The sequence below is a fragment of the Microtus pennsylvanicus genome, chromosome 12 (genome assembly GCF_037038515.1).
Source record: "Microtus pennsylvanicus isolate mMicPen1 chromosome 12, mMicPen1.hap1, whole genome shotgun sequence".
Taxonomy (NCBI): Eukaryota; Metazoa; Chordata; class Mammalia; order Rodentia; family Cricetidae; genus Microtus; species Microtus pennsylvanicus.
This window is the reverse complement of record NC_134590.1, coordinates 36,234,284-36,305,592: the sequence shown is the minus strand read 5'-3', so window position 1 is coordinate 36,305,592 and position 71,309 is coordinate 36,234,284. Positions and strand designations below refer to the sequence as shown.

At 45.8% G+C, this 71,309-nt stretch overlaps 1 protein-coding gene across 2 annotated transcripts; it reads left to right on the top strand.

Moving 5' to 3' along the window:
- Positions 1-32,006: 32,006 nt before the first annotated feature.
- Klf3 (KLF transcription factor 3) lies at positions 32,007-61,770 on the top strand. Of its 2 annotated transcripts, none has more exons than XM_075943448.1 (6): positions 32,007-32,446; positions 45,582-45,677; positions 51,233-51,716; positions 52,274-52,424; positions 56,321-56,481; positions 58,022-61,770. In XM_075943448.1, exons 2-6 carry the CDS (start codon positions 45,621-45,623, stop codon positions 58,201-58,203), a joined length of 1,035 nt encoding a protein of 344 aa, XP_075799563.1. In that variant the 5' UTR covers positions 32,007-32,446; positions 45,582-45,620; the 3' UTR covers positions 58,204-61,770. The 2 variants fall into 2 exon arrangements, with proteins under 2 accessions (XP_075799563.1, XP_075799564.1); XM_075943449.1 differs by lacking the exon at positions 32,007-32,446 and adding an exon at positions 41,066-41,280.
- The last annotated feature ends 9,539 nt before the right edge of the window (positions 61,771-71,309 follow it).

Genomic DNA, 71,309 nt, shown 5'->3' with positions numbered 1-71,309 from the left:
AATCCTCAGCACCTGTTGGGCAGCAAACAACTGTCTGTAACTCCAGTCCCAGGAGATCTGATACCCCCACACACAGATGTGCAAGCAGGCGAAACACCATTGCAGATAGATAGATAGATAGATAGATAGATAGATAGATAGATAGATAGATAGATAGATAGATAGATAGATAGGTAGGTAGGTAGGTAGGTAGGTAGGTAGGTAGGTAGGTAGGTAGACTTTTTAAAAAAAAATACTCCTCAAGATTCCTGGATTGCAGCAGGTGGGCCATAATGTTAAGTTCCCCATAATGTATAGCAAGCATAGCTGCTGCAGCAACAAATATCCAAATGGCTTCTAGTTTGCTGTTTCTGTTTCATGCTTTTGGTTCAAGACCTGAACCTCAGCATCTTGCTGCCATGTCTCCCTGCCATTATACTCTTACCCCTGTCGAATTATAAGTCTAAATAAACTCTCTTCTATAAGTTGCCTTGGTCATGGTGTTTTCCCACAGCCACAGAAAAGTGACTAAAACACAGACTGATCTACATCGCTGGATTTGTTGACATGATATGCTCTACAGATTTCCTTTATTGTCTTTCTGTCTGTTGCGCCCGTGGCACATTTTCTCCATGATATGCCCTCTCCCTTCTACTCTAGCTGGAGGATTATAATGTAGCTGAACCTCCTCAAGTACCAATATTAGTTTTCATTGTTTCCGTCATTTCTATTTTTTTTATTTTATTGATATTTGCTTTTTATATTTGTGATCTTTTATCTATTTTCTTTTGATTAATTCATTCATTTCTTTTTTTTCAAGATGAAATCTTAGAATACTGATTTTAGATGATTCTATTTCAATACAAACATTTCACATTATGTATTTCCCTGGACATACTGCCTTAGTATGTCCATAAGTTTTTTGTACATGTGTTTTCATTTCCTCTTAGTTCAGAATATTTTATGTTTCTTTGTGATTTATTTCTTTTATCTGTGTGTTATTTGGAAATGTGCTGTTCTGTTCCTAAATACGTAGAGATTTTCCAAATAGCAGCTATTGATTTCTAACTTAATTAATTATGGTCAAAGGACATACTCTATGATTTCAAAACTTCCGAGCATTTTTAGACTTGTTTCATGATTAACATACGGCCTCCTTTGGCTAATGTCCCATGTGAACTTCAAAAGAATGTGTATTTCGATGTCCTTGGGATGAGACCAATTAGGTCCAGTTGGTTGGTGATGATGTTCAAGTCTTCTATATGCCTGTTGATTTGTCTTATTTCTTTGTTCCTTATTAGTGAAAAGTGTTGAAATCTGCAACTGTAATTGTAGACTGTTAAAGCTTCTTCTGATGAGGGGTTGTGTCTGTAGCTCAGTGATAGAATGTTTGCTTGCATTTGCCATTTTTCAGTACTGTTAGCTTTTGCTACATATGTTTTAAAGCTGCATTGTGTTTAGAATGAACAAAAAGTTACGTGTGCCCTATCTTTGGGGTGGAATTTACACTTTAATCATTATGAAAACTCTTTTGTGATTCCTAGTAATGTTTTTCTATTGTCTTCCCTGCCTGATACTAATATAGCCAGTCCAGCTTTCTTGTAATTGATATCTGTATAACATATCTTTTGCTTTTCTTTCAGTTGCATCTGACTTGTACATTTAAAGTGATTTTCTTGTATTCTTTGAATATTACTTGGTTTTTTTTGACACCCCAACAACCGGACTCTTAATTGGAGTATGTAGACCATTTACATTTAATATAATGATCACTGTGTCTGAGTTTAAATCAATTATTTGCTAATAGATTTTTATTTGACTCATTTGTAATTATTACATTTTCCCTCTTTCATGCTTGTTTTAAATTATCTGGTTCCTTTTAGTATTCAATTTTATCTCCATGTATTTCCCTGGACACACTGCCTTAGCTATATCCCACAAGTTTTTGTACACAGGTATGTACAGACAGTCTACAAATTACAACAGTTCAACTTACATTTTTAGTTTACAATGGTGATAAAACAATATATACTCAATAGCAACTACATTTGGGATTTTGATCTTTTCCTCCATGATGTGGTATAACAATATTGTGATGCTTGCCAGCTGCAATACATAGAACTTCACAGCCAGGCAATCATAAAGAGAAATGACCCATACTCCAAAAGATACTCTGTTATTCTGAGAAGTAAGCCCTCCAAGTAAGGAGCATCTGCATATATAAACCCCTATGGGTTTTGGTGACTACTTTGTACTTTATACTACCCACTTTAGTTCAGAATAGTCAAATAATACTGTACTATTTCATTTATAAGGCCAAAGTGTTACAGCTATAGGACTTGGGTTTTTTTTATCCTGACTTTCAACATATTACCAATCATTTTACCTCCACATAGTTGATAAATCTCAAAAGCACATTATTAATTTTACTTTACATAACCAGTTAACTTTTCAATAGATTCAAAACTGACAAAACAATTTTTTTCTGTCTGCCCACATGTTTACTTTCTCTGCTGTGCTGTGTTTCATAGTTCCATCTGGTTATCATTTTGATCTTGACTGAATAATTTACTTTGTTTTTTAAAATAGGTTCTCCTGTAGTCACTATTTAGTTAATGGTGAGCTTGAACTCTAATCTTTCTGCCTCTACTTCTGAAGAACTGGACTCATAGCCACATTCAGGGTAGGTCTCCCCCCCCACCCCAGCCAGTTAATTCTCTCCGGAACTGCTTCTCAGACACACCCAGTGGTGTGGCTCACTACTCTAGGTATCTCTCAGTCTAATCAAGTTGACAGCAAGATTAATCATCAGAGGAACTCAGCCCAAACAAGCACTTCTGTAATGTCTACGATGGCCTTCACTCTGATGAGCATGGCAGAGACCATCAGACCCCCCTCTCCCCGCCAAAGCATAAAGTATTAGTTCTCTATAAATCTTAGAAAAACTTTCCAAAGGAGACTCAGTCATTCCACCCCTGGCCTACAGTATACTTTACTCTAAAGACAGATAGTTCTGATTTACTTACCAACACATGATCCCGGAATTTCCAATAATCGTTCCAAGGCCTCTCCTGGGGCTAGGCAGACCTAAACATTGCCCCACTTCCTGTGTGCTTATCAGTCTTTTTGCCCTAACTGCACTGTGTCATTTTATAGAGTTGGGTCTAGTGCTCATCAAAGATGCCTATGCAGTTCATATTTGTTGAGCTTTTTTCCACCACTGCATAGCCTTTCCTTCTCAGAACTTCACCCAACTGGTTATGTAAAGTAAAATTAATAATGTGCTTTTGAGATTTATCAACTATATAGAGGTAAAATGATTGGTAATATGTTGAAAGTCAGGATGGAAAAAAAAAACACGTCCTATAGCTGTAACACTTTGGCATTATACATGAAATAGTACAGTATTATTTGACTACCTCTAGCCACCTTGGCTTCCTCCAACTCTGGTCTAGCTCATATCTCTTCAGTAAGGCTACCAGGATCTTCTTTGTTTGCTCCTTCCTGAGTTTAAAATTCAGAAAGAGCTTCCAGGCAGAAAGCCAAAATGGAGCTTTTGTTGCATATTTCTTTCCTCTTTGGGGTCAGGGTTCCATGTAGAATGTATGAACACAATGGTTTCATACTTTCTCCTGTTTTCCAGTACTCTATAGTTCACAGTTTCAGTCTGGCCTTTGTTGCTCCATCATGACTCTAAGGGACCATCTCTCCACCTGCCTTTTGATAGGGAGAATGTTCTGAGATGCGCACACAGCCTTCAGACTTTCCAGAGGAGACTTGTCGTTAGACTAGTTTACATGGAGCTACAGAGGCAAAGGCAGAGTCCTTCCTTGGGGTTTAGCTAAATATTGGATGGCATGATATGAATTTCAAGTATCCAGAAAGGACTCTATAGGGAAAGAGGAAAGGAAGTTAATTGCAGACTACGCATTTTTGAATTCACGTATTCATTCCTACCACTTCTCTCTCTCTTACTTGTGTGTCATGTTTTTGTTTTTTGAGCTGGAGTCTCAAACCATAGCCCAGATTGGCTGAAGAATTAAGTAGCCCAAGCTGGGCTGGCCTTGAACTCACAAGAGGCCTCCTGACTGACCTTCTGGGTGCTGGGGTTACAGGCACAAGTCATCACATTGGCAAGATTTTTTTTTCTAGAAGCACGTGAAAAGCCTAGAACAGTGGTTCTCAACCTTCCTAATGCTGTGACCCCTTAACACAGTTCCTTATGGTGCAATTACCCCCAACCATAAAATTTTGCTACTTCAGAAATGTATTTTTGCTACTGCTATGAATCATAATATAAATATCTATGTTTTCCAATGGTCTTTGGTGACCACTGTGAAAGGGTCATTGACCCCCTCCATCCAAAGGGGTCACGACCCACAGGTTGAAAACCACTGGTCTACTTGGAGCTACAGGATCAGCTCGACACCAGCCCCAGCTATAGAGCAGATTCATGTCCAGCGCTGTATGAAGAACCTAAGAAGCATCAATCCAAGTCTCTTTAAGGTCACAGGACAAATAAGTAAAGAACTAAAGTCGTATGGTCACCTGGCGTGCTGTGACCTCCGAGAAGTGTGGCCTTGCCCTTAACATCTGTGAGGTGAAGATACCTTCGGCCCTACTTTTGAATGATGTCTTGATTCATGCTGGGTGTAGTCATTACTTTTTAACTGCTGTGCTAAAACACCATCATCACCCGGGCAACTTGGGAAGAAGTGTTGTGGAACATTATTTTATCTGGACAAAGATGTGCTACACTTGTGTATGTTGTGGAATATTACTTTAACTGTGTACAGGTGGGTTACATTTGTTTATGCTGCATTTGTTTAATGTAAGGATGTGTGTTAAATTATGTAAAGATGTGTTGTATCTGTTTCACCTTGCCTACCTAAGGCACCTGATTGGTCTAATTAAGAGCTGAACATCCAATAGCTATGCAGAGGAAGGGTAGGCAGGCCTGGCAGGCAGCGAGAGTAAAAGGAGGAACTTAAGAAGGGAGAAGAAAGAAGAGAACAAGGAGGAGAGGGACACCCTGGGGCCAGAAACCAGGCATCTGCCAGCCAGACACTAGAAATCGTGAAAAGTAAGAAATACAGAAAGTAAAAAGCCCCCAGGCAAAAGACAGATAAAGAGAAACAGATTAATTTAAGTTAAAAAAGAGCTAGCCAGAAACAAGCCTAAGTTAGGTTGAACATTCATAACCAAAAAGAAGTCTCCATACCACGGTTTGGGAGCTGGCTAGGAGCCTAAAAGAAATAGCCACAAACAAGGAAGGGCTTATTTGGGCTTACAGAGGGATAAGCATCCATCACCATCACGTCAGGGAAACATTACAGCAGGCAGGCATGAAAACTGGATGCTGGGGGCTCACATCTCTACACACAAGCAGGACGCATAGAAAGCAAACTGGAGCTGTATGTGGGCTTCAGAACTTCAAAGGCCTCCTTCAGTGACAAGGCCACAGCTCTCAACCTCCCAAAGAGCACCAGCAGTTAGGGACAAAGGAGTCAAACGCCTGAGACTCCTGGGGAGGGGTGCGGGGGACATCTCATTCAAACCACCATGCTCTGCTCCCTGACCCCCGTAGCCTTGTGGCCATATCGTAATACAAAATGCACGTGTGAAATTCTGTAAGTCCCCACAGTCCTTCACAATCAAAGTCCAAAATCTTTTCTGAGATTCAAGGTAATCTCTCAATTGTAAGCCTGCCTCCATAAAATCAAAAAGTAATTGCATACTTACAGCACACAATGGCACAGAATATATATTACCAGTCTAAAAGGGAGAAACGGTGGCATGCATAGTGAGGAAATATCGGAACAAAGCAAAACCAAACCCCAGCAGGGCAAATAGCAAATTCACTAGTTCTATGTCAAAGGGCTTCCATGTCTCTGCCCTGCTCATTTTGATGCCTGAAGCATGCCTTTTTCTCTTGAGCTGGTTCCACTCCCTGTTTGCAGCTCTCTTTGGCAGATATCCATCTCATGGTTCCAGGATCTTCAGCATCCTGTGGTCTCCAACATAGCCCACGCTGCACTTCCACAGCTTCACGCCACGGCCTTCCAGGGCCTTTGGGCAGGGACTGTCTTGCCACATGCCTGGCCTCAGCAGCTCTCTGAAACCGTGGAGGAAGATTCCAGAACTCCTCACTTGTGCATCCTTTATGACTCTAATGCTAGCAGCCTGGAGATGACCCCGCCCTTTACGGCTGCCGGCTTGGGCTGGACCCCTTTCTCTTCATCACTTTTCCAGCAGCTTTTGTTTATCATTGCTCAGCAGAAGCAGAAAATGACTCGAGCATTTTCCTTCCACAAGTTGGAAGTTTAGCTGGGTGGGCTCTTGCCCCAAGGGTACCCCTCCCTTTCTTCCAGTACAGATCTGGCTCCTCCTCAGTCTCCTTCTCCCCTTCAGCACAAGCCTCAGCTGCGATGTTTAGAATTTCTGGTTTCCCTTTTCTCGTCTGTGTGTTTGCGTTTCTTTCTGCCTCCCTTCTCTTCCATTGCAGACCTGCTGACGAGTGATTACTGATAACCACGCTGCAGAATCTGTACTACGCTATCTTGAAATCTTCCCCACTGAAGAAATTAGGCCGTTACTTTTTAATTTGGATGCAGAGAAGTTCTTAGGACAAGGGCAGAAAGCAGCCACATACTTTGCCAATGCATCACAAAAAAAAAAAAAAAAAAAAAAAAAAAAAAAAAAAAAACGGTCTCCAGCCCAGTTGCTAATATCGTTCCGTTCCATCTAAAATCTCCTAAGCTGGGCTTCCACAGTCTGCGTCTCTCTCAGTGTTACTGTCTTCCAGACTCCTAGGATGGCCCATTAAGCTTCACTTCCAGCCTTCAACCCCTTTTCTAGTCTAACATCTCAAAGTCTTCCATATTCCTCAAAAAAACACATAGTCAGGTCTGTCATAGCAATCACCTATTCCTTGGTACCAACTTCTGTATTATTTACTTTTCCGCTGCTGTGATATAATACCCAAACCAAAGAAACTTCCAGAAAGACTTGAGTTTATGTTTCCAGAGGGATAAGAATCCATCACTGTCATCATGTGTGTGACAGCAGACAAGCATGGTGACTGGAGGCTGAAAGAATCCAAGGGCTCAGGTCTCTGACACAGTCACTGAAGAGAGAGCAAACCTGAATGGTGCATAGCTTTACGATGCAAAGCCTTCCTTCAGGAACTTAACTCTTCCAACAAGGCCACACCTCCTGACCTCCCCAAAGAGCACCACCCTCTATGGACAAAGCATTCAGATGCTTGACACTATAGTCAACATCTCATTAGAACCACCACACTGGAATTTCCTTGGCCAAAGCTTCCTGTCATTTTCTCATTGAGTAGGTGCTTGCCTGAGATAATCGGGTAAGGTGCAGGATGCAGAATGGGTATGAACTCTGCTTCTCTGGCCTTCGGCAGGCACCTGCAGGATACTTATGCCGCTAAGTAGAAGACATACTGGAGGAAATTAATTCATGTGAAATTTTCTTCTTCTGGTAGTCAGCTTTTCCTGTTTCACTTTGTCTGACTAAAACTGCCCCACATAAGAGAATTCTGGATTCAGGGCAGAGCTTCTAGGAAAAATTAGTGTGATGTTTTTCCAGTTGCTTCCGGAAACTTGCCTTAACCTTCACATGACCTTGAAAAGACTCGGTGTGTTTCTTTGTGCTGAATGGCATCCATGCAATAACTGAAATTTCAGATAATTGGGGCCAGTGAGGGGGTTCCTAGCCTCGGAGGCAGGTATATCACAATCTGACTTCTTTTTCACCTAATCCTGAGTAACTTTCTCTTCCTTTTAGTGCGATATAAGAGAACATTTTGTATGGAATTTTATTATAGTTGAAATGGAATATTTTGTTATAGCATCTCTTTGGGAAATAAGGATCTAAACAATATACTACTGCCGATCAATTTTGCATTTTTAGGAATGTAATTCAAACGTTCCAAAGCAAGTGATATGTGACAACGTGTCAATATATACATAGAAACAAGCACTCTTCCAGTGGCAGCACAGACATCCTTTCTGTGGATGCTGACCATTAACTTTAAAAGGCAATTTGCATACTCCAGTTTTTCTTTTGATCATATTAACCTCTTACCTTTTAGTAAAGATTTCCATTGAGAACAACTCTGACTCCTAAGCTCCCCTACCATACCCCCTCCCACTTTTTGAGACTTTGTGATAGCAAGGCTATTTTAAAAACAAAATCCAAGCCGGGCAGTGGTGGCGCGCACCTTTAATCCCAGCACTCAGGAGGCAGAGGCAGGCGGATCTCTGTGAGTTTGAGACCAGCCTGGTCTACAGAGTTAGTTCCAGGACAGGCTCCAAAGCCACAGAGAAATCCTGTTGTGAAATACAAAAAACAAAAAAAAATCCATGGTAAAGGAAATAATATAAAACTGCCTGTTAAATATAAAAGCTGTAACAAAAAACACACAAAAGATGAAGCCCTTGCCCTCATAAGAATATAAATGACGGCTAGAGGTTCAATTAGTTGGAAAATTCAAGTTGCAGGAGTATAACATCAAGTCTAAAAACAAATTCTAAAATATTGGGGGGATGTGCATTCAATTTTCTGTTGGAAAAGAAAATCTGATACACTTTTGAAAAACAATAACACAGGAAAAGTTTTCTTTAAAATAAGCTAACTCAACATTACCTTCCTTCCCTCCTTTCCACAGACAGTGGAATAGAGAGATTGTTATCTGGAATTGAAATAACATAATCAGTCACACTATCAGGAAGGGTGTCCCACACTGCCTCCACTTTGCCTGAGTTCTACACAGCTTTGTCAGGTCTCTGGACCAAACAGACTAGATTAAACCTTCTAGGACTTTTTTTTTTTTTTAAGTATGTGGGCATACTTGTCCTCTATGTACAGAAGAAAAGAGCGGCTTTAAGAAGCAAGGCTAATTATGTTCTTATCCACATCACAACTCACGAGAGAGGGCCATTACTTAGTAATAGAAAAGTCCTGAAGACTGGACCTCAGAAAGACGTTTTCTAATGCCACAGCAAAGGGGGAAAGAAATTGAGGGGAGATGGTGCCAAGAGTTTGTTCTCTGGGAAAAGGTGGCTGTAAACAAGGTTTCATTCCTGCCCAGTCCTGCAGCCGTTCAGTCCCAAAGAAACACACAGAGGTTTATATTAATTATGTACTATTTGGCCCATTAGCTCAGGATTATTATTAGCTAGCTCTTACAACCTAAATTAACCCATAATTCTTGTCTATGTTTAGCCATGTGGCTTGGTACCTTTTCTCAGTAAGGCATTCTCATGCTGCTTCCTCTCTTTCTGAATGACAATTGTGTCTCTGCCTTTCCTCATCCCTGAATTCTCCTAGTCTAGTTACCCCACCTATATTTCCTGCCTGGCTACTGGCCAATCAGTGTTTTCTTAAAGCAACACAAGTGACAAACCTTTACAGTGTACAGTACAAGAGCATTATCTCACAGCATTCACCCGTTTTTTTTTTATGACTCTAATATCCTTTGTTTAGATTTTTTTCCTGACCATTATCCATAACAACTTGTAACCAACATTCTAAACAAAGACAAGCATCCATAATCCATTTTTTGAGAAAGTTGGCGTAGTTTTCTAGGATACTTCCTGCTGATTGGGGGCACTGATAATCTTATGGAGACACAAAGAATATTTAAGATTATGGTCAAATCCTGACTGGAGTATTCTGTGAGGCTGGATCATCTTAGCTAGCAATCTAAGGCTGTTCTGGATGTAGAACTTAGAGGAAACTGCAACAGAGGTGCTCTCAGGCATTGGATCATCAGAGCTATCTGTTCCCATGGAAGAATTTTCAGAGGGTCTTCCTTTATAAATCTTATTTTTTTTCTTAACCCAGAATGAATCCACAGCCTCTCATTTCCTGTGGAAACAAAAGCCAAATATCTTTTCCAAGGTAACATATCTTTTGCCTTAAATTTTGAAGTCAAGACACTTTCAAAATGTATAGGTTAGATTAATCCAGCAGCATTTATAATCAAATGTCTTTTAGCAGCTGTTGCTCCTTCCTCAGCATTCAACAATTCAAAGACAACACAATAACATACAGTATCCAGACTCTGTATATTTCCCACCTTTATGTGGATTTTTTCTTTTCTTTTTCTTTTTATATTTTGGTTTTTTGAGACAGGGTTCTTCTGTATCTTTAGCTGTCATGGATCTCACTCTGTAAACCAGGTTGGCCTTAAACTCACAGAGAACTGCTTGCCTCTGCCACCTGAGTGCTGGGATTAAAGGCATGTGCTACCATACCCTGATACTCTTTCTTTTTTTTAAAGGACTTTCTCTATCCTTTTTTCTTTTCTCTTCTAATATGACCTATTTTTTAAACATACTGTAAACCATTTAGAGGTGTTTTTTGTCTGAATCTATCTTTATTGTATATCTCTATCGTTTTTTTTTTTACCACATGAGTCTTTAATCTGCTAAGTGATATGGCTAGGATCAAAGCTGCAGCTTTGGTGGCTACCTCTACTCTATTCCTTAGCTTTTTGAGAGGCTAGCATCATGGCAGAGGTAATGGCAGGAGCCATGTTTATTGCCACAACTCCGTGCCACCACCAAGATGCCTGACATTGGCTGCTCATAAACACCATTTAAGTGTTTGGTGGCAGAGCCTCTTAAAAGAGCTACAAGATTTTTGCATTAACACTGAGTCAGGAAGCCTCTCTTAAAGGAGCTGAGCTTCTTCTTACCTCGAGAAAACAGAGTCCACCTGAGACAATAATGCTACTAAGAAGCCATGCTTGACTCTGTTCTTTTGTGTCTCGAATTCCTCCCCAAGCTCTCTCAGGCTTTATGTGGATGTAGTTGCCAAACATTGGGTGCCATTTGTAGATGGAAGTTTCTGTCATGCCCAGTCCCACAGCCGTTTAGTCCTAAAGAAACAGAGAGGCTGATATTAATTGTACACTGCTTGGTCTGTTAACTCAGGCTTATTATTAACTATCGCTTACAACTTAAATTAATCTATAATTCTTATCAATGTTTAGCCACATAGTGTGGTACCTTTTCTCAGTAAAGTATTCCCATCTTGCTTACTCTGCATCTGGCTGGTGACTGTCTCTCTGACAATCCTCAACAAGGCTTGTCCTGTCCCTTTCTGATGAGGCTTTCTCATGTTGCCTGGCCTTTCAGTATTGAGTGAAAGAACACAAATTGTGTTAAAAAAAAATTTGTTCAAATAAGCACACAAACAAACATGGACATTCAGTGAATCTGGGAAAAATCTTTATTATATGAATATCTGCAATAATGTCAGAGGAACCAAAGGTTTCAGTGAGATCTTAGGGCTCCACCATCACTATTTTCTGCATGTTTGGAACAAATTCTTCTGTTTCTGGAACAAATTACTGTTAAGTTGTGCTCAGTGAGTTTTCAAAGTATTTATTCTTTTTCAAAAAATGATACAGAGGGCTATCTAGATGGTTCAGCGGGTGACGGTACTTGATGCCAATTCTGATGACCTGAGTTCAATCCCTTGGGATCATACAGTAGAAAGAGAGAACTGACTTCCATAAATTGTTGTATGACTTATAAACACACACACACAAAGAAAGAAAGAAAGAAAAAAAGAAAGAAAGAAAGAAAGAAAGAAAGAAAGAAAGAAAGAAAGGAAGGAAGAAATAGAGGAAAAAAAATAAATGTAATTTTTTTTAGACAAAAGTTTCCTTTTTTACACGTAGATTTTTCTGTGATAATCTTGTGGCAACTGTGCAGAATTATCTATTCACTTGTACTGGAAAGCTAATTGTTCCTTCTATTCTGGTATTCTTAAAATGACTATTGCCCTAAAAGACAAATATTCTTAATTTTTTCTTAGTCAGTATTCTATTGCTATGAAAAGACACTATGACCATGGCAACTCTTCTAAGGGAAAACATTCAGTTGGGGTTGGTTACAAGTTCAGAGGTTTAATTCATTATTGTCATGGTGGGAAGCATGGCAGTATACAGGCAGACTTCCTCCAACAAGGTCACACCTACTCTACTCCAACTAGGTCACACCTATGAGTCACCTCCTATGAGCCTATAGGAGCCATTTTCATTCAAATCATCACAATTTTTTTTATAAACCTGAAAAATTTGAAGAGCTAGGTTATATATAACTAACAGACCCATTTGCTACAACAATGTAAAAAAAAATAATTGAGTCAAAGTCTAGAAGTTCATAGTTTGGATCTTGAATTTCCCCCAGAGACCCGTGTGTCAAAGGCTTGGTGTCTAGGTGACAGTATTGGGAGTTGGTGGCACCTTTGAAAGGTGGGGTCTAGTGGGAGGTTTTCAAGTTACTGACCTATATCTTTAAGGAGGACTGTGGGACACACAGCCCTTCCCAGGTTTTTGGCTTCTTAATTCTGGGTAAACAATCCCTGGTGTGCTACCTTAAGGAAGGACCCAACTGAAACCAGGCTGGGACCTTCGAAACTGAGCAGACATATGGTGTGGGAAGTTCTTCTGTATATGTGTTACTTTTATTGGTTAATTGAATAAAGAAGCTGGCTTGGCCTGTGATAGGGCAGAGTAGAGATAGGTGGAGAAAACTAAACTGAATGCTGGAAGAAAGAAGGCAGAGTCATGAGACACCATGTAGCCATGAGAGTGGAAAGACGTGTGCTACCTGCTAGAACCTTGTTGGTAGGCCATGAGCCTTGTGGTAAAATATAAAATAATGGAAATGGGTTAATACTAGATGTAAGAGCTAGCTGGCAATATGCTTAAGCTACTGGCCAAATAGTATTACAAATAATATAGTTTCTGAGTGATTATTTTGTAGTCTGGGCAGCTGGAAATGAACAAGCTGCCTTCTGACAACAGAAATAAACACTTTTTTCATTATAAGGTGATTATTTCAGATATTTTTTTCTTTAAATTTATTTACTTATCATAAATACAGTATTCAGCCTGCATGTATGACTGCAGGCCAGAAGAGGGCGTCAGATCTCATATCAGATGGTTGTGAGCTACCATGTGGGTGCTGGGAATTGAACTCAGGACCTCTGGAAGAGCAGTCGGTGCTCTTAACCTCTCCAGCCCCTATTTCATATATTTCATGACAGTGCAGAAAGCTAACTAACATAGTTCATGTAAGATTACTAACTGGCTAAAATACTGGTGGCTGTTTTGATTTGGTTTGATTTGGTTTGACTTTTTGGTATTTTTGAAACAAGGTCTCACAAAGTAGCATGGGATTGCCTTGAACTCACTGGTTGGGCTAGACAGAACTCATGGCTATCCTCCTGCATTAGCCTCTTAGTGCTGAGGTTACAGGTGTGTACCGCTGTGTCCTACCTATGAAAACATTCAAAATATCTAATAAACTGGGCTTGTGAAAATACTCAGTAGATACAGGCACTTGCTGCCAACCCTTATTAACTCAGTTTAAGTCCTTGAACCCGCACACAGTGGAAGGAAAAAACCAACCTCACAAAGTTATAAAGTTGTCCTTGTCCACCATGGCACACACTCCTTCCCTCCCTCTCTCTAAAGAAATGTGTTTTGTATCTAATAAACTAAATATCATACTGATGTGAACATGACTGCAGTGTGTTACATGGTTCAAACCATGTCATGACCAGATACCTTTAAATAGGCAAAGATCACTAAAAATGCCCTGTGCTTGGTTCAAATTTATCCATGTTAATCAGTTTCTTGTAACAGCAACAAATTCCCGAGACAAACAAGATGCAAGGACAGATTTATTCTGGCCCCAGCTTTGTGGGTTCCCATCCAGACACTTGTCCCATTGTTCACTGTGGATCTGGACAAGGTTGGGTCAAGGGTGAAGGTAGGACAGAGCAGAGCTGTGGACCCATCCTCAGCAGAAGATGAAGAACAACAAGAGAAAGCCCTCAGTGACACACCTCCAGGAACCTATTTCCTCTAACTAGGCCCCTCCTGTGAAAGTCTCCAAACAATGTCATCAGATTATCCGTCAGCCTGTGGATAAGAATGTCCATTGAGCAGGTCAGCGCACTGGTGATCCACTCAACCTCTCAAGGCCTGGACTGACCGGCTGGACGCTAAGCCTTCACAGAGCCTTTTAGGGAGACTGCATATCTAAGCCATGACTGCCCACATTTCCTTACTTCCACATTTTCCTCTTATTCCCCTGCATTTCCATGCTCTATAAATACATTATCTCAAGGGAAGGGAAGGAAGAGACAAACACCAGCTCGAACTATGCTTTAGGTGTTTTCGTGAGAGAAAAACAAATGGCCCAGTGAGTTAAAAATTGAAGAAATTCAAAAGCACCGAATAGGCGCATGCATGGTGTGTTTGGTCTAAGTACACAGGATAAAGTGAAAAGGGTTCACACGAATTAACTGAGGGAAGGAAAGCCTGGCTCAGGGGACTGGCAGCTGGGTGGGGGCTAGGGGCGGGGCAGGGGAACCAAGTCAGGGAGACAAACAGGATGCTGGGAGGTGAGAAATAAGGGTGGGGAGGAGTGGGCAATCTTAAGAGGAACTAACAAGTTCTGTTGCTTATAGTTACCCAGAAAACCTTCAGAACAATAACAGACAACAATCTTGAAAGAGAGACCCTGGGAGCTAGAGGCCCTCCAGCTGAGGAGACCCAGGCAGGTGTTCCGGTGTACTGGGGAGGTCTCTCACATTCATGGCCCCAAATGCCCACTCCTCTTTTGTTGGCCTTGGACCCAATAGATCCTGGCAAAGGAACTTAGAGAGGAAGAGTAGACCCTGGGCCCCAGGAAGTACGTGCCTTTAAAAATAGGAACTTGGGCTCTGTTCAGTCTAATTTGCTGGCTCCTCTGGTTTTCAGCTTTTTCTGCTTGGAAAGGTTTTCAAGTAGAAGAGATTTTGAGGAAGAATTCTAGTTTCTAGAAACTGAGTAGGCCCAACCATTCAAGCGGCCGCTGAAAACTTAAAAGATATTTGTCTCATCCAGGCTTCTTACCTCCCACCTCCTCTCCTCTCCCTTGCCCCCTTTCCAGGTGCCTGAGTCTGGGGTGCTTCCAAGAGACCAATTTTGCATTTCTTTAGACAAAAATTACCCACTTCTTTCTAGCTACTTTTGTAGAAACACTTTTTTCCTTGTTTCTGAAGAGTGTGTTCATTAAAGAAAGACTACATCAGAGTATTGAAATGCAAAGAAAAAATTCCCCTGTCCACCAACCATCAAGACAAACCACTCCAATCATTTTCATATACTTTCAGCCAATCTTTCTTTCCAAAGCTGATCAAGACCTCTGCCCCATTCCTGGTACATGGTGTGTAGCCATGGATATAGCAAATGCTTTATTCTCAGTGCCTGTCTGCAAGGGCCAAAAGAAAGAAGTATGTTTCAGTTGGCAAGTCCAGCAGTATACCTTTATAGTTTTACCTCAAAAATATATTAACTCTCCAGTTTTGTGTCATAGCCTAGTTAGAAGAGATCTTGATTGCCTCTTCCAGAAACATATAATAGCTCACTATATTAACAATATTATGTTGACTGGACCAAGTAAGCAAGAAGTAGCAATCACTTTGAACTCATTCATAACCCATATGTACATCAGAGTATGGGAAATAAATCCAACCAAAATTCAAGGACCTCCTATCTTAGTGAAATTCTTAGGAGCCCGCTGGTATGGGGCCTGCAGAGACACTCCTTCTAGGGTGAAAGATAAGTTATTGCGCCTGGCCCCTCCCACCACCCAGAAAGAAGAACATTTACTGGCCTCTTTGAATTCTGGAGACAGCACATCTCTCACTTGGCTGTGCTCCTCTGGCCCATATACCAAGAGACTTGGAAAGGTTTGTGTGGGGCCTGGAGCAGAAGAATGCTCTTCAACAAGTCCAGGCTCCTATGCAGGCTGCCCTACCACTTGGACCATATGCTCCAGGAGACCTACTGGTACCTACTGGTACCTGACAGGTCAGAGGCAGGTAGGGATGCTGTTCAGAGTCTCCGGCAGGCCCCTATAGGTGGATCATATCAGAAATCCTTCAGATTTTGGAACAATTCTCTGCATCATCTGCAGACAACTATTCTCCCTTTGACATACAACTCTGAACCTGCCCTTGGGCCTCAGTAGAAACTGAAAGTTTGGCAATGGGCTACCAAGTTATCATGTGACCTGGGCTGCCCATCATGAGCTGTGTGTTATCTGACCCAACAAGCCATCAAGTAAGACGTGCACAGCAGCAATCTACTATCTAATGAAAGTGGTACATAAGTGATCAGGCCCATATATACAGGTCCTAAAGGCACAAGCAAGTTACATGAAGAAGTTGCCCAAATGCCTATGGTTTCTACTCCCATTATAATGCCATCTGCTGCCAAGCATTCACCCATAGGGTCGTGGGTTGTTCCCTGGGATCGGCTGACTTACTGATTTACTGATGGCTCTGCCTGACATGCAGGCACCACTCAGAAGTGGGCGGCTGTAGCATGACAGCCCCGTTCTGGGACGACCCTAAAAGACACTGGTGAATTCTTCATGGTGGGCAGAATTTTGGGCAGTATGCATGGTTATATAGTTTGTTTGGTGGGAGAAATGTCCAGACGAGCAGTTGTTCACTGATTCATGGGCTGTAGCCAGTGGACTGACCAGATGGTCAGGAGCTTGGAAACAGCGTGATTGGAAATTGGAGAGAAAGACATCTGGAAAAGAAGTATGTGGGTAGGTCTCTCCTATGAGATGGTGAAGGATGTTAAGATGCTTGTGTCCCGTGCGAATGCTCATCAAAAGATGCTCTGTGGACAGTCAGCCTTTCTTGAGGTTGTCATTGCCCAATGGGCCCATGTATGAAGTGGCCATGGTGGCAGAGATGGGGTTACGCTTGATGACATAGACATCTACTCATAGCAGCTACAGCTGCTGCTGTGTGCCAGATCTGCCTATAGCACAGACCAACCTTGAGCTCCCGATAAGGCACCATTTCCTGGGGTGACCCATTCCCTGGGATGACAAGCCAGTGACTAGGTATCACGTTGACTACAGTGGACCACTTCCCCCGTGGAAAGGACATTACTTTGTCCTTACTGGAGTCGATCCTTATTCTGGTTATGGATTTGCCTCTCCTGTCTGTGATGCTTCAGCCAAAACCACCAGTGCACAGACTTTATTGAATGCCAAATCCACCACCATGGAATTCCACACAGTATTGTTTCTGACGAAGACACCATGCCCGTCTGTGCTCTATGTGCCCCCATACAGTTAGTGAACTGGGCAAGGGGCTGGAGACTGAAACACACAAAGACTCACAGACAGAGACACAGGTCATCCTTGATGCCAGAATGCCCCCTTTATTGTGTTCAGGGGAAGCTTATATAGAGATAGCCACGCCCCAGCCAAATGTACCAGAAACCATTCCCCCGCCATCAGGAACTCCTGAGGGTCTCGTGCTCAGAGCAGCTGTAGGCACTCAGATCAGGGAAAACCAAGTTGTTTACAAGAAATTCAGGATCTGGAGGTTCACAGCTCTCAATAGGAACTCACTTCAGAGAAGTGCCGTGGTGGGCCCATGATCATGGGATCCATCGGTTTTGCCATGTTTCCCACCATCCTGAAGTATAATGAGATATGACCGTGTGTGTTCAATTGACAAGGAATGGATTTGTGTTGGCTATTCTTGGTTGTCAGTTTGAAACAACATCTAAAAGTGGTGGAATTTTTATTTAATTTGAAATAGAAAGATTCACTTCTAATCTGGATCTTTAAGGTAGGAAGACACACCTTAATGTCGCTCTCTCTCTGTCTCCCTCTCTGTCTCCCTCTCTCTCTCTCTCTCTCTCTCTATATATATATATATATATATATATATATATATATATGCACACATATATAATTTTGCACATAATCTTTATATATATACAATATACATATACATAAAATGAATAGAGATTCATTTTATAAGTTCTATTACTCTCAAGAACCATGACAGATATACTTTACAATGGTATAAAAAGCAAACACATTCTGTGGAAATTAAATTTTATATTTTAATCTCACCTGGGGCTGGTGATGGGCCACGGGATGTGCTCTGGCTATGCTATGCAGTGACAGTCCTCCAAGGACTTCGCTTGGCAGGTTAGGTGAATTATTCACTGCCCCTCCAACTTATTAGGAACAGTTTAAGATGGGTTTGTTGAAAGCCAGGCAGGGGTAGTACATGCCTTTAATACCAGCACTCAGGAGACAGGTGGATCTCTGAATTCAAGGCTAGCTTGTTCTACATAGCACGTTCCAGGATAGCCAGAGCTACACAGAGTAACCCTGTCTCAAAAACAAGACAAAACAAAAAAATGGGTTTTAATGAGTAGGAGCATCATAGAACAAGAAATATATGTGCACATTATAGGTGTTGCTTATTCAATGATGTTATTTATTATTTTTTCTTTTAAAATTCATTTTACTTATATTATTAGCGTGTGTGTGTGTGTGTGTGTGTGTGTGTGTGTGTGTGTGTGACTTGAGTGCACTGTTGGGAATCTCCGCCCTGGTTTCACTCCTCCCATTCCAGAAAGCCTGCCCCTCAAAAAGCCCACCAAGGATCAGTTCCTCCCGCAGAGCTACTCAAGACCACACCTACAGGGTATTTAAGACCTGATCCCCAGGTCTACCACATGAGATTTCTCTCCTGTCTTTCTGAGAGTCACCACGGAATTGCTTTGCTCTGTTTATTAAATCTGGTCTTATTAATTCAGTTTGACTTATTGCATCAACAGAGGAACCCCCAAACCAGGGATTTTCAAAATACTTGTCATGTACAACATATGTTCAGAGGTCAAAAATCAACTTTTGGGAGATTTTTCTCTCCTACCATAGTTTCCCAAGCTTGAGCTCAGATCACCAGGGTTTTGTGGTAATCAGTTTTCTGCCCCCTGATAATGTTCCCCCATCAACATAGTAAGCTGGATCCAGCTGATTGAAAAAGTATAACAACAGGCTTATTGAATAAAAAAGCTCCCGGGTGGGTTCTCCAGTCCTAGAGATCAAGACTGGAGAAGGCATGCCCACAAATGAAAGCACAGAGACTTTACAGGTTGCAAGCAAGGGATGACAATGCGTTCATGTCCACACACTGGGTTTACGCCCAAGTATGGTCAGAAGTTGAGGGCTTTAGGCGAGGACTTGGAGCTGGCAACTTCAGGGGAGGAAGCTGCTGTAGCCACCAAGAATGTGGAACTGGAGCTTTTTGGTGTCTTCCCTTCATTGGGAGACTCTGAGCGGGTGGGGTTTGGATAGAGAGAGAAACAGGAAGGGGCTTCCCGATCATACAGGGGTGAACTGGAGGTTCCAACCAAACATGTGGCCAGCACATTTACCTGCTGAACCACCTCAACAGTCATTTCTTTGTTCTGAGTCTCTAACGCCTTAGCCTGCTGCCTCTGCTTCCTGAGTGCTGGATTATAGGCATGAGCCACTATAACGGGCATAATATCTTTTTTTTCCTCTTTCATTTTTTGTATGTGTGTTGGGTGTATATTTGTGTATATGTATTGAAATGGGTGTGTGGTCTCATACAGCTAGGTACCAGAGGCTGATTCAGATCTGCCTGCCTATCTCTGACACCTAAGTGTTGGGATTAAAGGTGTGTGCCACCAACCACGGGCTCTTGTTTGGTTTCTTTTTTTTTTTGTACCCCCACACACACTTAAAAAAACAAAACAAGCCGGGCAGTGGTGGCGCACGCCTTTAATCCCAGCACTCGGGAGGCAGAGGCAGGAGGATCTCTGTGAGTTCGAGGCCAACCTGGTCTACAAGAGCTAGTTTCAGGACAGGAACCAAAAAGCTACAGAGAAACCCTGTCTTGAAAATAAAAAAAAAGGGGTCTTTCCATGTACCCAAGCAGACTTATAATTTGAGATCTACTTGCATCTCCCTGGTACTGGAATTGCAGGCAGGAACCAACTTGGAACTGCTAAGGTTCCATCCATCTCTTAAAGGTCCTACTTAGTATCTCCATATTGCAGATCTAGCTTTATGGCAGACACACTAAATTGAACCCACAATGCTCAGTATGTTATGTATTAATATAACAATAACTGCTGAGCCTGGTGGTGCAGCCCTTTAATCCCAGAACTCAGAAGGCAGAGAGACAGATGGATCTCTGAGTTGGAGAACAGTCTGATCTACAGATCAAGTTACAGGACAATTAGGACTACAGAGAAGAAACCTGTCTTGAAAAACAAAAAATAGATAAATGAAATAACAGCAATGAACAAACTCAGTTCCCAATCAGAAATAAAACTGCAGAATAAATTTATGTGTGTGTAAGTCACTGACTTCAGAATTATGAATCAGATCCCTCTGACATGTGATAACATGTTAATATCTCTGACCAGTCCTTCAGAGGTAGCTTAAAATCTCAATGCTATATAAACACTTAAGCTGACATGTTTCACAAGAAAAAAATAACCAATAGGCAACCAAACACAAAAGACAGAGTTTAGCTGCGCTATCAGGACTCAGGGAAGCCACTCTAAGGACAGTAAAGCAGCTCTCTCCGGCTGTCACCAGCAGTTTCTGAGGGCCACGGAAGTAAGCTTGCTCCACCTTGACTGGAGCCAGAGAGTTGGAGTTTATTTTTGCTCTCTCGAAGTTGTTGACAACAGATATGGCTACAAACAAGAGGTCCTGACCTAGGGTGTGGGTAATTAGTATTTTGGGTGTAGAGGTGGATCCGCTCCACTTGGACGAAAGGTTGGAGAATTCGAGTCTTTTTCTTATATCCTGTTAATGAAGTAAGTCTGTTGTATCCCCCTGCCCCTTTTGGAGTTAAGTATAAAAGTGTGTGGAAAATAAATGAGGCAGACTCAGTATCCACTGAATGTCCCTCCTGATTCTGTTCTGTGTTTCTTTCTCTTATATCTCTGTTCCTTTTGCTTAATTCTAATCCTCATGATCCTACCCTGGAATGTATGAATTTCATCAAGGCTGGTCTTTGACATTTCTTGGCAGGTTTTTTCCTATAGAATGAAGATGTGGCAGAAGGAGGCTGAATCATCTTCCCAGGATCCCGTGGCCACAGTTCTGAGTACCCTCAGGATCCCCAGAACCAAGGTTCAATGCCCGTTGCTAACATCCCTGTCAAAATTTCAGGAGTGGCTCTGTTGTTCTCTAGTTTCCTCTTCCAATTCTCTGGACCATGTTGTCCCAACGGACAGCTTCACCTATGGATAGTAAACTCAGAGGTCTCCCTTTTGGCCCCTCACCTCTGAGTTTCAGGTTGCTCATGACGTTATTCCCAGCACTCTCACTTTCTAGATATCTGGAATGTCCAGATGTTAATCCCTTAGCTATCTCCCTACATCCTCTTTGTGTTTGAACTCTCCTACTTAGTTCCAAGATCTAATGATTTGGCTATTTGTGCTATTGTTCTTGATTGAAACTTTTTCCTCCGGAATTTTGTTGTTGTTGTTGTTTGAGTGATTGTTTTGAGATAGGGTCTGGAGTACCCCACGCAAGTTTGAACTTAGTATGTAATCATTGTTAATCTTTTTGTTTGGTTGGTTGATTTTTCAAGGCAAGGTTTTTCTGGGCATCCCTGATCATCCTGGAACTCACTCTGTAGACCATGCTGACCTCAAACTCAGAGGTCTGTCTGGTTCTGCCTCTGATTGCTGCGTTCAAAGGTGTGCACCACCACCACCAGCTTGCCTTGGTTAATCTCAAACTTCTAAAAAAAATTTTTTTTTGCCTCAACCCACCCTACTTCTGGGAATTCAGTTGTGTCCTGCCATTCCTGGCTATTTCTCTGCCACTGTCTTTGGATGGCATGTTCAGCCAAAACAGAATCCAGGGCAATTGCTGGAGTCAGGCAGGCAGGGAATCATCCACAGAGTTTGAACTTTATCAGAACTCTTGGCCATCAAACTACGTATAGTACTGCACACCCGTAATCCCAGGACTCGGGAAGTACAGGCAGGGGGACTGAGGATTTGAGGCCAAACTGGGTTATGTAAAACCAAAACAAGCCGAAACAACTCTTAGCCATCTAATTCAGTCTCAATACTTCCTTGGCAATTTTAAATTGGACAGATGGATGGCTGGATAAATAAGGGCTTGTAGAGATGCTTGAAAGAATCTCCACGGCACTGCAGTGTTTTAGAGATGGGTGGCCCTCAATATATTTCCTATATTACTTCGAAACCAGTTTCCTCTTCTCCTCTAAGGTGCGTGGACCTGTGGTGTCACAATTTCACAGTCACGTGACCCTCTTCTGTTCTTGTCACTCTCCGTCATCAGATGAGGAGGAGAAACTTTCCTGAGCAAGAAACCGAAAGTTTCTAAACCGTAACAGAAAGAGGAAATCTCAGGGGGGTTTATTTTTTGCACAAGAACAGCTGCCTGAGCTGGAACTACATGAGGTGTGAGCGTGAAAGAGAAAGCAAAGCTTTGGAGCCTCGGCTCTACCGCCCTGGAGTCACTATCAGCCTGGCTTATCTCGTGGTCACCTTGTTGAGCCTGGGTTATCGTGTGGTCACCCCATCAGCCATTAATCCATAGGTCCCCACGGAATAATTTCATCTGCGAGACACTGTTTTAGGAGCTACAAAAGACGAAGGACTGAAAGTGCCCAGGTCCTTGTCTAAGGAGCAAAAAATACTTATTTTTAAGAGAGGAGCTCTTATCCTCTCTTCTCCTCTCTCTCTCTCTCTCTCTCTCTCTCTCTCTCTCTCTCTATCTATCTATCTATCTATCTATCTTTCCCTTTCTATCTTCCTCTCTTTCCCTCCCCCATCCCTTTTTATCTCAATAAAATTCCTCATTTAAAAAAAAGAATAAGAGAGGGTTGGGGAGATTGCTCAGTGGTTAGAACACTCACCACAAGAGGACCAGAGCTCAGCTTCCCAGAACCCATATAAAAATACTGGGTAGGTGTGGCTGCTTGCCTGTAATTCTAGCCATGGAAGGTAAAGACAGGAGTCTCCCCAGCAAGTTGGCTAGCAAGACTAGTAATATAGGTGAGCTCTGGGTTTGACTGAGATCCTGCTTCAAAAGAATAAGGTGGAAGAGAATTGAAGAAGATTCCCCCTATCAAACTGGATTACACACACACCATGTACACAAGAAAAGAAGAAGCTAATTTTAGTCGATGAGATGTTTAAACAGGGCAGTGAATGACAGAAGGGAGAAGAATGGAATCTTCATTGTCAACCCGACTGGGTCTAGAGACACCTAGGAGATTCACCGCTGGGGTGTCTCTGGGGGTGTTTCCAGACAGGTTTATCCCCCGGAATATGGGCAGCACCGCGCCAAGGGCTGGGGCCCCAAAGTGATGTGAACTCCAGCACTCGTCTCTCAGCTGTGACTAGTTGCCACGCATTTCTGCCAGCACAGCTCTAGCTGTTCTCAGTGCTATGCCGTCCCTGCGACGATGGGCCGTTCGCTCAAACCGGGAGCCAAATAAACCTTTCTTTCTTGAGTTGTTTCTGTCACAGAAAGGAAACACATAGCTAGCGGGGAACTCGCCCATGAAGAGGTAACGACTGAACCAAAAACTAAACGGGAGAGAAAAGAAGCATAAGTATGGAAACTTGAAAGCCTTTCTCCTGCGGGACAAGATGGCTGCAGTACGTTTAGCTTCCACATCCTCACAGCACACTGTCCAAAGTAGGTCTGGGGGTTTCCTGTTGCGAGGAAGAAAAACATTTCCCACAAGGCCCTAGCGTACTTACCTTCCTGTCCCAAAGGCCAGAACTAGGTCGCACAACACCTACTCTCCAGCCAAGAGGGTGGGGTTCAGTGACTGCCTGGGAGCAACTGTGGCTCTGCAGAAGACAAGAAGGGGTGGCCTGTACTGAGCCCGAGCCACCTGAGCTGAGCCAGACCAGCTTGCTGTCACCCCAAAAGCCAGCTGGAGAGACTGCATTTATTTTGGAGTGATTGGGCACCTAAGCCTGGGACAGGCACTGTGCTAGTGTTGAGGGTAAAAAGAAAAGCGAGTACCAGGCGTGGTATTCCATTCTATACTCTCAGTGTTAAGAGGACTGAGGGGGCCTGTTAAAAGTTCAAGGCTAGCTTGGACTCCTGTGTAAGGCCCTAGTCTCTCAGGTGTGGGAGCACACATTTGTAATCCTAGCATTCAGCAGGTAGCAGTGGGAGGATCCAAAATTCAGGGTCATCTTTGGCTATATAGTAAGTTCAAGGCCAACCTGGGCAGGATTCATGAGACTTTGTCTCAAACAAACAAATGGGGGGGGGGGATCTCATTTCACTTAAAAAAGAAAGAAAGAAAATGTGTGTGTGTGTGTGTGTGTGTATATATATATATATATTTACACACACACACATATATACATATAGTATGTGTGTGTGTGTGTATGAAAGGTTTAGGAACTAAAACCTTACGTGAGGTACGAACCACTGCTGGAGAGGTGAATGCAAGAGAATCAGGACATTGCAATTCATCCTCCTGCATGAATACATTGCAAGTTTGAGGCCAACTTGGAGACCCTGGCACTAAATAAATAAATAAATAATAAAAAATAAAAAGAAAGAGAAGAAAAAAGAAAACCAAAACAAACCTTAGGTCTGGGGTGAGTAACAGCTCCGTTTAGAGCTCTGGAGTGCTTCCCCAGCAGTCAGCTCAGTCTAGAGCTCTGGAGTGCTCCCCCAGCAGACAGCTCAGTCTAGAACTCTGGAGTGCTCCCCAGCAGTCAGCTCAGTCTAGAGCTCTGGAGTGCTCCCCAGCAAGTCAGCTCCGTCTAGAGCTCTGGAGTGCTCCCCCAGCAGACAGCTCAGTCTAGAACTCTGGAGTGCTCCCCAGCAGACAGCTCAGTCTAGAGCTCTGGAGTGCTCCCCAGCAGACAGCTCAGTCTAGAGCTCTGGAGTGCTCCCCAGCAAGTCAGCTCCGTCTAGAGCTCTGGAGTGCTCCCCAGCAGACAGCTCAGTCTAGAGCTCTGGAGTGCTCCCCCAGCAGACAGCTCAGTCTAGAACTCTGGAGTGCTCCCCAGCAAGTCAGCTCAGTCTAGAGCTCTGGAGTGCTCCCCAGCAGACAGCTCAGTCTAGAGCTCTGGAGTGCTCCCCCAGCAGACAGCTCAGTCTAGAGCTCTGGAGTGCTCCCCAGCAAGTCAGCTCAGTCTAGAGCTCTGGAGTGCTCCCCCAGCAGACAGCTCAGTCTAGAACTCTGGAGTGCTCCCCAGCAGTCAGCTCAGTCTAGAGCTCTGGAGTGCTCCCCAGCAGACAGCTCAGTCTAGAGCTCTGGAGTGCTCCCCAGCAAGTCAGCTCCGTCTAGAGCTCTGGAGTGCTCCCCAGCAAGTCAGCTCAGTCTAGAGCTCTGGAGTGCTCCCCCAGCAGACAGCTCAGTCTAGAGCTCTGGAGTGCTCCCCAGCAAGTCAGCTCAGTCTAGAGCTCTGGAGTGCTCCCCAGCAGACAGCTCAGTCTAGAGCTCTGGAGTGCTCCCCCAGCAGACAGCTCAGTCTAGAGCTCTGGAGTGCTCCCCAGCAGACAGCTCAGTCTAGAGCTCTGGAGTGCTCCCCCAGCAGACAGCTCAGTCTAGAGCTCTGGAGTGCTCCCCAGCAGACACAGGTTCTTTCAGATTCCCCAGCAGGATAAAAGCAAACCAAAGCAAAGCAAACTGACAGACCCCACTTAGGCATTATATCCACTCTGGTGCTTGCAAATACTCAGCAAGAGGCACTCCCTCCTGCTCCTCCTCCCCACACTCCTATTTCCAAGTACTAGGGTTCAGTGCACCTTCTCCCCTCTTCTCCCCACCCCTTTGCAGGGTGGAGGTGGAACCCAGGTCCTACGCATTCTGTGCCACCATTGTACCATAGAGCTCGGGCTGCATTTCTTTATCTCAGAAGACCTTCCCTTCCTCTCATTTCTAGAACAATCTATCTACTCACTTGACAAGCTGTCGCTGGACAGCCGGGCCCTGGACAGGTAATATTGCTCAAATAACAGTGTCTGTCCTCAGAGGTTCCACTCTCGTTCCAACTGAGGAACCATCACGGTGCACTGACGAGGAAAGAGAGTGTTACAGGAGGAGAAATGGGCGTACACAACCCACCAGCAGAGCTCCTGCCGAGGAAGCAGAAGCCTGTGCTAGAGCCTCAAAATCACAAAACAACAAACAAACAAAGAAAGACATCTCCCAAACAAAAACCCAACATGGCTGAAAGTCATCAATAAATCCATGGATCAAATAATTATTATCGGTTCAGGGTATAGTCTGATGGTAAAGGACTTCCATGGTCTGGAGGCCCGGGTCCAATCTCCAGCACCAGGAGGGCAAATGTCCAGGGTGAAGGAGATGGCACAGTTGGTAAAGTATCTACAGCACAAGAGAAGGGATCTGGGTTTGGATTCCAGCACCCATGCAAGTACAGCTGCAGGTCTACAATCCCAGCAGTGAGGAAGTAGAAGAATGGGGGGGTGGGGGAGGGGAAGGTTGGCCAGCCATCTAGGCAATCAATGAGCTGAAGGTTCACTGAGAGACCCTGTCTCAAAAAATAAGGGAAGGCCGGGCGGGTGGTGGTGCATACCTTTAATCCCAGCACTCGGGAGGCAGAGGCAGGCGGATCTCTGTGAGTTCGAGGCCAGCCTGGTCTACAAGAGCTAGTTCCAGGATAGGAACCAAAAGCTACGGAGAAACCCTGTCTCGAAAAAAAAAAAAAATAAGGGAAGGGGGGATAAAGGACTCAGAACAGCCTCTGGCCTCTGAACACACACACACACACACATTCCATACACATATTATTGAACTGAGTATGGTCTTGAATACCTATAATGCCCGAAGTTGGGAAGTAGAGGCAGAAGGATCAGAGTTCAAGATCATCTCCAATCTTTCTCTTCTCAGGAGGGGCTGGAGAGCACCTAGCAGGAGCACCTTAATTTGTCTGAAGAGGGTGGAGGATGGTGGTAGGAGAAGATATACCTCTGAGATAGTCTTGTCTTAAAGAGAAAACCATCTAGGGAAATAAAAGTGGAGGTAAAAAGTTGAGACAAAAAGCAAGGGGGCTTCTCCGCCTAGAGCAGTGGTCCTCAACCTTCCCAATGCTGTGATCCTTTAATATAGACGGCCCCTCACATGGCGGTGACCCCCCACCATAAAATTATTTCATTGCTACTTCATAACTAATTTTGCTACTGTTATGAATTGTAAATATCTGATACGCAGGGTATCTGATATATGACCCCTGTAAAAGGGTCACTAAGCCCCCCACACACACAAAAGGGGTCAGGGGTTGAGAACCACTGACCTAGAGACCCAAGCCCATGAAATGGCCAGGGAAGCAGGGTAAATAGGAAGAAAGCCGAGTAGGGTGAGAAGAGAACAGGGGAAAGGAGTCTAAATGGGAGGGAGAGAACTGAGTTGGTTTGAATAAGATGCCCCCCAGATTTCTGGGCATTTGAGTACTTGGTCTATCCCATGTTGGTGGAGGTCTGGAGAAGCTTAGGATGGGTGGCCTTGCTGGAGAAAGCCTTACTAGGGGCAGGCTTTGAGATAGCAAAGCCTTCCATCACGTCGGCTCTCTCTGCTTGCTGTCTGCCATTTAAGATGTGAGCTCCCAGCTGTTCCTTGTAGCCTAGCCTGCCTGCTGCCACGCTTCCCTGCTATGATGCTGATGGACTCTCATCCCTCTAGAACTGTAACCCTGATGTGGGTTTCCCCTCTGCATGCTGTGAATATGTTTTATTGCCATTGGCTAATAAAAAAGCTGCTTTCGGCCAAGGCTTAACAGAGTATAAAGTCAGGCAGAAAATCCGAACAGAATGGAGAAAGAGAGTAGGCGGAGTCAAAGATGCCATGTACCCACCGAAGGACTCAGAAGCCCTGGAACCTTGTCAGTAACCATGAGTCTCATAAAATACAAAATAATAGAAATGGGTTAATTTAAGATGTAAGAGCTAGCTAGAAATACACCTAAGCTATTGGCCAAACAGAATTGTAATTAATACAGTTTCTGTGTGATTATTTTTGGTTTGGGAGGCTGGGAACAAATGAGCAGCCTTCTCCAACATAACCCAAAATAAACTCTTTTCTAAGTTGTGTTGGCCATGATCTTTTATCATAGTGACAGAAAAATGAACTAAGACCCAAGTGTGTACCAGGGAGTAGGATATTGCTGTGAGGGCCTGGGTGTGTGTTTTCTTTTTGTTTGCTTGGGTCTTGTCAGAACTTGTAGTGATATTTTATTTGTGTTTTAACAAATAAAGCTTGCCTGAAGATCAGAATGCGGAGCTAAGCCACTAGAGTTCAGGGAGTGGTGGCACACACCTTTGACCCCAGGACTCACGGTTTCTCTGGGCTACGCAGATTGAATCTGCCTAAAAAGAGAAATAAGATTCACACAAAGGTGCCCCCAGCACTCAGGAGATACACAGCTTTAATCCCAGACTAGGGAGGTGGAGACAGAGTGATATGGCTGGGTAGAGAGAGGAATATAAGGCGGGAGACTAGTGCAGTCTGAAGTTTGGTGACGAGCGTGGCAGTCTGCAGTCACTCTGAAGACAGGATCGCCCCTTTGCTTGTCTGAGTACTTGGTCTATCCCAAGAACTCTCTATTGGCGTGGCTGCTTTTCTTTTCTGATCTTCAGCTTGAACTCTAATATTTGTCTCTGGGTTTTTATTAATCATGCTACAGGGACTGCCAGCTCACAAAAAGTAAAAGAAAAAAAGACGTGAAGACTTGATAATTATGAGTGCTTAGCCTTAGTTTAGGCTTGTTCCTAACTAGTCCCCCCCCACACACACTTGGTTTTTCAAGATAGGGTTTCTCTGTGTAGCCTTGGCTAACCCTGAACTCACCCTGGTGACCAGGTTGGCCTTGAACTAACAGAGACCTGCCTGCCTCTGCCTCTCAAGTGCTGGGATTAAAGGTGTGCACCACCACAGCCCAGCTCTAACTAGTTCTTACAACTTAAATTAACTCATTTCTATTCATCTACATGCTTTTATGGCTTTTACCTCTCTTCCTGCATGTCTTGCTCCCTTTGTGTCTGGCTGGCAATTTTTGTCTTTCTTCTTTGAGACCTCTCTGTCCCCAGAAGTCCTGTCTATCTGTTGGCCATTCAGCTCTTTATTAAACCAGTCACAGTGACACATCTTCACACCGCGTAAAGGAATATTCCACAAGAGATCCTGGCTTTAGTCATGAAGGAGATATAAGTAAAGGGATTATAGAATCTTTCTACATGGTTTCAGAGAGCCACTGAAGTCAGGCATATGGCAGAAGAGTCCTTTTGTGGAGGCCCTCAAAGGCTAGTGTGTGAAGTTGTGGAAGTGAGGCCACAGTTACAATTTAGACCCCAAGATGTTGGAGATGCCAGAGCTGTGGGAAATCTGCCAAGGAGAGCTGCCCATAGGGAATAGAGGAACCCAAGAGAGAAGAACATGTACAGCAGCAAAGCTGGAAGGGCGGCGACATCACACAAGGAGGTGGACAACTTTGGAGTTTGCCCTGCTGGGCTCCACACTTCCTTTGCTCTAGTGTTTTCTCTCCACACCTCCATCCCTCCCTTTTGAAATGGATGTATAGGTTTTGTGCCACTGGACGCTAGAAGTACGTCATTTCCTTTTGGATTTTACAGGAGGTTACAACTGAGAGATTGCCTGGAGTCTCAGAACAGAGTTTAGAATTTTTGAAAATGGCGTTGAGACTATGGGGACTTTTGAAGTTGGACTAGATACATTTTGCATCATTACATGGCCGCGGACTAGAGGTGCCAGGGAGTGGGATGTGGTGGTTTAAGCATTTGAGTCCTTGGCCCTCTGTGGGTGGTGCTATTTTGGGGAGGAGGTCCGGGAGCTGCCTCGATGGAGGAAGTGCATCACTGGGGAGTGGGCTGGAGGTCCAAGTCTCTCCCCATCTCCAGTTCTCTGCTTGTTTGCTGTTCAAAATGTGAGTTCGCGGCTGTTCCTGCTGCCATACTTACCTGCGGCCACACTTTCCCACCACAATGGCCATCAAACCATAAGCCCCAAATGAATCTTCCTTCTCTGTGTTAGCTTGGTCGTTGAGTTTTAATGCAGAAGTAGAAAAGCAACTAACACAGGAACCCATCAGTGGAGACAGAAAGGTTGAACTTCAGGCTAAACTGAGTTACCCAAGGGCCCATTCAGGCTTGCATTCTCTTCCCACATGGTTAGCCACCCGGCAAACAGGAGAGATACTGCGGCATCAGGGTGGACCAGGGTAGTGGCATGGAGTAGGTGAGGGTGGAAGAGGGTTCCGTGACTTGCTAGGGAGGGGCAAGAGTTCAGGATGACTTCCGGCAGTTCTGACTTGCCCACCTAGCAGGGCTTGCGTCACTCCCGGAGCTACTCGGCACTGGAGGGACGAATTTGGGTATTGAGTTGACCTTCCCAGGAGCCACCCAAGACAAGTGCTCACTGTTAGTCCCCCACCCTCAACCACACCCACACCAAAGCCTTCTTATCTGGTCTCTTTTTGCCCAACAGTAGAAACTTTACCCTTCTATGGTCCCATGTCCATGTGAACAATAGAAGGGTACTATGGTTATGGATTTTCAAGTTTTCATCACCCCATGTCCCCTTGAGTAGAAACCTGTTTTTTTTTTTTTTTTTTTGAGCACCTACTATGAGCTTGGGAAACAATTCCATAGTCATTGCATCTGTCTCAGTTCATTCAGACTCAGGCCATTCATGCAGACTGCTTATGGTTGGTGACCAATGAAAAGCAATTAACAAACGACACAAAAATCAACTGTCTTTTTCTTTGCGTATTTTACTCAAATAAACCACCCAAGACCCCCAGCACTTACACTTTAATAGAGGATATTACAAAGGTATATGAACCAGTGAATTCAGGGTCTCCTCGGGACAGGCAATTTCAATGTTGGATGTTACCGGGTTCTAGTTTTATTGTACTGTGCAGTTTTATTAAGGAACGGGGAATCTATGTATCACTACGTTTTAAGTAGTACCATGCCTGGATGAGGCATCAAAGTGAGAATGGTGAACTTAAAGGGCCTTTAAAACATCTTGAAGCAATAACAAGCCACAGACTGAAGCCGGGTTGTTTTAAAACATTACACAAAACTAAAACAATTGAACCAATTTGTCCTTTGTTCTTTTTATTGCGTTCCTTATTACATTAATACTGTTTTAAAAATGAAACTCAAAGGCATCAGACTCTCGCACCAAGCTACGCGAAATCGTTCTTGCACGGGTCTGATTCGGACAGAAAAGTGCCTGGAGGCTGCTGGCCTTCTAAAGCTGTGAAAGGAAAGGTCGCGGGGCTAAGCCCCGGGCCAGCCTGAGCTCTCGCTCCAGGTGGGAGGAGGATCTGCCCGAAGTTTGCTAAGTTTTCTGGCAGCAGTGCAGAGCCACGGCCGCTTTTTTGCTTCGGGGCAGGCGGGGCCTGCGGGAGTTGCACGCCTCCGGGGGTCTCCACCTTTCCAAGAAAAGTCCCTCTGGGCTGGAGGCGCCCCCGGGGTCACCCCTGCAGGGCAGGAGAAAGGACAAGAGCGACCCCAGAGTTCCGGAACACAGAGCGCCAGCGCAAAGGCAGCAGCGCGACCCTGTGTCCTGGGCAGCGAGCGCGTTAGGAGCCACCGCGCTCTCCGACGCCCGGGACTCGCGTCCTCCGCCGCGACACCCCGCTCCACCGCCCTCCTGCGCTCCGCCCGGGAGGGGCCGCCCTTCCCGCGGGAGCCAGAGATTGACATCTCCGCTCCCCCTCCTCGGCTGCGCAGCCAGCCCGGGCTGTGTGTTTTGGAAGCGGTGCTACGGGGCCGCGAGCTGTGTGACGCCGCGAGCGGCCAGCGCCGCCCTTCCTTCCCCCCAGGGCTCGGGCGGCAGCGGGGCGGCCCGGACGGCCAGGGCGGGGCGCGGGCTCTGGGAGCAGGGCGCGGGGCGGAGCGCTCGGCCGGGTGGAGGCCCAGGGTGGAGAAGCCGGGCGGGGGCTGCTCACGCCCAGCCCCGAGGCCGCGCCGCGCCTCGCGGGACAGGTCGAGCCGGCGGGGCGGCGCCCGGCTCCGGGGAATAATGAGTGTCTGTCAGGCCGGCCCCGGGTGACTGGGCGGGGCGCGGGCGGGGGCGGCGCGGGAGGCGGGGGCGGGGAAGGGCAGGGCGGGGTGCGTGTTTGCCAGTGACTCGCCGACCCCTCCGGCGGCTGCCTCCACCCAAGTGGGTGGGGACCCCTCCCAGCCCCGGCGGCTGCGGCGGCTCCCGCTGCCCCTCCCTGACCCTCCCACCCCGGCTCCCAGCCTCTACTTACCCCGCCAGCCCCGGGGAGGCTCGCAGAGCGAGCGGCGCCGGCGTCATGTGACTGCCCGGAGTTGGTGCCAAGGAGCCAGAGGGGAGCCGGGAGCCGAGCCGCGCGGAGCCGCGGCCCGAGCGCAGTGCGAGCGCCTGCCGAGCCGACCCCACCCGCGCGCCTGTGCGGTCGTCGTCCCTGTCCCCGACGCCGTTCGGTCCGGAGCGCTTGACCTGCCTGCCCGCCCGCGGGGTTCCGGGCGCCGGGGAGCCGGGCCTGGGTTTCCCGGCCGCTGCGCTTGGCACCGCGCTTGGCAGAGTAAGTCCCCGCGCCCTCACCTTGCCCTCCTGCGCCCCGCTTTGCGCCGCATCTGCTTGCTTCTCTTTTTTTATTTATTTTTTTCTCTTGGAGAAAGCGGAGCGCGGAGAACGGGTACAGGGTGCAGCGAGGGCGCCTCCGGGCTTGGGAAAGTGCATCGGAGCCAGGGTGGAGGAGCGAGGGGGAGGGGATGGCGGGCCGGATCGTGGGATAAGGGGACCCGGTGGAGTGGGACCCCGCGGGCGGGGCTCACCTGTGTGGTCCCCGGCCTCCCGCGCTGGGCTCCCTTCGGTGCCCCCGGCGCACCCCGCGTGCGGCCGCGTTGGAGAGAGCCAGGTAGCTGCGGGGCCGCGCGCCTGCTCCTCCCCCTCCCACCTCGACTCGGGGCTCCCGCCCCCCGCCCGCGCCCCCAGCTGCTGCCTGCCCCAGCAAACTTGGAGCCCAGCCTCCGGCGCCCCTGGCGAGAAACTTGGGGGCGATTGGGACTTGAGGAGCATCCCCATCTTGGTACCCAGAGCGGGCGAGCTGCCGGATCATTTGGCTTGGGGAGGGGTAGAGGGGGAGGAAAAGAACCTACAGTCTGCCTTTGGGGACTTAGAGAACCTGCCGCAATGCCTGAAGCAAAGGATTGCAGCTCGGCTGGCTGTGGAGAGCGCCTTCTGTGTTAGGGAACCGGAGCCGCGTAGGGACCCACAGGACTGTTGTGTGGACCAGTACCCTAACATTTCAGAGTGGCTAGCTTGGAGGTGGCAGATAAGAGTTGGAATTGTCATACCCACATCTTTGGCAGATAACAGAAACACTTGTGTAAATTTTCCTGCAGGACACAATAGTAGTAGTTGACTGAGACTTTGGATAATTCAGGCTAAATGGACACTGAAAATTGTTCGCCTTGTGTTTCTTCAAAAATAAACATTTTACATTTACATTGGAATCGTTGAGATTTTATTCTAAGAATCATTTTTTTTCCTCTAATATTGTCCAAGATACTTTGTTCTCGAGAGAGTCTGGTGTATGGGAAAAGTATGAATTTTGGTATTCTGTGCTCATTTAGATTTAGACTCGTGTTACTAAGCAAAATTAGGTGAGCATGGGCCGGTTGTTGATAAATGAGTATTTTATGCATAAATTTGAGGTGCATTTTTTTAAGTGAATTCTGCTTGCATGATAATGCCCCTCACCCCAGGGAAGTCTTCAGGAGGGAAAAAGCTATGCAACATAAACATTCTAATTTTGCAAGTTGCGGTGTTTTGAAGAACGATCCCTCTGAGTTATTCCTTGGCTTAAACGTGCCTGCTAACCTTAGGCTGTTAATGGAATCCTGAAAGAAGATGTTTGATTAATTTAAGTTCCCTGGAGAAAAGCTGCAGACCGACGGCATTGCTTAAGTCCTGGGAAGGTGCATTGTGGAGATGGTTTGGCTGCCGTGAAGGGACGCACAAGTGTAAGAACTGAGATGTGAGAATAACAAAGAAAAGTAGCTGCTTGGGTCGCAAAGCCTTGTGCCACAGGAAACTCCATAGCTGTGGGGAAAGCTATTGTCTTTTTGCTGCGAAGTTTCTACATTAAAATCCAGTCTTGTTGCTATGGGCACAGCGATGCCTTTTCCCTCCCCCACCCCTTTTTCTTTTTACCTGTAGTTATGTCTAGGTACCAATCCTTAAGTCTCTGATAATGGAAACCTGAGTTGAGTTAAACCATCTCGGCTAACAAAGTATAAAGGAAAATACAGCAGAAGGGACTTTAAATGGGCTTTGCTACCTTAAGAATAGCTAAGAGAAAGTAGACATTGATAGAATATCTATCTGGGCCAGAAATGGTGCTGCAGTTTGTGAATTGCCAAGCACTTCTGGAGTAAATGGATTACCAGGAGTAAAAATCATCACATTCCCCAAAAGGGGGAATTTGGAGAACCAGTGAGTAGCTGTGTCCTTCTCTACATTTGAAAAAGAATGAAATTTTCAAGTGGCTACATAGCCAAAGTCTGGGTCTTCAATTTAGTTTTGACCAAGGGAGGCTTTAACTTGGTCCAGCTTGACTTCTGTAGGGTAACCCAGCTGTAACCTGGATTCCTAAGGCAATGCTCTCTTGTGCTTTTCCCCAGCATGCATGGTGTCTGCCTCGAATTGTTATCCCAGCATAGAGTTTGGTCAGGGCTGGGGGCTACTACTGGCCCTTGGGACCTGGCTGAAAGGGACAAAAGAAATCGGGAGGGAGGCTGGCACTGGGTAATTTGGAAGGTCTCTGCAGCTTGAAGATGATTATCACGTGTGCACTCGGGGTGTTTACTGGGTGGCAGCTCCTGTTTGTAAATAGGGCAGGTCCCCTGTAGAAAGCTGGTGCTATTATTCACACCCATAGAACAAACACCTCCACCCCCCTGTTGTTGTCTTAAAAAACTCCAGCTGCTCATGAATATAGGGTCAGGGAGGGCCGGCTAAATGTTTCTCTGCGCTCTCTCTCCAGCACTGCCGGCCGGGCTGTTTCCTGTTCTTTGTTTCAAGGCTGGGCTTTGCGTCATACATTCCAAGTGGCATATGTGTGCTCTTTCCTGTTTCAGGCTGTTTTCTGGTCGATCAGTAGCCTAAACCAGGCCATGGTCCCTGCCCCTCAATTCCGTATCCCCACCCAGGAGTTATCATGTCTCTACGCCAAGATTGCTTAAGATGCCTGTGTTATGTCATAATGAGAAGTCAGTTAACCTTTTGGCACACACCCCTTGCTCCACTGTTGATGGGGGCAAATCAATACTTTTACCTTTTAAGACATATTCTATCGTTGGATTATGATGTGGGGGAATTCATGGGCATGCTGACACATCTGAAGGAAGTTGTTTTTGTGATTTTCCTGGGAAGATGGGTAGAGCTCTGGTTTTAAGATGGGCCCATTGCCCTGAAGCTGTCAAATTTAGATCAGGATTGACAACAAGAGTTGAAGACCTAGCCTTACGCGAAAGCTGTGACCCACCCTTGTTCGTTTTCACTGGGCCGCCCAAGGTGGGCCCTGGGGATGGAGAATTTAAATATCTTGGCCACCTGGGCTGAGTTGGAAAGTCTTGCTTGTTTTGAAGGAGAAATCTCTAGAAAAATTATTCAAGCTAAGCATGGCATTTATTGAGGAAGAAAAAAAAATAGTCCCAGGGTTATTTCTTTTAAGAATAAAGATTAAACCAACAGAACAATTTTTTTTTTTTTAGGGACAAAGAGGTTACTCTATCCTAGAGTTGATTTCCAGCCCATTTTGAGAATAAAAATCTTAAGGAAAAGAAGAGCTAGGTGCTGGTTGGTTTTCTTTAATGATAGTTTGGAAAATTGTAATCTTTTGTTTTGAAAACAGAAAGATGTCTATCTTTCATAATATCAGTTTTTCAGTCCTTCTCTGTGGCTTCATCAGTCAGGATAAACTATTTAAAACCTACTGCAACAAGGTTTTGGGTATTTTCCCCCTCTGAGCTCTTGAAAAACTTTTTTTTTAAAAAAAAAGGAGGGGTTGGGGGTGGGGACTTTTATGTGTTTTTTTACAAACTTACTTGGGGATTTTCTTTTAAACCCTAAAGGAATGGCCTACAATGATGCCTGGTGGAGCTAATTCAAGAGATGCTAATACAGAATCAGGCCTGAGATAGTTAATAGCCCAACCTGCTGGCCTTACACAAGGAAAATATACAGTGATCCAAAGTGAAGTGTCCCATCTGCTTCATGCCCAAAAGTTACCAGAGCCAAACCGTTGGTTAGTGATGCCTTCCCTGAAAACTCTTGGGAGTCCTCGAAATTCTCAGGGTTGGTTGGGTTTCTTTTTTTCCTTCTTCCTTGGAACAAGGCAACTTGAAATATTAAGCTGATTTGTAGAAAAAGAGACCTTTAAGCTGAAGTTCATAAGTCATCCAAATTGAAGCAGGGTTTATTTTTTGTTTTTTGTTTTTGTTTTTATTCCAGAGTTTTTATTCCAACTATATAGGGTCGACAGTCTTGATGAGGTTTTCTCCAGATCATTCTTTCTGCTTGGGTGGGGACAGGGAGGCGGCTAATATGATTGATTAGGGTTTAATCTAGTCTATCAAAAGTGCTGCAGAATTTTAAATGCTGTATTAAATGGTTGGGGAAATTATGGGGTTTTTTTTTTGGTAGCTGCTATAATTATAAGACATAGGAACAGTAGTTTCCTCGCTCCACCGTGGAACTCACGATGCCTAATTGAACTTCATTGTCTCCAGGTTCTTGCCTTTTCTTCTATTTCTAGATCTACAAGTTTGCTATAAATGGTGGCCTTCCTCCTCAGTATTTCTTGCTGGTTTTATACATTTGCATTTAAAAAAAAACATAAGCAGCCTTGTCCTTTAAGCAGTAGGAGTTACATTATTCTTGTAATTGGGCTTCTTTCCTGAGGTGACTGGTTATCATTGACCCTAGCTTTTATGGGGCAGAAATCCCTAGAATCTTAGAGCAATTAACACCTGGTGAGCCGAGTGATTATTTTCTCAGCCGCGCCTCTGAGAATGAGTTGGGAGAGGAGGGGATGGTCTGTCCAGACCCTGCTTCTCATCTTCGCCAGTCACGCCAGAGCTCCGAGACAGGAAACCAGACAGAGTCTGCCCTGATAAGGGAGAGTATTGTCTACAGGAGGTAGCCCTGCTCCCCCACCCCACCCCAAAGACTTCTTCCTTGAAAGTAAGCACGGAAAGAAGCGCTGCGCAGTAGAGGCCTTGCAAATCAGGAAAGCAAAAAGAGAAGAAGCATGTTCGCCTCTCAACTGTCTCCACACCCCAGACTGTGGATTGCGACCCTCTTCAGGGCACCATTAAAGAAACCCTGCGCCTTGTGCCTTGGTCTGCATGGAGGGAAGTTCTTTGGCAAAACTGGTTGGTGGAGGTTTTTGAAATTCATTTCCAATTTCCATTGTGTTGGCAGGCTGGATGCATTACCATTTCCCCAGCTAACTGGGGGGGGGGGGGGTAAAGATGGAGCAACAACTGACAAGCAAGCTCCTGGCCTCCCATGCACTCTGTTAGACCCCTGGACTAGCTTGCCCCCTGATTTCCAGAAAGGGGGCACCCAAGAGGACAACCCTCCCAGGACTACTATCCTGGGTCCAGCCTAGCCTGGGACGTACCCCACTTGCCAGTCTTTGGAAGGTGTAGGGATCAGGCAAGGGATGGTTCGGAGCTGGACTCAACCCTCATCCCTGGAGCGCAGCCGGATGGATCTGGACAGCCGAGCGGGAATGGAGATTGTTGAAGTCAGGCACACTACGCTGGAGAGCAGCCTGGGTTTGTCTCCTGTGGCCTCTGCCATTCTTTCCAAGAACTTACTGTTGGCGGCTAATCACGGACGTCCACTCCTTTTATCTGTGCTTGTACTTTATACCCTGGTACCTTCAAAGCTTTCCACTCCCAAACGCGTTGATTAGGGAGATCAATTTCCTGTTCCGCTCACCCTTTTCAAACATGGTACTTTTGCCTCCCCTAACTCCTTCCTTAAAGGGTTCACACTTGGCAGTTTAGGAGACGCTGGCTTCACTGGTCCCGGACCGGTGCTCAACCCGGGCTCCTACCTTCCTGTGTATCCCACCTGAGAAGTGTAGTTCCACATCCACACCTTTGTTCATCTCCCAGGTATTTATTGAGCACCTAGTTATTACTGCTAATCTCGCATCGTGTGCAATCATTCTGAGTTAGGCCACAGGATGGAGGGGAGCTGCCGGGAGTGATCCAACCTGAAAAGGCGTTTTGAAATCTTAATTGCTGTTGGAACCTCCCCACGGCTCTGCTTACCGTGGACCAGTGTGCACACCACACCCTCCGTATTGGGGAGTGACCCCAGGGTGAGGTGATTCCACCCAAAGATGGCTCCCTCCGCCCAGGCTCTGCATAACAGAAAGCCATGGTCTGACAACAGGCACACTTTGGTTCTTGGCTGCTGTTCCACCAATGTGGACGCGTCACCTCACCTCTTCCTCCATTTCCTCCTTTCTAAAATGGGGATGGAGGCCTGACCCCTCCACCTCTGTACAGTTACTGTGAGGATTTCCGTATTTACTTGGGTAAAGCTGCCAATTTTTTTCCTCAGCAGTTTTATGGGCCAATTGCAGGTGCTTTGGCTAGCAAGAATAATAACCGAATTTGGGACCTTCAGAATATGGCTTTTGATCTTGTGTCCAGATACGCTTAGAAAGAAGGGGCAGGCAGCCAGCGCCAGGTGGAGGGGGTTAAAATCATTCCCGTTGGCTGCTGGAAGGTCGGCACTGAGTCCCATGTCCCCCAAGGACCAGTCTCGCTCATAGCGTGCAGTCCCGTCTGAGTGGTGTGCCCCATCGCCAGCCTGGAAGTCAGTGACCTGGAGCTCCAGTCCTGGCTCTCCAGCTGTGTGGACTTGGTGGGATTTCGAGCCTCGCCCTTCAAGTGTTTTCATCTGTGAGATGAGAAGGCTGTTCCCACTCAAGGTGTGACATGACATGGGTGAGCAAAGAACAGGACATTCGTCATGAACGTGGTGGGGAACCTGCAGGACGGACACATCCCATAGCCTTTGCTCTCGATGGTCAACAACAGTAGTCCTCTCTGGTTTTGAGACAGGGTCTTTCTGTGTGGCCCAGGCTGGGGTCAAATAGGTAAGAATTTCTATGATTCCTCTGGAGACTGGGAATATCAGCATTTGCCAGCAAACCAGGCAGAAGTATCATTAAAAAAAAATTAAAAAGTTGGCCCACACAACCCTTCACCTATAGCTGCCTCCTCCTCCCCTCTCTTAACTGTTCTGGTTTAGATTTTCAGAGCGCTTGACACCAGGCTTATTTAAAAGGCCTCCATGGGTGGGCAAGAAAAAGATGTTTGAAGGTGGCAGTGGTGAGGTCTCCCAGAGACTGGATAGGCTGGAGAGAGGTGAGGTCTCCCCGAGACTGGGTAGGCTGGAGAGAGGTGAGGGGCAGTCACTTCTTAAGGAAGTTTTGATCATTAATTTCCTGTAGGGCTGGGCCCTCCCTCACCCTTGGAACAGGCTTGGAACGTTTCGAGTGTGCTCCCACTCCGAAGGACAAGACTGCGGAAGTCCTACTCAAGGCTTGGCCGCTTGCAATTAATTATTATTACTGGGGGGAGGGGCGGCTTGTTTTGTTGTTAGCTCCTTGGGCCTGACAGAGAAAGAAACATCTTTGTTTTTTCATTCTCCCTTGGAAAGAGGGAAGGAGCCTCCCAAAGTGTGGGGAGGCTGGTGCTGGGAGACACACCCAGGTTGTCTAGGTAAGAGGCGGCCAACCTGGATGTATTAGGGACCAGTCAGCTGGCCACATAGGGAGGCCTTCAGCAGGTCTTTGAAGAATTAGGCGGATTTAGATAAGCCGGAAGAGGAGGGGGGCATTCCACACTGTTGCCCAGCGTCAGGGCCAAAAATGAACAAAAGCCTGGGTGGGGGGGCAGGGCCACTCGGGAGAGCCTGGGCTCCTTAGGAAGCTGGTGACAAGCACAGGCAGTATTGCCCCACCCTGGCAGCCCCAGGCTGCCCTGGAGGAGGGACCAGATGAGGTAGAGACTGGAGGCCAGGGGGCTGGGCTGCAGTGCTGGGTCACAGACTCCCCGCAGGAGCCCCCCCCCCCAGCAGTAGTGGAGGTGGAGAGAAAAGGGGCGGGGCAGGGTTCACAGGTGACCTTAGGTTTCTATGGTGAAAGACCAGAAAATCAGGCAAATGGAAGGGAGGGAGGGGCAGCCCTTAGAGAGGCGACCAGGAGGAGGGTTTGGTCTGGAGTCCTGTTTCCCTAGCAGTAGTTGCAAGCGATTTCTGGTTTGTGTTTACTCTTGAAGAGGAGGGCAGTTTCCCCTGCACAGTTTTGGGTCTGAAGGTACAGCCCTCTGAGGTCAGCTTCAGTGGACACTCCACGCCATCAGGAACTACCCCCCCCCCACACACACACAGTTCTTTCTGGTTCTTTTTAAGATCATTGCCATCCTTGCTCAGGCTGGAATTTCCAGGAACCGGCTGCAGCCTGGAGCCAGTCAGGTCCCTCCCAGCCTTCCCACTCCCTGTAGGGTGGGGCCGCATGGGTGGAGGCCCAGCAGGGTGGAGTGAGGTGGGTCTCCAGCGACGGGAGGCACCCAGGGAGCCAGGCAGAGGAGAGGTAGTGTGGCCTCACGCAGCCCTTCTGGATGTGATTATATAACACCTCACAGAGGAGAGCCAGGAGGGCTTACGAGGCCTTTGGAACCGTGTTCACAGCGGGATTAGACTTTGTGGGTATTTTTCAGTTTAACTTAGGTTGCTTGCCCTGAAAAGTGAAACACAGACTTGCCAGGGAGCATAAAGGAGGAAAGGAATGAAACCCAAGCACTAAGCAGGTGCCCTTGAACTTGAGAGCTGGTAGTACAGGCTGGGGTCTCCCAGCCCTACCCCTGCTGGAAGGGGGTGGTGTGGAGATGTTGAGGGACTCTGCCTGCTGGTCACCTTTGCACCTGTGCTCATTTCCATGCGATGTCAATTGCTTCACCCGGTCTTTCCGAAGTACAGGGTGTGGGCAGAATCTTATCTGAAGCCGTGTCCTGTTTGGACAAGTTGGACTCGCCCTGGCAACTCTCCATGGGGTGGAGCAGATGGGTGGAGGCAGAAAAGTAAAATTGGGTGGCCTGTTCGCCGAGGAGGAGGGCGGGTTGTTTGCTCTCGGGATCATTATATTCCATCTGCAGCGAAATAATTCCCGGCTCTCTCCCTTTGACAAAACATGGTAATGCAAACATAATTTATGAGAGGCCAAGATTTGGAGCAATTCCGTGGGATTCTTTTCCAGTCACCAAGAGAAGACTGAGGTGGGCGAAAAGACTTGGGTGGTGTGGAAACTGGACACCCTTCCAGGTAGGTGCCGGCCAGCGCCAGCTCTCCTTAAGCTGGCCTCCGACTTGGGTGCCTGCTCCTGTGTCTCTGGCCTGGGCCTTTGCACAGCGCTCCCTGCCGTTCTACTCCCTGGGAGCATTCGAAGAGTTTGCTAGAGTTTGCTAAAGAAATTAAAGAAAGGTTTCCAGAGGAAGTTCAGCTCCGGGGACGCGCCTGCCCTCCTGGCCAGGATACACAGAGCTCAGGTTTTGTCCCTAAGGTCCTTTAGAGAGGGACGGTGGGGACCACTAGCTCACTTCCTCATTTGAAATTCGAACACTCAGCGGAGTGAAAAGGGCACTTGCTGACTGTTGCCTGGCGTCTAATGAGTGTTCTCCCACACCTGGCTGGGGTTCCCTGTGAGGGAAGAGCGTAATTGGGACAAACAAGCCTTAGGGTCAGGCTGGGTTGGGGAGATAGTCACTCACATAGGGACCCTTTGAGGGTTTGAGGAAAGAAACGCGGCAAAGAACAGGGATAAAAAAGAGGAGAGAGTCAGGCAAATCTTGCTCCACCTTCAGCAAACCGAGAAGTCTTGATCTTCCTCTCCCCCTTCCCCCGCACCCCAATTCATCCCCTCTTATGAAGCAGTTGTTCAATGAGCTGTATCATTTCTAGAAGTCACTGAAATGGCTCGCCAGGTTTCTAATTCTACAGTTTTGTATGTTGACAGATATCTGACCCTTGATCCAATCTAACCCTTGCAGTCAAAAGTAGACGCGTGGGTGGAGGGGGGTTGGGAGGGACATCACTTCCAATTGAAAATCGGCTTTTACGGCCCCTTCCCTGAAAAATGACCCAGTTGGTCCAATTATGAAAAGTTATTTGGGCCAAAGTGATTTTCTGTATTGTTGATTTTTAAGTATTTCAGTAACTTAGTTTTGAAAATAAAACGATTTTGCTGTTTTATCCTGCCCTAGCTTAATTTAGATTGAGAGTTGGACAAAACAAAACTAAGATGTAAATGTGTGTTTGGGAAAACAAGAAAAACCCCAAAAAACCGCATTTGAGGCTCCTCATTTCTGCAATACCCACATAAAGTGGTTAATAGGATTCCTCAGCTTGGTTAAAACCCACAAGGTTTTAAAGACCCTGAGGCGGGCACACGCCTGTCTTCTACCAGTGTCTTAAGGCTCCAATGCCTGTATTAGTGCGCCACCTACTGGTTCCGTTGAGGATCGCCGCCAGTGTGGTAAAAGATTTCAGAATCCTTGTTTTAAAAATGCGTGAGGTGTGGTGGTACCCATCCGTGATTCCAGCACTTGGGAGGCAGAGTCTGGTGTGGAGCTGCATCCTAAGCCAGTGTGGTTTACTGGTGAGCTCTAGCTCAGCCAAGACTGTTTAGTGAGACCCTGTCTCAAAAGTGGGGAAGGGCTTTTAAAAAGGATACAGGAGTAACTGCAGAGCACAGCTCGGCGCGAAGACCCCAGTTCTTACGGCCTTAGCTTCCATTTTAGTGCGTGGTTTAGATACTAACTTTAGTTCAAGTATGAAGGATTGAACCCAGGGCCTTTTGGTACTAGGCAAGCATTCTGCCCTCCAAGAGTTACGCCCCCTCTTTCCTGGTTCCTTACCAGAACCCCTAAAACCTAAAGCGGTGGCCAGGTGGTTGGTACAGAGCAGAGGCTGCTGCCGTTTTGAACAGGCAGCCTGATGTTAGTGCACTCTGCTTGCTTCCTGTCGTCTTCCCCCTGTGTGTCTTTAAACGTTTAACTACCGAGTTAATAAACATGGTCACATGGGTATGTGAAGCTAAAGCTAGCCTTTGCTCCTGACTCTCTTACAAGCCCTGGATGGTCTTGAACTTATGGCATCCAAGTGCTGAGATCTAAGCATATACTACCACACATGGGTCCCCCTAGAAGCTCTTGTTAACAGTCGAGGGGTCCAGGCACTTATCTTGCTTTATATATTGTTCCGAAGTTTGAGACCAATGAATCTCGCGTGTGTGTATATGTGTGCGTGTGTGTGTGATAGATCACGTATCCAGAAGTTGTACATATCTGTTGAGATGAATATTGAGAGGGAAAAGGATCCTACAACCTGAAACAAGGAGTATAGTCTGTACCCTGCTTGTGAGAAGTGTTGCCTCGGGGCTAGAAGTTGGAGGCCACAAAGCCAGCTCTCTTTGAAGCTGCTCAACTGTCTGACCTTATCAGTGTTCACAGAGGTGTCACCTGGCTTTATGGTTCCTCACCACACCAGGAGATGCTGCACCTTCCTTCTCTAAGGCTTGGGGGATAGGCAGGTCTTAGAGCCCCACCCTTGAGTGTAGCTGCTAGATTAAGACTGCTTATTAGATCCCAACACAAAGAGGTTTTCTTTCTAATGAGATCACCCCCCCTTTTTTTTTTTTGCTGTCAGTTTGTTTTTTGCTGGGATACTAAGAGGGTAGTGACACCGTGGACTTGAGCAACCTGGTGTGACATTGCGTTTGCAGATTATTATACATCCTAGGGTACCGGACAGTGAGTGTGACGTCAGGGCCTTGTGGGTGATATTCCATTAAAGAGCTGAGGCCAGGAGCCATCTGGTACCACGTTCGTGCTGGTGTGAAGATGTCATAGTGTCACTGCCAGAGCACACGTGTGGTCCACTCTGGACACTGCATTCATGGGACCGTGAGGGTGGGACCTTCTCCATACAATAATAGAAGATGCAAAGACTCTGGAACCTGAAATTCTGTGTCTCTGTGTGGGTATGCGCTAGAGAGTGCAGGTGCCCATGGAGGCACGGAGAGGGCATTGGGTCCCCAAGGACTGGAGTTACCAGTGGTTGGGAGCCACCCAAGATGGGTGCCAGGAGCCAAACTCTAGGCAGATGCCAGAGCGGTGTGTATCCTTAGCCATCTGCGGCCTCTGCAGGGTTTATGTTTGTGTTTTTGAGACAAAGTCTTGCCATGTAGCCCAGGCTGGCCTCAAACTTGGGGCAGTCCTCCTCCCTGGGTCTCCCTAGTGCTTAAGCTCACAGGCACACCACTCTCTCAGGAGAGCCAGAGTGACCTGTGACCTTGAGTGACCTTGTCTCAAATCAGAGCCCTAAGTGGGTACCCCAGGTTGGGATGGTGAGGACCTGATGCAGCTGTGTAAAGTCCCATAGCAGCCACACGGTTCTGTGCAGCACGCCGTGGTTACCAAGCAGAACAGGACGGAGTGACAGCAAGCTAATAAGGGGAACTGTGTGTGTGTGTGTGTGTGTGTGTGTGTGTGTGTGTGTGTGTGCGCGCGTGTGTGTGCGTGTGTGTGTGTGTGTGTGCGTGTGTGTGTGTGCGTGTGCGTGTGTGTGTGTGCGTGTGTGTGTGTGCGTGTGTAGGGGTATGCCTTAAGATCCAAGTAGACATTTCTCAAAGAAAGAACTGTAAATGGCAAATAAAAATGAAACAGGTTCAATCAGTGATGTTGTAACTCAAAGTAAAATGATTTATCATTTGAGATCCATCAAAATGGAAGGAGAGAATTCTCCTTTAGAAAATTTGGTGTAAGATTTAAACTGTAGGGTACAGGTACAGAGAGGGTCAGTGCTGTCTGTAGTGGGAACATTTGGAAATGAAGGGTCCAACAGTGTATTTATTATTTTATTCCTCTCTCTGTGTGTGTGGGCACAAGCACACATGGAGGTCAGAGAGCAACTTGCTCCTGCTCCGCGTGGGGTCTGGGGACTGAACTGTGATCATCAGGCTTAGCAGCAGACGTGTTTGCTCACCAAGCCGTCTGATTGGCCCTTGTGTCTGATGAAAAGTGACAGTTTCAGCCAATGTCCTCACAGGGCAGTGTGGTGAGTCGGATGGTTTGAGCCCGCACTCATTACAACAAAGACGCGTTTTTCAATAAAGTGTCAAGTGACCATAAAGGCTCTTAACAGCGTGTGTACTGCGGTCCCACTTGAAAGGGTTTGCAGGGTTAACACGGGGGTCACTGATGGCCACTTCTGGGTTTCTTTCTCCCTGTGTTTTGCTGTGATGAGCGTGGGGGTGGGGTGGATCCTCTGCTGAGCTGCCCAGCAATGCCAAGCAAGGTTCCTGCCAGAAGAGGCTGTACATATTGTTCCAGAAATGTCAGGGTTTATGCAGCTGAGTAGGAAAGGCTGCTTCATCTAGTCCTGCCCGTGAGGCCTGGGTTTAATTATATGAAGGGGGCATCTTTGGTGGTAGGTAAGGCCAACAGTCCGAGCCTTTCCAGAGGTGAGACAGAGGTAGAGTGGAGAAAGGGGCAAAGGGGTGTTTCGTTTTTCTTAGTTTTATGTGACCTTGGTGTTAAGACTGGGCATGTCGTTTTGTTTTGCAGGCCAGAGATCAGAACACCCTAGAAGGCTTAACTAAAAGAATGCTCATGTTTGACCCCGTCCCTGTCAAGCAGGAGGCCATGGACCCTGTCTCTGTGGTGAGTTGCCCACGACTGAGCTCCCTTAACTGGTAACATTATGTGTTGTGTTGTTTCCTGGAGTGCTCCTTGTTTGACAGGTACTAGACAGGTGGCATTTCTCAAAAGCCCCCAGTAATAAACGAGGTGCCATGATCCATCCTTGGGACCCTTTTTCCACACCCCTAGATAGGGTCAACCACAGGCTGATCTGTTCACAGTGAAAGTAAGTTCACAGATACATGTGTAAAATACATTGAGGATAAAGTCATTAAGGAAAAAGAAAACAGGGTAGACAGAAGCCATATGGGGCCGAGGCTCTATGAGGGATGACTGAGGAAGCCAGCCAGAGAGAGGACTTGGCAGCGAGGCCAGAATCCTATTACATTTGGAACAGTCCGCGGCTGGGTGGGAATCACATCCGTGCTCCTCTTGTACGCTTTAGCGCTAAGTTGTCCCCTCTGGTGAGCCAGGCCATAGTGCTGGGAGGCCACCAGTCCAGTCCTAGTGCCGTGGAGACAAGACATGGGTGACAAAGAGGGGCCGGGTTTTCAAACCAAAGGAGCAGTTTAGACATGAGAGGATGTGGTTCGGCGGATCCTGACTAACAAAGCAATGCTCCCGGTCTGTCTTGCTCTTTTCTTCCATGGGATTGGAAAAATAGTCACAAGGGGAAAATATCTTGGCCTGGATATGTATCTCAAGGCTGGGGCTGACACGCTTGCAAAATTAGATCATGCTTATGCTCTAGCTGTGGAAGATCTGCCAGAAATACTTATACCAGACACGGGGTCACTCTGAGGCGCCCAGAATGCAGTTACCATAGATATTACTAAGCCGGTGAGGTATTTCGAGTTGTCCGCAGTGAGGAGTGGAGCGAGAGCATCTTTGAGGAGATAGCATTTATATTCCAGCAGAGCGGCTACATAACACAGCTCTCGCGTGCCCGAATGGAGTAGTGGAATAGTTGAACAGTTCGAATGGCATTCATGGAAGAACCGGACTTTTCTTCGGCAACTTCGCGGCACTGTCCTTCCACCCCTTTCTTTCAGCTCTTGCAATGCTCAGCTTGCAGGAAAATGTGAAGACAGGCACATTTCTCAGTTCTTAGCTGGAGAATATAATGTTCGTAAATGGCGCGTGGCCATCGCTGATATATTTGACGGTACATCCAGTGTTCTTCATCAACCATGAAAAGTATGCTCATGAGCCCAGTTGCAGCCGACATGAAGACCCACATTAGCAGATTGTTGGGAGATAGGTGCGCAGAAAATGCAACTTAACTGCGATGGGAGGGGATAAAAGGGATTTTTGTTTTTCTATGTGTTAGTGCTGTAATTTGATTTCTATTGCTGTGATAAACACCACGATCAAAAGCAACTTGGAGAGCCAACTATTTCAGCCTACAGCTCCAGGCCACACTCATCACTGAGGGGAAATGGAAATCGGCAGGATCCTGAAGCAGAGACCTCGGAGGGAAATTGCCCTGACCTAGCTGAAGAGCTACTTTTCACTTGCTCGGGGGTGCCACCTCCCATAGTGCACTGGGCCCTCTCACATCCATCATTAGCCGAGAAAAATGTATGCAGGCCAGTCTACAGAAGACACGTTTCTCAGTTGGCGTCCCTCTTCCCGGGTCCCCTGATCTTGTGTCAAGTTGACAAAACAAAAAACAACAACAGAAAAGCAAACATACAAAGTTGAAATGTGTAAAAGTGTTTTTTTGTAATTAGTGCTTTTCTCCTTCATGCGCTGGTGGTCAGCTTCACCCGACAGAGAATTCATTCCATTCCAGAGAGCTTCAGTCTGTGCTCTCAGGTCAGCTTCCCCTCCCCCACCCTCACAGGAGGAGGTGAAGGGGTCAAAAAGCACTTGTTACAGAGCACTGGGCCTTTGTAAGTTGGGTTGTGTTTCCTTTGAGACAGGGTCTTGCTGTGTATTCCTTACTGGCCCTGACTCATGGCAGTCCTCCTGCCTCAGCCTTCTGAGCGCTAGGATTGCAGGCACTAGGCAAAGCATGTATAAGAACATGCAGTGCCTGAGGAAGCCAGAAGAGGACATTGGAGCCCCTGGAACTGGAGTCACAGACAGTCGTGAGCTGCCATGTGGGTGCTGGAAGCCAAACCTGGATCTTCTACAAGTGTAGTTAACCACTGAGCCACCGTTCCAGCCTCCAGAATTTTTTTTCTAAATCCTATCACAAAAAGCGTCAGGCTGTTGCTGTGTCTGTCCATATGTCTTTCGTCATTCCCCGCCACCATCGCCTTTTACTTTTTCAAAGAAAATCCTGGCCAGAGCAGGGTTCTTATTTGTAATTCTTGTCATAGCTTAGAGAAAGTGAGGAACTAGTGTTCTTCTCTTACTGAAATATAAACTCTGTTAAAGACTGCACACGACAGACAGGATGGCCTCCTGAAGAAGATTAAAAACTAGAGGTTCTGATTCAGGCTATCAAAAAAAAATTGAAGAAAGAAAACTTGAAAAATATTTTTTACTCTTTCTCTAAATTCCCCTGGGAGCCCTCTTTTCTTTTGCTTTCCTGGTGACTTGTCTCCCAGCAGACTCCTTGTTCTGTGAGAGACACTTACACCCGTCATGTCCCGAGCTCTGTCCCAATAGCAACCCTTTGTGGTTTTCCTGGACCAGGTGGACAGAAAGCCTTCTCTGTTTGCCTCAGAACATTTGCTGAGCCCAGAGCAAGTGTTGATGAACGTGCCACGCCTTCCGCCTTCCTGTGCCCAGAGCCCCACCTGTGGTCTGAGGACTAGCCCCGTCACAGATGCTCCTTGTTTTCATGTCCATCAGCAGCAGAGACTTCCTGTTCTGCCACTGGTCCCACCCACTTACTGTCTTGTAAAGCGAACTCTCCAGAGCTGTTCCTAGTAAAATATGACTCTGGAAATTCTCACTGTGCAAAGTAATAGTAAGACCCCTGGGAGAGTGCCCAAGCCTCTTTCTCCCCCACCCCCTCCCCACCGTCACCCCAGTTCCTGTTTTGAACCCCTGTCTTCAAGAATCACAAGTATCGCATTATCCTGAGCCTCTCCGGGAGTGAAGACCTGCAGAGAGCCGATTAATTCATCCCAGACATCCAGACATGAAGTGCTTGTGAAGCTCTTGCCTCCTGCTCCAGTGACAGACAGCAGTCAGCAAATACATACATGTAGGGGAAGTGTGGACATTGTGGTATGCATTTCACCGGGAGAGGAGCACCTAGGGCTGGGGTGCTGCCCGTGGGCCGTTTCTAAGTCTCGTCTTTGGATAGCTGTGTTGCAGAAGATGAGGTACGAGGACATTGGGCTTCCATTCATGCCTGCCAATGGCCAGAGAAGAATTTTCTGATCCAACACTTGCCACTGCTGTGTATTTGGGACCTGTGGAGCCATGTCTGTGCATGACCTTAGAAGACTTCTAAACCAGAGGGCAAGTGGCTCAGCGGGGTTTCCAGCTCAAGCCACACCTGATGTGCATCGGATTTTACAGTGCACGCCACATGGGTGTCAGTCACTGCAGTAGGCTGTGTGCTCCACCCAAACGAAGTAGAGAAGATCCTGGAACTTGTCAGTGAGCCTTTTGGAAGGACCACGGCTCTTCGACCTTTTTGAGGCAGTCGTCCTGGAAATAGTTGATTATGTACTCAAAGTTGAGTGTCCAAAAGTGCCTCCCTGAACTTATCCTGGAACCCAAAGTATGAAGGACAGGGACGTTCTTTTGTGTTGAGCGTGTATAAACGTGCGAAGCGTGTATTAGACTCCGCCTGGTGTGCGGCTTTTTCTTCCTTGACGATTTTGCAGACCCTGAGGGTATTAGTAAATCTGCAAATCCCCCAGGTTCTGCCTGCGTTCTGCTTGTCTTAAATTCAAGCCACGGTGACAGACAGCGATGAAAGTATTGTCCTCATTTTGCTCCCTGTTGAGCTGCCAGCAACTGTAGGCCTTAAAATCTAGGTCATTGGGAGGTCTCGGAAGAACGGGGCTGGAAATCAGGATTCAGCTTTACAGTGGAGAAACTCACGGATCCCATCCATTTCACGTGGATCTGCCTCCCGCCAGACCTGTGTCCTTTGGAAAATTAAATAAAGTGTATGTAACTTCTTAGTTACTGATCCTCTTTGTGCATAATGTCTCTTTTTTTTTAAGTGGGCCTGGTGCTTCTTTTAATAGTACCTATTTTAATTAAATATGTTTCATATTTATATTGTTGTGTAACTTGGACCTCTTTTCTTGTGTTATACTTGGGTATGGCCAGTTCTAAAGAAGGAAAGAGCTGTGTATGCTGGTGGAGACCAACACTTAAGAGGCAAAGGCAGGAGGATTGCTACAAGTACAAAGGCAACCTGGACTGTGGAGTTAGATCCTTAAAAAAAAATCCACAAAGCAAAACAAAAATACAATTTTAAATTTCCAGTGACTAAGTGGGAGGAGTGCACGGGTTGTCGTTATTCAACCCTCTGCCCCTAGAAAGCTGATGCCAAAACCTGCGTCCTGCTCTTCCTGGTTTATTCCTTTTGTGTATTCTGCACAGTACTGATAGTTTTTTCCCATCTTTCAGCTGATCTCAGTAGAAGTCACTGAGTTACACAGGTAATAAGAGTAAAGAAGGGCAGAAGAAAACCACACGTGTTCATAAAGCAGTGGAGAGGTGGCTCAGCGTCTAAAGGCGCTTGCTGCTCCTCCTGAAACCTCAGTTGGGCGTGTATATCAGGTGGCTCCCACCCATCTCTTATTCCAGCTCCCAGACATCCCGTGTCTCAAGCCTCCATGGGTACTCACAAGCACACACCTACCTGTAGATACACACTTGCAGATAATTCACAGTGATAACAATAATGACAAGTTAATTCTTTAAAGGTGGGGGGAGAGAGGGGGGAGGTGAGAGGAGAAGAGAAGAGAAAAGAAATGGAAAGGAAAGGAAAGGAAAGGAAAGGAAAGGAAAGGAAGTGACGCCAGAACCAGTGACTTTAGTCTCATTGCCTGGTCGCCTATTCCTGGGTCATTTGAGGATCGCACTAGGTCCAGAATGGTATTTCGATAAGGGCGAACCGTTGTGGTTCATAGACAGGCAGAGATTCCGCATGTCTGGGCCTAGTGAAGAAAGGGTGTAATTCCAGGAATAATCCCAGCCAAAGCCACGGCAGGGAAGCTCAGAAGGAACAGTGTGCTGGTGTGGGGGTGCACAACATAATCCCAGCACCATGAAGGCAGAGGCAAGTGGATCTCCGAGTTTGAGGCCAACCTGGTCTACATAGTGAGTTCCAGGCTAGCCAGGGGTACACAGTGAGACTCTGTCTCAAAAAAAAAGAAAAAAGAGCAAAGAAAAGCAGCAGGTCATATGGTTTGGCCTGTCCTTGGTGGCAGCAAGGGGTCCTTGGGAAGGCCGCAAGCCTTTGGTAATGCAGACAAGCTACTTTAGAACGCGTCCAGGCAGGTTTGGCCTTCAGACTAAACGTGAAAACATAGCCATAGCGTTCAGTTCTCCCTGGGGCCCAATAGCCTAATTTATAGCATTTTCTAAACCTTCCCCCCAAAGGTATATCTCTTTACACTTTTATCTTTTTTTTTTCTCATTTCTGATAGTCCTACCCATCGAATTACATCGAATCGATAAAACCCAACAAATACGGGGTCATTTACTCCACGCCATTACCCGACAAGTTCTTCCCGACCCCAGAAGGCCTTACTCACGGGATCCAGATGGAACCAGTGGACCTCACTGTGAACAAGCGGGGATCACCACCCTCGGCTGGCAGTTCTCCCTCCTCCCTCAAGTTTCCGTCGCACCGGAGAGCCTCACCTGTGCTGAGCATGCCGCCCTCCAGCCCGCCCATTAAGAAATACTCCCCCCCTTCTCCTGGAGTGCAGCCTTTCAGCATGCCGCTGTCCATGCCTCCGGTGATGGCGGCCGCGCTGACCAGACATGGAATCCGGAGCCCTGGCATCCTCCCTGTCATCCAGCCCGTCGTGGTGCAGCCTGTCCCTTTCATGTACACCAGCCACCTCCAGCAGCCGCTCATGGTCTCCTTGTCAGAAGAGATGGACAATTCAAACGGTAGCTTGCAAGGTAAATTCTGCTGTGCCGTCGCTCTGGGGCACCTGCTTAGTATAGACCGCATTTCCCTCGGGAATCTAGTGAGGACTCTAGGCAGAGCTATCACATCCTCAGACGGACCGCCGCCTGGTCTGCCCCTCGGCAACTCTTTCTGCTTTGTTTTGAAGTGTTGATATTGAGAGAAGGTCCAATAATTGGTTACTTTCACGGTATATGCTACACTTTGATTTACTGAGTACCAGCATGGTTCTGGGAACAAACGGGACTTAAGTACTTTCTGATCCTGCTGCTAATGGCTCTTAAAAGGCGCCTACGTACCAGCCATAGACTGGGGGACTAAAGATAGGGATAGCCAGACTTTGTAAGGAAGAGTCATCTTGAAGTGCAGGGCCCTCTCTCTGCTTCAGAAGTAAGGATCCCTTACAAACTGAGCCCTGCTGTATATAACCCTAGCCAGAGAATAAATACGCATATGTAAGTGTAGTTGCTAGAAGCCAGGCAGTGAGCTTTAAAGCTGAAATTGATTCATCATATGTAGAATGATTTTTTTTTCTATTTTTATTTTTTAGTACCTGTAATTGAATCCTATGAGAAGCCCATATTACAGAAAAAAATTAAAATAGAACCTGGAATTGAACCACAGAGGACAGACTATTACCCTGAAGAAATGTCACCCCCTTTAATGAACTCAGTGTCCCCCCCGCAGGCATTGTTGCAAGAGTAAGTATCCTTCGGTGTGCCTGGTGTTAGTAGTGCCATGCACCCGGGGACCTGGAGTGGAATTGCAAACCTAGGATGTACTGTGGATGACCGGGGACATCCTGTGTTGTGTGTGGTGTCACTGGGTGGCGCCTCTGTAACAGTGGTCACGACAGTCTCCGGGAACAGCACGAACCACATCTCCGGCAGTGTGGCAACTTCAGCGGATGGGTCCCCCAAGGTGGCCACATGCATCTTTTTTTTTCTTTTTTCCATCCATCTGGAATACACATATTTAGTGTTCTCACGAAGATTGGATTTGATGTTCACATCAGCTTGAGTCCCAAAATGTTTTTAATGTGTCAAACAGAATCCGTCCCCCTCCCCACAGCTGCCGCTTCAAATGTAATTTAGTGTGTCTATTATCGAAAAATTGGCTTCTGTTAAAATCTTCAGGCCAACCACAGTGTTGGCCGCAGAAGGTTTCCGTGCAGCTCAGAGCAGCTCAGCGCTGAAGGACATCTTTGCGTCGCGTCTTTAATCATAGCTGCCCTGGAGCCTCCCCTCACGTGCAGAACTGCAGCCAAGTAGGAAGGCTGTCTGCCCTGCCCAGCATCTGAGCGTGCGCTCAGACAGGACGATGGTGTACATGGTGAAGTCACAGCATTTATGGCTTCACCGCTGGGGTGAGCAGTCTCTGAGGAGATGACCTTTGACCCTGGCGCTGTGCTTCAGCCTGGGTGGGACCATAGGCTAATTCCCCCCCATCCACATTTTCTGCTTTTGTTTATTGTAATCACTCTTGTACCGTCTCTGTACCATAGTACTTCTGCATTGGGTCCACTGGTCAGCCTCCAGGGCCACAGCCACTGTCCCTTAGGGTCCCTTCCATCGTCCTCCTCCCACGTCACCTTTTCTCTGGCTTCGGTGAATGTTCCGCCCACCTTCCCTGTCTATCACCTCAACATGTGAGTTCTCTGGCTTCAGCAGCTGTTGTGGTGACGTCAGACCGTCAGTCGTACCCACCTTTGACTGGTGTGGCTTTCCTAGTGGCTCAGGTGTGAACACCACACTGAGGGATGCTGGCGTAGATGGTCCCTAACAGATACAGAGGGGCGACTCCTCAACGCCCAGCTGCAGCATCAGACAAAGAAAGCATCTCGGGAGCCTTTGCTTTCGTTTCTCACACTGGTCTAGTGCTTCCCCTTAAGAGTTCAGTGGTAGGGTTTTTGTCTGCTTTTTAAAAGATGGGGTCTCGTTTTGTAGCCCGGGCCACCTGCCTCAGCCTCCTGTGCCGGGGTTGCAGGCACGCGTCATCATGCCCATCTCCGAGTGTTTCAAGAGAGCCCCCTTATTATTCAGAGTGCACAGAGAGCTGGTGAGCCAAGGCACTACTTAAGGCACCCACAGTCCCGCTCTTGACCAGGGGATCCGCTTCGACCCACTGTGTCTCTCCGGGTGTTCTCCCTGCCGAAACTGACCAGCAGCAGAGGGCTAGTCTAAAGTCTTAGGAATTAAAGTGTGATATGTTGTGGGAGAAGATTTGAAAGCAGTCTTTGAATGCTGCTGAAAAGAATACTGTTTCCAGCTAGGTGTGGTAATCCGTGCCTCTGATTGAAGCCTTTGAGAGGAAGAGGCAGGAGGGTCAGGCTTTTAAACCCACCTGGGGCTTACGTGAGACCTGTCTCAAATAGACATGCATATTTTTTTCTTCTCCTTTTCAAGCAATATTCCTTTAGTGATCTTACTGCTAGATGCTTTTAAATGCTTAATGGGTGATGTACTTATTTAATGATGACCTAATCTTCAAGAAAGAAAAATCTGTAGATTAGCCACAACGGAGCATGCACTCTGGCTAACTCTTTCTCAGATGGGATTAAGTAATGTCTTGGAGTGGACCCAGTAGCAGCCCACACAGGACACATAGGGCGCATTAGCCAGGCAAGGAGCATTCGAATCAGCCAGGTGCCTGGAACCCTGCTGCCTGGGCTTGGCCTTCCCATCTTGGAAAGCCATTGTCCAGTCCAGGATTTCAGCTGTAGGGTCATTTTTAAATACATTCAAAGATGTGTCCAAAATGCTGCATTTAGAACAGAAAAAGGAGGGGTGGGCATGAGAACGTACACTAAAGGGCCAGTTTAGCTCCTAGCAGGTAGTTGTTGTATGGTTGTATGATCCCAGGGGATATCTTTAAAAAATGAGGAGAGGGAAGCCAAAGAGCATGAGATTCCCGGGACCTCTACTCTCAGCCTCATGCTGCCGCCTTTTCCAGTAGACCCTAACTTGATACTCCTTAAAGTGGCTAGAAAACTCCACGTGATTGGACAGCTGTGAGGTGCAGAGGGGCGGGGGGACTTCTGGCTCCGGCACACACACTATCCTGTGGTTCCCTGGGTCGTCGCTGATAGTGGCTTTCCCACAGCCTTTTTAGTTGGTAGCATCACCCTTATGGCACAGATGAAATTGGGGTACAGAGGTGATTAGTGACATTGGGGAAAGCAGTCATAATTACCGTGCTAAAATGAGTTAGATTCTCAACCTATAGAGCCCAGATTTCTAAAGCCATTTGACGGGGGCTCTCCCCAGATCCTAGACACAGGATATAATTCACCACTGAGTCTTCTTTAGGGAAAAAAGAAAAAAAAGAAAACTCCAAATAAACTTTAGTGTCCGTTTATCTGTCTCTCAGGCATCCGGGTAAGGTTTAAAGTACTGATGTTAAGTAAACCGAACCCACCTTCTTATTGACTAGTCTCCTCTTAACACATCTCAAGCCGAAGAGAAGTATGTTCATTTTTTTGAGCCTTGAAACTATTACTGCAGGCACCCCTCAGTGCGCTCAATAACATTTCAGAATCGTGAGAAATCGTCCTTTTACCCCCTTATTCTTTATTTTTTTACCCCCTCCCCCACACAGAAATCATGTGTACATCATTTAGAATATTTTAGGACCCGGAGATTCTAACTGAGCAGTGCCTTTACTCCCGGTTAGCGGACAGCTGCAAATGCTTGCATCCGCCAGGTCACTGCCCAGGAGCAAACGAATGGGTGGGTGGGTGGGTGACAGGCCGCAGGAAGGGCTTGGGAAACCGCACACTTTTTTTCCCATTTGCCCCTGCTCTCTGTCGGCCGCCTTTCTGGCATGGAAACACTTCACAGTCATGGCGAGCCAGTGTGGCTTAAGAACCCTTGGGCAGGTGCGAGAGAGGTTAAGGTGCGAAGGGCATGAGGTATCCCATCCCCACCTCACTGATGACCGCTGGAGCCTCTGTCACGCAGGAACCACCGTGGCACTGAAAGACAGCAGTTACAGGCTCCTTTGAAAGAGCCAGCCTTTGAAAAACTAAGCGTGAGTCAGCAATCATTAAAAGAGACATTAAGAGAAAGACTAGGACATAGATCTGTCAAGCAGTGTGTTTGCCGAAGAAGCAGGGATTTGACTGTTTACATTTTTTTTTCCTGCGAGAAAAATGGAAGTCAGGCAGCCTGTGGGAACGTCGGTGCGGTGCAGAGAAGGAAGGTGCACGATCTGAAAGCTGCAGAGAGCCTCTCCCGCTCGGGGCGCTTCCTCGAGCGGAGCACCTAACCTTCTTGCTGTCATTACTTATCTCCATGTCTGTCTCCCCCTAGAGTGTGAGCTCCTCGAGGGCAGGAACCCTGTTTTTATTCATCTTTGTATCCCGGTGCCAAGCACAGTGCCTGGCTCATGGTAGGTGCTCGCTACATGTTTGTTGAATGAATATAGCAGTGCTTCTTGGGTTGAACAGCTAATTCCTTTTATTGTTCGTATTTTATATTTTGTTGGGGGTTTTCGTTTGTTTTTGCCCGATGTCGTAAAGTGCTTTTTGGTTGTTAGTAGACAGAAGGAAAGAAAGCGCCATCACTCAAGTGTTTTGCATTTAACTTGGCTTTGGTAGGAACCATCCTTCGGTCATAGTGCAGCCCGGGAAGAGACCTCTGCCTGTGGAGTCCCCGGACACCCAAAGGAAGCGGAGGATACACAGATGTGACTACGAGGGTTGTAACAAAGTCTACACTAAGAGCTCGCACTTGAAAGCACACAGAAGAACTCACACAGGTAGGAGAAACATCCGCATTCTCGCACGCTGCTAAAGTCTCTAAATCTGGCATTCCAAACGCTCTGAGAGTTACAGGAATTTTACTTTTTTATTTATTTATTTTGCTCTTTTGTGTGGTAAGGCTGCTCTTGGCTTGAGCCCTTCGGTGGACGTTACAGTCTTAACTGATTTGCTGCATGACCCTTGTGTAGAATGTAATTGTTTTTCTGAGTCTTGGTGGCTCATTCTCATCAGGGAATACTCACAGAGGAATCTGGGATTCAGCACAGAAAAACAGCAGTGGTTTTCAGCGAATCCTGAGGAGGAGGCGGCAGAGGAAGCTGTATTGGGGCGGGGAGGGGAGGTCCCAAACAGCAATGGCAGGTCAGCACTAGGCATGAATGGGACCAGAGGGGTGGAGCATCAGGTCTTCCTGTCTGAAATCAAAGCGGTATTGAGTCTTTGTATTTGGACATAGGCGTGTATGGGCTGAGTAGCAAAATAGAGCCCATAGGCCCTAAAACTTAATACCAAGCATTCTAGAGACAAGAGTCACTAAACAGGGATGAATTCGTCACCCACCATGACCCAGGTGTACCGTACTCTACTCACAGCCTGAAGGCAACTTATATATGGCATTTTCCCAACTCTGAGCATTGACGTGATGCCACCAGGAGAACTTCTGCTATGAAAGACTTGTGGCAGATTTTAGAGCAGTGGTTCTCAGCCTTTCCAACGTTGCGACCCTTTAGTACAGTTCCTAATGTTGTGGTGACCCCCAGTGTAGAATTAATTTTTGTTGCTACTTCATAACTGTCGTTTTGCTACTGCTGTGAATCATAATGTAAATATCTTGTGTTTTATGATGGTCTTAGGTGACCCCTGAGAGGGCAGCAACCCGCAGGTTGAGAAACGCTGTTTTATAGTGTTCTGAATTTCCCGTCAGGGGGTGGCCAACTTGAATTACTGACTTTAATTCAATAAGATCACCAGGAAGCAGTATATCTGTGAGGGTCTTCGTTCTGGCTCTCACTAGCATTTCCCACAAGAGCCTTCCTGTGAGTGGTGGCTACAGGAAGGGGTATAGAAAGCAGAGAAAACTTCTGATGGTAATACATAGGGGCTTGGTATCACTGTCAGGAACTAAATAAGAAAGTGGGCTGCCGAATTCTTTAGCAGGTATTTTGATTGATAGGAACTTTGTAGTTTTAGAAAACTATGGAAAAGAATAAGAAAACCTCAGAAGCTTCCAGTGGACCATGGACCATTTAATCTCCCGAGGGTTTAGGGCTTGGAGACCTAAAGATGCAGAATCCTACTCCATGCTCGTCCCTGGAATGGTTCTTCCTGCCTTAAGAATTGTTTAGATCCTACCCCCATTCTTTTTCTCTGCTTTTCCATGGAGGATACTCTTGCTCCATGCTTTCCTATAGTGACTGTATTATTGACTTTATCTTGAAAGTTACATCTTCCAAGTGCGTTAGTTCAAAAAAATCTTAGCTTCTCCTTTTAACGACGACAACAGCAGAACCATTCAAGCTCCGTTTCCCTTCCTTGCAGGAGAAAAGCCCTACAAATGCACCTGGGAAGGCTGCACATGGAAATTTGCTCGGTCTGATGAACTAACAAGACATTTCCGAAAGCACACTGGAATCAAACCTTTTCAGTGTCCGGACTGCGACCGAAGCTTCTCTCGCTCCGACCACCTTGCCCTCCACAGGAAACGCCACATGCTCGTCTGAAAGCCTGGCTCCACCTCAGTGACTCCCGACTCCTGGCACTCTGTCTCTCTCCCTGTCCGTGTGCGTCTCTCTGTTCCTCTCCTCCTGCCCATTAGCTAACTCATTTTTTGTATGTACATTTTAATTTTGATTCAGCTGGTCTGAATCTCTGAATTTATATCATTCAAGACTTCCATATGGTCAGTAGTTGATTCTCTAACCCTCCCTTTCCTTACCACGGGTCAGACCTAAAGAATGTGAACATTTTTTTTTCTGGGGATGCTAAGCAAACCCTCCTTACAGATACGTTTAATGTAATGAGAACAAGGGAACATGTAAACTCACGACCAATTTGTCAGTTTCTCCATGTATTCCTTAAAAGAATGTCAAAGTAAATGTATCAGAAATACAGTATCCAGCCTGCTAGTCCTTGCCAGAGACCTTCGTACCTCTGCTACATTTTGTGTTCACCCACAAAGAATGGGGTTCCTTTTACCAGTTAGCAAGATAGATCCACAGAGATGTCAAGCTGGTCCTGTCCCCTCTTCCATTGACCTTCCCACTTGCTTGTTGGCCTGGATAACCAACTCCGCTATGTCAAAGTCCTTTGTCCTCCAAAGCACCCAAAGTTTATGTGGAGGCCTTCGCTGAGCCCAGGCTTCTGCCTTAGGGGAGCCATGTGCTCCCATAGTGTGGGGAAGAAGCAGAAGAGCCTGCGAGTGGAGGAGGAAGCCAGCGATTCTTCCTGGATAGGACTGTGGGCCATCGACATCTGGGCCGTTAACATGGGCTGTGCGGTGCATTTGTTAAATGTCCATCCCCAGACATGACTCAACTAAGTGACCCTTGCTACCCAGCTGGATACCTGAAGGGTTATCGGTACCACTGCCTCCATTCCTGCAGGATCCTTCATTGTGGATCACGACGCATTCAGAGTAAGGAATCCACAGAAATATTTGCCCGGTAATGTACAAACAAACAAAAACTTTTGAGACAGTGTAAAAGTGAACTCTCCCCACCCCTCCGACCTACTAAGTGGGCTTTTGCAAACAGGAAAATTAGTGGTACTTATATTCCCATATCCAATTAGTCACATAGCTTTCGTATGGAGCTTTTTTGTGTGAGCTCTACGGTGCCAAACCAGCTGTCATTTGTGTCCGTGACACAGCATACATGAGCATCCATAAGCTTGAGGGAAATAATTGAATTAACCCCTGAGTGACACTATTTGTAAATATACCTAGTGTGAATGAAGCACATAGATCTTTATTTTGGTGACAGATTTTTGAAAACTAGAGAAAAACCACAATTCAGGGATTTATATATGTAGCTTGAAGATTCCCACAAGTTTCTGCGGGAGCTAGCAGTTTCCTGTCGCTACTATGTATCCTGTTAGTACAAACTAAAAACAATGACTCGTGCTGATGTTGATGATAAATAGCACCATTATTTGGGGGGACTTTTTTTTTTCAAAAGCAGGCTTTTGAACACCATAGTCCAAACGCCAACAAAAAACAATTCACACGTAGAAATGCCATTGGTTATAAATTTGAAGAAAATGGGCGCAGTGGGCAGATGTGGTTACATATGACATGACAGCTCCTTCACCCCCTCACAAAGGATGGAGGAGAAGAGAGGAGAGAATCTTGAAAATTCGTCCCAGCCACAACTCAGGATCCAGCACACCTGGGAGGAGCACGCTACTTGATTGTCCTTGAACATCAGTGAATTAGTGATGCAGGCTACCCGCACACAGAAGCAAGGAGCTCACATTGATGGCACTATGTTCAGAGTTGCAGGGACTGCACACAGAAGGTCCTGCTCAGCCCCGTGAACCAGCTGAGGGGAAATGTGGGTGGAAGCTGTAAAGAAATGTTATCTTAGCACTTGGGTTCCTTTTCGTTCTTTTTTTAGCTCTGCAAAAAATAAATTAAAAAAAAAAATCTGTTCATGCTATTAAAGCATGCTGATTAGGCTCTTGCCTTTTTCTCTGTATCCATGGCCTGAATTGAGGAGCGGAATGTCTCTTGGAAAAAGCAGGGTCTCCGTTGTGGGTGTGCAGTCACACCCATGCCAACACCATCGTGTCTTGAAGTGGTTCTTCTGCAGCGCACTGCAGAATCCAGCCTGGTTTTGTTGTTTCAGTTTGTGTGTTCCACACAAACTTGGGGAAGGGTGCCGGGAAGGACAGAATTAGCTTTGCAGTGAAGTACAGTTAATAGCTTCCTGACAGATTTAAATTTTGCTCAGAAATCTACATTACATTACTCTTCAGCTTGCTTAGGTCATGTTAACAGTTCCATCAGAAAGATCTATTTTAACTCGGAAAGAAAAGTAACCCAGAGAACCCGTTCTCTATCCCCATGCTGGTCTGATATGCTTTTAGTTCATTGGCCCTTACCAAATTTTCTTTATATGTGTATGTATTTGTATCTTACTATGGTAGTTGAGAAATTTAGTCTTTTAGTTTTTTGTTTTTTTTTTTAAGCCGTTTTTGTGGAAGATAGAAGATGCCCTGGAAACGTGGTTTTTTTTTTTTGTTTTTTTTTTTTTTGATGGCATGCTATGTTACTGTCAGTGGTGGTTCGGTTGTAGTATTTTAAACTGATGAGAACAGGCTGCAAACACGAAGTCACCCCGTGTGAATTGTTACAGAGTTCATTCAATTCCAGCTTTCCAGTCGGAGTGTGCATCATTAAGTGGGCACTTAGCAGTCTAAAGTCCCTTGATTTGCAGACTGCAGCATAGCTTGGTTCAGCTAAGAAGATGCTAAATATGCAGACGTTTCAAGAGCATTGGAACAGGATTACAGGGGAATGATATATGTATATGTATGTTGTATTAAACACCCACCTGCACTATCAGTATTGCACTAATGCGGAATTTGAGAGACTTGCTGATACTGTAATCTGCACACCATTCTTTAGATTGTTGTAAAGACAATCTCCGAGATCAGAGGTTTTTAATAATTTGGTTTGAAAATAAGAATTGTCTTGAAGGAATTGCTAACGTACATGAAGTCACTTGAGTTTTCTTTATTCTCATCTTGGTCAAGGTTAACAGTTTCTAAATGATTGCAAATTCACTTAAGTAATACATTTACAAAGCCATTTTACATGCATTAAACGAGGGCTACAATGTGTTTTACAAATACTAGCACTTTTTTTCCTGTTATGTACTTAGTGTTAGAGGGTCAGAATAACCTTTCTGCTTAGCATCTCTTAAACCCTACCTGCAAGCATAGAAGGGTTATTGCATTTACAGTACTTTAATACTTGTATAAACTATGCAGAAATTTTTAATAAAGTGTAATATATTTTATAAGCTAATAAGACTGAATGGGTAAAGGTTTTTAGCATGCATTAGTATACTTGCAAATACTGAAACATTTTGGTAATCTTTCTTACTAAAGATGTGAATGTTTAATGTACCTTCGCTGTTTCTACCCTGTAGTCCAATGGGAATTCAGTAATGACATTTTGTCATGTCAAACTGTGAACATAAATTTGTACTGTACAGTCCTCATATACTATATACAGTATGCAATATATGTATTATATACTTGTTAATAAAACCATCCGAATATTACATGTGATCATGTGATTACTATAGGCAATGATCACTAGGAACAAAGGAGAGAGAGTTGTAAAGTTTCAAAGTAAGTCACTAATGAGCAGTAAGTTTTAATGATTAGAAAAGGAAATAGATCTAGCCTGTAGGTACACCACAGGAGTGAAGAGCCTTAAAATAATGACCTTCCTGGAAGAAGGTTGAGCTTAAGCCAAAAAGCTACAGGCAAGCCAGCATTCACCTGTAAATCCATCTGGTACATTCTAGAAGTGCTTTGTTGCATGGGGAGGTTGCTTGTTTGTCCTGGATGCCCAGCTGCCTTAGCCCCAAAATAACCACACAAACTATATTAATTAAATCACTGCTTAGCTCATTAGCTCTAGCTTCTTATTGGCTAACTCTTACATTAATTTAACCAATTTCTATTAAATCTGTGTATCATCACGTGGCAGTGGCTTACCAGCAAAGCACCCCTATCTCCAGCTGTGGACCTATGGCGTCTCTCTCTTACTCTGCCCTTCTTTCTCCCAGCATTCAGTTCAGTCTCCCCACCTACCTAAGTTTTGCCCTATCAACAGGTCAAGGCAGTTTCTTTATTCATTAACCAAAGAAAGCAACACACAGACAGAAGGACCTCCTACACCAGTGCTTTGTTTCTCAGTCCTATCTACAATACCTCCTTGTTGTGTGATGGCCCTGAGGAAACACTTCCTCTATGATTCTGCCCCCTTCTCTTAATCACAGCTGATTCTCCAGCTCCAGGGGATCAGCATCCATTGTCCCTAGCAAAGCAGTTTTTCCTCCAGTGGTGCTGGTCTCTTAGGAATCACAGCCAATTTTTTAGCTCCAGTTAACTGCTCCAGAGACTGCAGATTCTTAAAACATCACACAAAGAGCCCTGGTAGAATCTTTAAGAGACTCTTAAACGTCCCTCTGAAACTTCACAAGCCAGACATCATCATCTGCTTTGCTCTTAACATCCTCTTCCAAGATGCCACACAACAGTCCTCTGATCCCTTAGCGCTCAATGAGTTTATCCAGCAATGTCACATCTGTCATAGAAACACCCCATTCCTGGTACCAGTTTCTGTCTTAGGGTTTTTAATACTGTAATAAGACATCATGGCCATACACAATTTGAGGGAAGAACTTATTTTGTTTATACTTGTACAGAGGACAGAAGAGTGATATACAGGCCGGCTCTATAGACAGAAGTATCTGTCCTGCCTGGTCCTGCAGTCCTTCTGTCCCAAAGAAACACACAGAGGCTTATTAATTATAAACTGTTTGGCCTATTAGCTCAGGCTTATAATTATCTAGTTCTTACAACTTAACCCATAATTCTTATCTATGTTTAGCCACATGACTTGGTACCTTTTCTCAGTAAGACATTCTCATCTTGTTTCCTCTGCTTCTCAATGATGACTGCAACTCTACTTTTCCTCTTCCCAGAATTCTCCTAGTCTGGTCCCCAAGCCTATACTTCCTGCCTGGCTACTAGTGAGTGAATCAGAGTTTTATTAAACCAATATGAGTGACAAATCTTTACAATGTACAAGAGCATTATCCCACAGCATTGTTCCCCATGGCTTGCTCAGCCTGCTTTCTTGTGCCGTCTAGGATCATCTGCCCATAGTTGGTACTACCTACAGTGAGCTAGGCTTCCCACAGCAACTATCAAGAAAATGCTGTTTAGTTTTGCCTCCAAGACAATCTGGTAGGGGCATATTTTCTCAGGTGAGGTTTCTTCTTTCCAAATGACTCTAACCTGTGCCAAGTTGACATAAAACTAGCCAGCACACTCTAGTTCCAGTGTATTTCCCAGAAAGTCTTGTGCTAATGAGAAGTTATTCAATGCAGCAGTGTTGGAGATGGGCCCTGGTGGGAAGCTCTTGAGTCATAGGGTCAGATACCCTGTGGATGCTTTTCTCATGTGTTTGGGTTAATTCCTGAAGGACTGGATTGATTATCTTGAGAAGGGTTACAGCCTGAAGCAATCTCTAATGTTTTTTTTATTCTACACATGCTCACTTCCCTTCCTCTTCCATCCTGGCACTGGCTGCATGAGGCCATCACTTGACCTTGGACTTCCCAGCCTCCAGAACTGTGAGACAGAACTTTATTTATTATAAACTATAAACCAAGTCCCAGGGATGGCTTTACAACAAGACCAGGACTTCCAAGAAGTGGTAATTTTTTTTTTTAGCACCTCAGTCATGCACCTGTTCTGAGTTTTGGTCTTTGGTTTTTGGTTCAGTTTGGTTTGGCTTGGTTTGATTTTGCTGTGTAGTCTTCACTGCCCTGGAACTCTCTCTGTAGACCAGGCTGGCCTCAAACTCATAGAGATCTGCCTGCCTCTGCCTCCCAAGTGCTGGAATTAAAGACATGCACCATCATACCCACCTATGCCATAAATTTTTATCTAGTATTAAACAGGATTCATACCTTAGCAAGTCAGGAGCAGACAGTAAGCACTTCACAAAAGTCAGTCTGGATAAACATGGGTTTTTCAGGCCTTCAATGGTCATGCCATTAAAACAACAGGTGGTTTCTGATTAGGATTTAGAAATTTTTTTTAATTATTGCATTTCTTTAGTGTGTATGTATACACATAGTTGTGTCATGGGGTGCACATGGAGGTCAGAGGACAACTTATGGGGGTCAGGTCACCTTTGACCATATGGGTCCAGGGGATAGGACTCAAGTTTTCACGTTTTTCAGCACTGAGCCATCTTGTCAGCCCTAGAGTTCTTTCTATTTAAGACAAAATGTGGTAGCCTTCATCCTCTCCCATCCTCTTCACAACAACTTTATTTTCATGTCATTGTAGACAAAGTACCTAACCAAAGGAAGACAAGGTTTCCTTTAGAGCATAGTGTCAAGCGTTTGAGCTCTTCAGTGCAGGGAAGACACGTAGATGAGAGCATACAATGGCTGGGGGAAGGCAGCAGAATAGCCTGGATTGGGGACCCAACTACAATCTCTGAAAGCCCACCCCTGCTAACTGAATCCTGCCAGCGAAGCTATACTTCTCGAAGATTCTACTGCATCCCAAAATAATGCTACCAAATGGAGAACATGTATTGAAAACATGAGCCTGTAGGGGACACTTCAGATTCAAAGCATTACATTTATTCTCGAAGCTCATGGCCATTCCATAATACATAAGGCATTTAGCCTAGCTAAGAGGTCTTGAAATCCTGACAGTTCCAAAAGTTAGAAAAGTCCAAATTCCCTTCTGAACTCAAGGGAATTTTTTTTAATTGTGAACTGCTGCAAAATGAAGAAATTATATACTTCCACTATACAATGCCAGAGTAAACATTCCCATTTCAAAAGGGAAGCAAATATTGGACCAAAACCTAGCAGAGTCAGCATTAAATCCAACAACTCTGTTTCTAGTACCCAGGGTAGTTGGTGGCATCATTCATACTCAGATAGCCTTGGCCCTTTGACCTTACCCATGGTGCAGCAGACATTGCCTCTATTAGTCCAGTGCCACTGAGTGCTTTGTAGTTTTCTTCAGTCACCCTATGTTCCTGGCATCTCTAACAACCTAGGGTCTCCATTGCCGCTCCAGCTTCTCCCTCAGTGTTTCACACATGGTGTCTTAGTTAAGGTTTCTACTGTTGTGAAGAGACATCACGACCATAGCAACTCTTTTTTTTTAATATTTATTTATTATATATACAATATTCTGTCTGTATGTATGCCTGAAGGTCAGAAGAGGGCACCAGATGGTTGTGAGCCACCATGTGGTTGCTGGGAATTGAACTCAGGACCTTTGGAAGAGCAGGCAATGCTCTTAACCACTGAGCCACCTTTCCAGCCCCCCATGGCAACTCTTATATAAAAAAAAACATTTAATTGGATAGTTTACAGTTCAGTAAGATTTTATCTACTAATCGTGGTGGGACATGGTATCATGCAGGCAGATATGGTGCTGGAGAAAGAGCTGAGAGTTCTACATCTTGATCCACAGGCAACAGAAAGTAAACTAAGACACTGGTTGTAGCTTGAGCATAGGAGACCTCAAAGCCTGTCCTCACAATGACACACTTCCTCTAACAAGACCACACTTACTTCAACAAAGCCATTCCTCTTAATAGTATCACTCCTAGTGAGCTTATGGGGTACAATTATATTTAAACAATAACACGTATCTTTTTTTCCTTTTTTTTTTTTTTTGGTTTTTCGAGACAGGGTTTCTCTGTGGCTTTGGAGCCTGTCCTGGAACTAGCTATTGTAGACCAGGCTGGTCTCGAACTCACAGAGATCCGCCTGCCTCTGCCTCCCAAGTGCTGGGATTAAAGGCGTGCGCCACCACCGCCCGGCAATAACACGTATCTTATACTAGAGTTCTGACCTCAAATTCACAGAGACCTGCCTGCCTCTGCATCCCGAGTACTGGGATAAAGGTGTGCACCAACACCACCTGGCTTGGTCTGTTACTTTTGCATTGATCCTTACTCAAATGTTCAGTGCTTGAACAAAACAGAGACAAATTCTTTGCCACATTTGCCATGATGTCAGACCCTAGTGTCTCATCCAATTCTCAGTCGAGTTCTTGTTTCCGTTTGAAAACTGTGGGCTGTCTCCATTGTCTGTGATCCTGTTGGTGCTTCAGTCTCCCAGACCTCCACCAAAATCACTCATTACACTAATTTACAGCATTCTCTAGCCCATGCCTCCACACTCTTCTGCATTCGTCTTGAAAACCAGTTTTTAAGAACCACGTAGCTAGGCTTATCAAAGCAAGAGACTTTCCTATCTGGTCCCATTTTCCTTATTAATTATCATTGTGCTACTGGCAAAATTACCTGGCAGAAAAAAAAAAAAGAAAAATCAAGATGGGGGCTCTTGCCAGGAAGAAGTTACCAGTCCAATGTGAATTATAAGAGTATTTTATACTCCCCCTCCCGCCCCCAACTCCACACGTGCAGGCTGTCTGGAGTATATATCTTTAGCTGTGGCTATAGCGGTCCACTGCAGCTGCTGGAATGTCCTCAGAGTGATTATGGAGTGTCCCAACGAGCTGGCTAGCCATGAGGCCAGTTTGGCTGGCCGCTTGCCTAGCGGTCATTTAGTCAAAGCAGCTGGGGCAGCAGGGAAGAGGGTCTAACAGCTGTCATGAAGTCTCATCACTCCAGTCCCCAACGATTTAGCCTATTTAAAGGAGAAAAAAAACATTAAAGGGAGTGGTCATGCTAAAAGCTTAGTGCTAACGTTAATGGTGACTTAACAGTATTTAGTGGCTTTTCCAGTTCATTTTGTTCTACCAACATTACCCTGTCACCAAACTGAAATAAGAGTACAGTGGAAAAAGGCTATAAGCCAATATGCTTGATGAACACAGGAACAACACTTCTCGGCAAAATATCGCCAAGCTAAGTTCAATAGCTTATTAAAAAGATAATTTACCATGATCGAGTTGGCAGAATCTCAAGGATGCAGGGATGGTTCAACATATGTGTCTTAGTTTGTTTTGTTGCCGTGACAAAGTCCATAAGCAAAGTCAACCAGGGAAATGTCTTAGTTTCTTTTCTGTTCCTGTGCTAAAACACTATGACCAGGGCATCTGACAGAAGGAAGTGTTTATTTCGGCTTACGGCTCCAGAGAAACAAGAATCTGTCACCATGCTAGCTGGGAAGCCTGGCAGCAGACAGGGCTGGAGACCGGAGCAGCGAACTGAGAGTTCGCATCTTAAACCACAAGCTGGAAGCACAGAGAGCAAACTGGGGGGTGACGAGAGGCTTCTCCAGTGACGTATTTCCTCTAGCAAGGCCACACCTCCTCAGTCTCTCCATATAGTGTCACCCAAGTGGGGACCAAGTAGTCAAATCAGCATCACAGCTGGGCATTGAAATAGGCATGGAAACGGGAGCCCCAAACTGAGAGTCCACGTCTTAAGCCACAAGTAGAAAGCAGAGAAGTATACTTGGGACAGGGGATGCCTTTTAAGCTCAAAGGCCACCCCCAGTGGCACACTTCTTCTGGCAAGGGTGCATCTCCTAAGCCACTCCAAATTGTGTCATCAAGTGGGGACCAAGGTTGCAAATGCCAGCGAGTATGTGGCACAAGAACCATCTCATTCAAACCGCCAGGAAAAGGGGGTTTATTGGTTTATAAATCCTGATCCCAGTCCATCATGAAGGGACATCAGGGCAGGAATTCAAACAGGAACTTAGAAGCAGAAGTTGGATCAGAGACCGTGGAGGGGTGCTGCTTACTTTCTTGCTCCCCATGGGTTCCTCAGTCTGCTTTTTTATACAACCCAGGGTCACCTGTCCAGTGGAAACACTGTCAACAGCAGGCGAGTCTCCCACAACAATCATTAATCAAGAAAATACTCCACAACTTGCCTATAGGCCAATCCAATGGAGGCCTTTCCTCCTCCGAAGGTTCCTTATTCCAGATGACCCTGGCCTGTGTCAAGTTGACAAAAAACGAATCAGCATAATGTGGAAACCCATCAGGGTTACACATTACATCAATAGAATGATGGACAAAACCATTTGATTATCTCAACAGACAAGAAAAAACATTTGAAAAAATTCAACTTATCTCTGTGATAAAAGCTCTGAAAATATATATAGGAGGATTGTATCACAACAGAGAGAGGGCTATTTTAAAAAAAATAGCTAACATCAACAGAATAGGCGAAATCTGAATGCATTTTCTCTAAGATTGGAAGCAAAATAAGGGTGTTTATACCTAGTGCTCTTATTAATGAGTAATAGAGCCCCCTGAGCTAGTGTAAAGATCTGAGGAAATGCTGAGGGAAGACCCCAGATTCAAAGAGCGTGCAAAAGCAAAGACCGCTTATTAATACAGCACAGAGAGGTTGACGCCTGTACAAAATGGCGACAACCCCGAAGGAGCATGCAGGCTACTTTTAAGCACAGCTAAGGGGCGTTTCGAGGACAGTTAGGTCATCTCGTTCAAAACTGGTTAAGCAAGAAAGTTACACTAGTATACTTTTAACTGGCTGAGGTTTAGTCTTATCCTTTTTGGACATACGTGCACAAGCTTGGGCAAGCTCATCTGTGACTCAGAAGGGGCTGGTGGATTTGTCCTTGAGACAGTGTGAGGCTGACCTGACCTAGGCCCTGTGTTCATTCTTTCTTCTTTCCAGGTGTTATTGGTAAATGGCCCTTTATGGGAAAGACACCTGTTTCGCCTTTCTCAGAAAACTGAAACCTAAATTAGTTATGAGAATGGGAGAGTTTAAGCCCTTCACTGGGTGACGAGAAAAAAATGACCTCTCTCTCTCTCTCTCTCTCTCTCTCTCTCTCTCTCTCTCTCTCTCTCTCTCTCTCTCTCTCTCTCTCTCCCCCACCTTGTGGTTGTTGTCTCAGCAAAGCTTCAGGCTGTGTCTGCTTGTCGGCCACTATGCCCCCATCACGACGGTCATGAACTCACGCTCTAAACAGTGTCCCCGAACTCTTCCTTCTATAAGTTGCCTTGATCATCTCAGAACCGCAGTAGGAAAGTAACTAAGATACTTTCTTACATAAGCAAATCTTTTCTTACTTTGTGTGTGTGTGTGTGTGGCGGGGGGAGGTGGTGGGGGGGAGGGGGGTGGTCCAAGTCAGAGTTTTTTTGTGCAGTCCTGACTGTCCTGGAGCTCACTCTGTAGACCAGACTGGCCTCGAACCTGAAGATCCACCTGCCTCTGCCTCCCAAGTACTGAAATTAAAAGTATGTGCAACCACCACCCAGCAAACAAAAATTTAATAAATTGAAAACAAATTTAAAGAACACCCAGAAGGGTTTGGTATACACGCATTCAATACCAACACTTGGGAGGCAGAGGCAGGAGGATCTCCATGAGGTCCAGGCCAGCTGAGTAGAGTCCCAAACCAGCCAGGGTACGTAGTGAATCCAGAAGGAAGAGGAGGACAAGGAGGAAAAAACACATTCAAAGCTACATATTCTGTTTTTTTAATGCATGCATAATCAAAGTCACAGAGTAAGCTTTCAACTTGAAAGCGGGCATCAGTGCAAGAGGAAAAACAACAAAAAGGAAAAGAAAATGAGATCCCTATATCTCAGCTTGGGGCTTCATTAGTCTATATCCACACAACTCAGCTCTATGCAGAGAAAAATTAGTCCAGAGAGCATTCATTTGCAAAGGATCTAGCTGGTCCTGCCTCTTCCCTGCTATCTGATCTGGTCAGTCACTCTCCTCCACCACCCTGAAGTTCTGTGACGTCCTCAAGCCAGACTACGTTTGCTGATTTCTCTTTCAATAAGTGAAAGCTTTCAACCTTACTCATGGGAACTCACTTTTTATGAACATCAACTGGTTGAGCAAGAGGCTGAACTGAACGTTTGTAATGAGAAAGAGTCCTCTGTCTGGTTTCTTTTTGATGCCCCTTTCCCTTGTGAGGCACGGAGGGAAGAAGTGTCTGCATGCAAACTTTAATGAGATTCCATTAAATATGCTTCCCAGTCTTCCACTTGTCAGACATCGGGAAAGAAAAAATCACTGATTTTACAAGAATTCAGTACATGGGGGTGGGGTGTGGGGTGACTGGGATTAAGAGTTTTCTTGCTCAGTCAGGAGGACACAAACTCCAGAAGAAAGACAATTTTACTGGAGGGGCGGGAGAAAGGAGCACTGGGCTGGCGGCCTCGATGGCAGTCTCAGGAATACAATGTGATAAGCCAGGAGCAGTGCAGGCTCTGGGCTGTCTAGTGTTGCCTAATGTAAGGGACTATTGAAAGACTCTAAATACATTTGTAAGCTCCCTCAACCCTAAGACATTTTTCTAAAACCTTACACTCACTCTATCTTGGAAAAGGGACAGTTGCCCACACACACACACACATACTGGACTGCTTATCCCCCTGTGTCCTTGAGAATAATCTTCAAACATAACTCCATTTTGGGAATTGAGGCAAATACAACCCACAGATGTTGACTCAGTTCCTGATGTATTAATTTAGTCACTGAACCAAAGGTCAGGATGGACCACAAATGTTCTCCCTTATCACTTGACCACGTAACTATTCTCCTGCCCTGGAATAGACCAATCATTGCTAGTAACCCTTTGAATAAGCCAATCCAATAAGTTGGGAAACAACCTACAGGTCACCCCCCTTGTGTTTGTGGCTTTTTGCTTTAAAAGATGGACTGTAACAGCTATCGAGGTCCTTCATATCCCGAACCTGAAGTACCCTGTCATGACAGAATAAAAATCCTCTTGCTTTTGCATCAATTTGTGGTTATGTGAATGGTGTCTGGAGCAACTTTTCCCTGATGTTTGGACTTCTAGTCCAGCACTATGATGTCCAGGAGAACTAACAAGGCTATAGCAAGATGAATGCAAAGCCATTTACAACCATCAACAGTCATTTCTACAGTGAAAGAAACCCCAAATAAACAGTATTTCAAGGGAATAGCTATGCTAACCATTAGAAAATCTAAAGGTCTCCTGGTATCTCCTAATAACCTGCCTGACTATACACTCTGTTGACCACTGTGTGTGTGTGTGTGTGTGTGTGTGTGTGTGTGTGTGTGTGTGTGTGTGTGTGTTGAGACAGGGTTTCT

What these genes read in the sequence shown, in the direction of transcription:
- Klf3 (XM_075943448.1), top strand. Translation starts at nt 45,621, where the DNA reads ATGCTCATGTTTGACCCCGTCCCTGTCAAGCAGGAGGCCATGGACCCT. An exon ending in CCATGGACCCTGTCTCTGTG is followed by an intron (nt 45,678 to 51,232) that starts GTGAGTTGCCCA and finishes CATTTCTGATAG; the next exon opens with TCCTACCCATCGAATTACAT. An exon ending in ACACAGAAGAACTCACACAG is followed by an intron (nt 56,482 to 58,021) that starts GTAGGAGAAACA and finishes CCTTCCTTGCAG; the next exon opens with GAGAAAAGCCCTACAAATGC.